Below are 72,089 nucleotides of genomic sequence, written 5' to 3'. Positions count from 1 at the left end.
GTAATCAATGGAAATGATAATAACATAAACTCTGCATGTCTAACATCTAGCTTATCAGGAAAAATTAGCTAGTATGGAATGCATAATTTGTTTATAAAATGTGTTTTTGAACCATTCAAAGAATGGGCATTTTTCTTTGCCAGTTTCCTGAACAGGCCTTTATAAGTGTGTAGGGAACTTGGTGAACCATAGTAAAAGAACTCCTAACTGGTTGAAGGATGCCTCTTAGAAAGGCACATCAACTACTGAAGATAGGAAACCATTTCACCCTCCTAACATAATCTTGTGTGAGCTAAGCACAGCCTTTCACCTTTCATTTTCTTCCTTTTATTTCTTCCTTCCTTTCTTTCTTTTTCTTTCCTTCTTTCTTTTTTTGTGATAATTTTATTAGAATTTGTTAGGTTTAGGTTTTGTTGCCATTCTAAGGAGTCAGAATGTGTAATTGAAAAAAAAAATTTTTTTTAAACATTTGATAAGTCAGAAAGAGGAAACGACAGAAGACACAGATGTATGATTCTTGAGAGACCTCCAACCATGTAGCTTTCTTTTTAATTTTCAGGCTCATTTTTGTGGGTTCGTTTTCTTTGTTCTTTTTCCCCGCATTAACTAAGCATGTCACAGCTGACCCAGCAGCACGCGATAGCCTTCGAAAGATGAAATGGGACACAATGACAGTCGTATCACATGCTTTCAGGTGTGGAATCTTGTTCCTTTACAACTCTTATTAATATTGGATAAATGCCCAGGTAAAAGTTTTTTTCCCCCAGAGCAGAACAAAAGGGCTTCCTTAACTAGCTTCAAAATTAATATAGAAGATCAAGCGAACAGGAAGTTGTCAAAACATTGCTGATCCCCTGCTGCCACAACAAGGACAAGGTAAAGTCTAGAAGGTACGCAGCAGGCAGAAGCTAGCACTGGGCTAACAGAGACTTGAAACTTTCAGGCTACTGATGAAATGATAGGAAATAAATGAGAGTGGGGGAAGGTACAGGGAAGGAGGAGAAAAGAATAAGCTTAGGATGAGAGAAGAGGAAGTGATATGTCTCTACCCTACAAAGAAAATTCTAAGTTGGGCCCAGAATGGACCACCCTATAACTCCGACTAGTCAGGAGGTGAAGGAGAAGGAGCCCAAGGTCAGGACCACACTGGCTACAGCAGGTGGACAAGGCCAGGCTCAGCATCCTAGTGAAACCCTGTACCCAAACTGAGAATACTACAAAGGACTTGGGCTTAGCGTAGTGGGTGAGCGATTGCTTAGCACGTGTGGGGCCCTGGGCTCAGTCCTTAGCGCCACAAAAAAGAAACAAAGGAAACGCTTATTCTTAAGTACCTGAATGAGAAACTATTAGGTTTTTTTTTGTTTTTTTTGTTTTTTTTCTTCGTTGGCTCTCATAATGTATAAGGTTACAAACTGGTTAGAAACATTCTTTCAAGGCTGGGAGTGAAGGTCAGCTGGGATAGTGTCTGTTAGCATGTGCGTCACAGTGGGATGAATCCCACTCTATGTAAATCCATCATGTATGCCTGTAATCCTGCCAGGACTCAGGAGGTGGAGTGCAGGTCCATGTCTGCTACATAATGAGCCCCAAGGGCAGCCTCAGATATATAAACTTGTAAAAGAAAGGAGGAAGGGAGAAGAAAAACCATTCCTTCAGCTCCTTGACGGTTACTGGCAATTGACTTGCTCTCCTACACAACTATGGCATCACAGTCCAGTGACGTGTCATTGACTGGAGACTGCATAGCGCCGGGTGTGCGCTAAGGAAGAACCAGACAGACCATCTCCTGGCTCTGCCTCTGGAAGTGAAAAGGCCCAAGCAGGAAATCTAGGCAGCAGCCAGAGGAGGAGCCAAAGAAAATGGGCCTTGGCCATTTGGACATCACCTGGCCAGGGAACAGAGCAGATTACAATACCCTCCTGTGACAGTATTTAAGTAATCTAAAAATGCAGAGGTGGGGAGAGAAACAACATTTTCATGACCTTCCAGACAGATCTATAAATGACAGAAGTTTATAGACAGAAGGGGTCCTAGCTTTTTAACTTCCAGCTTTCATCCTTCTTTAAGGTGGAAGGAGCATGCTGATGTCAGAGCTGGAATTCAGAAGTCCCCAGTAGTTTTTGCAGACCCCGTTCTTCAAACCCCCAACAAAGTGGAAAGTCAAACCTCAACTGAAGGAAAGGGAGAGTCTTTGGTGTGCAGAAGAAATCAAAGTTATGTTTAAACTTCTATAAAGATATCCTAGAGCTGTGATTGAAAATGACCAGAAATACTGGGAGAGCCTTCGGAAATGCACCCAAGTGGCAGAGAGGGCACAGTCACTGAGGACAGATGAGACAGTAGTAATTCTTGTTTCTATATGTTTTGTTCCTCTGAATTACAGATGCCGCCCTGGGATGTCTTCATATCCTCCTTCCTCCCTTGTCAGGACCCGTTCTGCACTAGGCTTATGTGTGGTATTTTGTGAAGGTTGCCTCTGACACTTTCCTGCCCTAGGACCTTCTTTCCTGTGGAAAGCCTCCCTTCCATCTGCCTTCCCTTCTTTCTCTGTGTATCTTATCACAGAAGGGAACTTTTTTCTTTCCTTTTTAAAAAATTTGTTTATTCACTTTATATGCTGGCTGTAGTCCCACCCTCCTTCCTTCTCCCCTTCCCCCCTTCCCCTGTTCCTCTTCCCACCCACCCCAGCTCATCAAGTGGCATCAGGACTGAGCACATCCTCTTCCCCTGTAGCCTAAGAAGGCAGTCAGGCCAGGGGGAAGTGATGTGGGGGACAACAGAGTCCATGTCAGAGAAAGCCTCCGCTCCCATCACTAGAGAAGCCACATGAAGCCTGAGCTGCTCATCGGATGCATCTGTGTAGGGGGCCTAGGTCCAGTCCATGTACGGATCTTGATTGGTGCTTCAGTCTCAGTAAGCCCCTCTGGGTCCTAGTTAGTTGGTTCTGTTGGTCTTGTAGAGCTCGTGTCACCTCCAGGTCTTTTTACCACACCCCCCCACCCCACTTTTCCAGAGGACTCCCTCTATATCACCCAATTTCTTTGCTGTGAGTCTCAGTGTCTGGTTCAAAGTGCTGCTGGGTGGAGCCTCTCAGAGGACAACTCTGTTAGACTCCTGTCTGCAGGCATAGCAGAGTGTCATTAATAGTGTCAGGGGTGGGTCTTGTGTTGGGTCCGGCATTGGCTGGTCTGTGTAAATTTTATGTCAAAATATTATCCAGCTCCACTTGGATCTTTGGTAGAACTTAATATCTCTTTATTTCTTATTCTGATTGGATTTTGCTATTGACTGTAATAAAGAAATATAACTTAACCACAAATGTATTTTATACACTCGTATGTTTACTTTCTCTCCATACTTCATATGAGGGCAATAAGAAAGGCGGAAGACAATATTCCACATTTATAATTAAATAATTAGCCTCCTTATTTCTTTTTACATCTGCCACTTCTAATCAATTACAAGCTTCCCAAACTGCAAGAATCATGCACCTCTTCATTCCAGTTGCTTCTAGGCAACAGAAAGCAGCTTCTTGGTCAACATGTTTGCTAACTGAATTAGTGAATCTGTTAAAGTGATAGGAACAATATTGGGTGTAGGCTAGGAGTTGCAGCAACCTCAGGCAATGTAGGCCATCTAGACACTCTGTGAGGAGACTGAGGATGGGGGAGGGGGGCTGTGGACTCCTGCTTGAACTCCTGAGGTGTTTACAACCTAGCAAGCGTCAGAGGCCTTGTGATTGGGGGTGCCTTGTGCATGACCCGCTGGAGACTTGAGGGGATAGCAGGTGTGTTCTGACAGGTTTTGTTCAATCATTCATCAAGACCAACAGTCCCCAGGCTATTTCTTTTTGTATTTTAGAGGTAGTGCTAATCCATTGGCTGCCTTTTGATATTAAGAGAAAATTTCACAGTTTTTACAGTGCTGTCTCGTAAATACTTATTTTGCATGTCTAAAGCCTTTTAAACAGAAGACAGATGTTAGAGTCTATTATAGGCCTCATTTCTCGCCCTTGAACTTGAAGCAATAGGTTGCTCAGCTAAGGGCTGCCTTGTGGGAAAGGATAGGCTTAAGGACTCAGAGCCCAGCAAGCTTTTGAGATTTCCTGCGTGACAGAAGTACTGTAGGAAGTAACATTCACACAGTATATAAAAAAGAATACTGTACTTGATTTCATAACCAAAACAACCTAAAGGAGCTACAAGTGGCAGACGAAGCACTGATGTGGCTCCTGAGAGGTATGTCCTTGCGCCTCACTCTCATCTCTGTTGATTTCTGAGTGGAGAGTCTCTCTCCCTCCCTCCTCATAGTAGACCCCCACCCTAGCCCACCCCACCCAACATGGCATACTATGGCTGTTCTAGCACACACAAGTGCTGGTTTGAAATCATCTTGTCTTTTCTTTTTTCATCTAAATACTGTCACTTCAACCACAGCTCACGGTAATTTTTCAGAAAATACAAGACATACTGGAAACCTCATATTCACCACTTTTGGGTTGCTATACTGCTTCAAGTCTTGCTAGCACACCAGGGTGTATGATAAAAGAAAGGGCCAACATTGTATATTACATCATGTTGTGGGGATATGTCCTTATTGGACCAAATTGCCGAATAAATGACTCAGAACCGTACCACTTAATCAATCAGAATACTTATTGGTGTGGTGTTCATGAATATGTATGCAATATCTTGAAAAGTGTTCAGTAAATGTTTGTACTTAGGATCTGAGATACCAAATGTGGTTTTAAAAGAAAATTGGCAAACCAGCAGCAGGGAGATGGCTCGGCGGGTAAACGTGCTTGCTGCCAAGCCTGGTGATGATCTGAGTTGGGTCTCTGGAACTCATGTGGGGCAAAGAAAGAATAGACTCCCATAAGCTTTCCTCTGACTAACTTTAAGTAACATCTCTGTGGTCAGATCTCCCAAGCTCTAGAAAGTCCTTTTCTTGATCCATCTTGCTACCCCGTAAGTATTGTTTTATTTCTAGCCCTTTGTTTACTATCTCATTTCTAAAAATGAACAAATAGAAGCCAGAATGATAACTCTGTTTCTGATGAAGCTGATTGGGGAACATGTTGTTACATATTTGGTCAAGAGCCTTGTGATATCGAATTTTCTCCTACAACAGCAACCCAGAGCACAGTGGATGTGCAGGCTGCCTTATAGAATAGTCACTGGTTAAGCAACAAATCCCTCCTCCCTCCTTCAAAAAAAAAAAAAAAAAAAAAATCACGCTTCTACTTAAAATAAAAAGAAAGATGAGAGATAAGCTGGCAGCGTTCCTCTCATAGTTTCCATTCCTGGGGACAAGTGTGAACATTCTCTTCCCTTTATGGAAATGTAAGCCATGAGGGATCAGTGTTCCCCACTATCCACCCCCACCCGCCCCCTCAACCAGGGCTTCCCAGTTTCTCTTGTGTCTCCGAGGCCTGCCTTGGCTTGTCTACTCTGGACTCAGCTGTATCATCCCTGGTGCTGTTAGAACACACCCGCTGCTCAGTCACACAGTGCTTTGCTCCACTGCTAGCCACAAGACGTTGGTCACCCATGCACTGGCCCCTTCTTCAGCTTTGCCTTATCTGACTTCTCAGCTCTAAAGCACACCAAATGATTGTAGGGAGGAGGCCACGGGTGCAATGTTCTGAGCGCACAAGTCCTGGTTTAAAGACCACTGCTCCTAATCATGAAAGTGCTCCCTGAACACACAAGCCCGCTCCACTCAAGGCATTTCTAAGATCAGCATCAAGTAAAAATTGCTTTTCACTAATGAAATGAAAAGATGTGAATTTGGAGTAAAATAGATTGCAGCTCAGGTTTTAATTCAAATTCTGACACATACTAGTTATGAGGCTTGATTTGATTTTTCATTACTTTTGTAATTTCATTTACAAACTGTGGGTTAATAGCTGGCAACATCGGTGATTAGCATTAACATTTCAGTACAAGTTTCTATAATCATTATCATATTTAATATTATAACTTCATGTAACAAATCATATTTTATTTCTTTTTTATTAATTTATTCATATCACATCTCATTTGTTAGCCCATCCCTTGTATCTTCCCATTCCTCCCTCCTTCCTGCTTCCCCCCTACTCCCTTCCCCTATATCTGTGACTGAGGGGGACCTCCTCCCCCTAGATATGCTCTTAGGGTATTGAGTCTCTTCTTAGTAACTTGCTATCCTTCCTCTGAGTGCCACCAGGCCTCTCCATCCAGGGGATGTGGTCATACTTTATTTCTACATTAAAGATTCATACTTTTGAGGCAGGGTCTTGCTACGTAGCCCTGGCTGGATGATCTTTACAGGTTTAAAGCCTGAGTCCTACTAAACGTTAAGAAATTTGTTCAAATGCCAGGTATGGTGGTATATGCCTTTAATCCCAGCACTCGGGGAGGCCAGCCTCGTCTACAAAGTGAGTTCAGGACAGCCAAAGCTACACAGAGAAAACTCTGTCTCAGAAAAACATTTTAAAAAACTTGTTCAAAGTTGCATGACCCTTAAGTGACAGTTTGACGTTAAATCTATTAAAGCCTGTATTAGAACTTGGGTGACTGTAACTCCAAAATCAAAGCTTTCAAAGTTTCTTCCTGTCTATAGATATGCACGCAGATGCAGACAGCATGTGCAGTACCCGATATAGACTATGGAATCCAAAAGAGTACCTGTCACCATCATCACTGCCAATACGACGGACAAAGATTACGTTCCAATTAGCAGTGGTCCTCTTGTTGTCATTCCAATCTGATTTGTTATCCCAGTGTGATGGTTTCCATAGGAACGGCCCATGTGTTTGAATGCGTGGCTCAAAGGGAGAAGGGAGAGGCACTATGAGGAGTTGTGGCCTTGTTGGAGGAAGTGTGTCACTGTGGAGGTGGGCTGTGAGGTCTCCTGTGCTCAAGCTACGCCCAGTGTGGCACACAGTCTCTTTCTGCTGCCTGTGGATCAAGATGTAGAAGTCTTAGTTCCTTCTCCAGCACCATGTCTGCCTGCATGCTGCCACGCTTCCTGCCATGTGGATAATGGACTAAACCTCTGAATGTGTAAGCCAACCCTAAAATTAAATGTTCTCTTTTATGAGAGTTGCCATGGTCATGGTGTTTCTTCACAGCAATGACACTCTAACTAAAACATTTGGATTGACTGAAAGAAGACTTTCCCCTCCTCTGAATATTTTATCATAGAATTGAAAACAACAATTACATAGTGTTATGTATATGCTAGAAGGAAATATCACCACATCCTTTTATAATCCAGGGACAGTAAGGAAAACAACTGTATAACTGAACTCCATAAATTAATCAAACTTTGTATGGGAAAAGTAAGTATAAACAAGGTAAAATGACTCTATAAGCCATTATTATTTCTGTCACAAGTAAAAAGATTTGTAGCACCAAAACGCCCACATTGACCAATGTAATAGAGTGCCCAGAAAGAAGCCCTCACACATACAGAAGTCAATGACCTTTGGCAAGTGTGTCAAGAACATTTAATGAAGAAAAGACAGCTATTTCACAAAGGCTGCAAGAAAACTTAGACAGATGCACAGCTTTAAGTTGAAATTGGACCCTAGGTTAGACTTCATACAAAAATAAATTCCCAAAGAATGAAAGGTCTAAATATCACATAATTGGACACTAGCCCAAAAGGCATGTCCCATGAAAGTCTTCACTTACCAGGAGATTGGGACAGATGTGAGGACATCCCACTAGGACTCTAGGTAAGACAAATATAGGAGGTGGGGAAATTGAAGGACCCAGAGGGTCCTAGAAACCTACAAGAAGAATATCATAATGGGTGGATCAGGGCCCAGGGGTTCTGCTCAAACTATTGCACTAACCAAGGACAATATAAGTAGTAAACCTCAATCCCCTACTCTGATCTAGCCAATGGACAGGACATTCTCCACAGTTATGTGGAGAGCAGGGACTGACTCTGACATGAACTCTGGTGCCCCATATTTGACCACCTCCTCTTGGTGGGGAGGCCTGATGGCACTCAAAGAAAGAATAAGCAGGCTACCAAGATGAGACTTGATAGCCTATAACCATATAGTGGGGGAAGAGACCTAGAGGAGGGGAATAGAGTGAAAGCAGAAGGGAGGGAGGAATGGGAGATTGCAAGTGATGGGATAACAATTGAGTAGTAATCTGAATAAGTTACTAAAAGAAAAGAAAAGGAAAAAAGAAAAAAACCAAAATTTTAAAAAACATATAAGATGTAAACAATTAAACTCTGTGATGGTTAGAATGAGATGGTTCCTGTAAGTCTTGGGCACTTCAATGCTTCGTCCCTGTTTGGTGGCTGTTTTGGGGATAAGGAGGTGTGGCCTTGCATCGAGGTGGGGTGGGGGATGAGGGAGGTGAGGAGTATGTCCTCGCGGGGCCAGCTTTGAGGTTGCAAAAGATGTGCATCATTTCAAGCTAATCCGTTCTGCTTGTGGTTCAAGATGTGAGCTATCAGCTGCTGGTTCAACTGCCTGCTATCTGCGCTCCACCATCATAAACTGTAACCTAAGAACTTAAGCCCCAAATAAACTCTTCTAATGTTAATTTGCTCATGGTGTCTTACTACAGTAATAGAAAAGTAACTAATACAGCCGACAGTGTTGGCGCACACCTTTAATCTCAGCACTTGGGAGTCAGAGGTAGACGGATCTCTCTAAGTTCAAGGCTAGCCTGGTCAACAGACCTAGTGGCAGGACAGCTAGACAGAGAAATCCTGTCTCCCAAAACCAAAAAGTAAATAATACAAAACTTAGCTTTGTTCCAAAAGATTGGGAAATAAAACATAGATATAAATATATATATATATATATATAATATAGATAAATAAAAAATAGATATATAAAACATCATGAAAAATTAAACATCCTTTATGTCAATGGATCCAGTGAAGAAAATGAAAGGCACAGAGTGTGCGAAAGCATTTGAAAAATCACTTTTGTGATAAGGAATCAGCATGTATAGTAACAACTGGCAGAACTCAGTAACATTGGCAAAGCAGCCTGATTTTTTTTTAAATAGGCAAAAGAACGTAAACAGACATTTCTTCAAAGAAGAATACAACAGTGTGTCCCAAAACTTCTCTTTTGAAGGCCAGAGCTCCATTGTACACTGTATACCCACACTCACAGCAGCATTACGCTCACTGGCTAAAACATAGAAGCAACCCAGGGTCTATCAAATGCAGATAAATAACCAAGAAGCATTTGCTATGCTGTGGAACACAACCTAGCACATGCACCTCAAAACTGCAGAGATACCATACCACACTCATGGGGACGGGCGGGTAAGCGTCAGTGAGGATGCGAAGCTGTTGTTTTTCTGCTGGGAGTAAAAAGGGTGCAGCCAGCATGGACAAAGTATGTTCGCTCCTTAGGGAACAACTAACAGACACCCTGCAGGAAATTTCTAGAATAAAAATGCTGCATTACGTGCTTCTGGGCATTCTAGTCTGCTTTGTGTTGCTATGATAGAATATCTGAGACTAGATAATTTATCAAAAAATATATATAATGTTTTTTTTCTCACAGTCTTAGAATCTGGGAACACCCAGATAAAAGCCTGGAACCTCAAAGGCCTTCTGATTGTGTCCTCATGTGTCCCAAAGTAGGACACAAGAGAGACATACGTCTGTTCTTGTCCATTAGAGACAGTTATTTTTATAAGGCCATCAATCCTTATATGAGCACAATGTTCTCATCATCGAAATGTTCCCCATTAGGCCTCTATATGGTTGCTTTGGAGACTGCATTTCCAATACATGAATTCGGTGAGTGGGAGGGCTCACATATAGATTTCTGTTGAACTCAGAGACTCAAGGAGATATTTGCACGTCCAAGTTCATAGCAACATTATATTAAATGACTAAAACAAAGAAGCAACCCAGAGTCCATCAGTATATAAGTGGATAAGTAAAATATGGTATATAATCATAATCTGCCTTAAAGAAGAAGGAAATTCTAATGTATGTGTAAGCATTGAAAACATCATGCTACCCTGAAAATGGCCCTAAATATCTCAGATCTTTGAAATAAAATTTATAGTCATGTTTTAATAAAAGTAAGTAGAACACGTATTAGTAATAATACATTCATGATGTTTTACAATCTACTTTGCCTCTTCACTAATTTCATGAGTTTATATTTTGTCAGTATGCATATTTATAAATCCTTATTTCCATATGTAATATTTGGGCTTTATTTGTGTCCACCGTATTAATAGTGTTATACTTTAAATTCCAATTCATATATCTTAGCAATTATATAGGTAATAGTATACTATATTGTATTAATATTGTATGTATTAATACATAATATAGTAGTTAGCATATAGCATATGGTATACAGTATATAGTTAATAAATAGTTAATTTAGTGTGGATTGCTTATTGGTTATACGTTGCTTTTCCATTTTGCTGTGAACATAATTTCTCAAATATCCTTGATTATAGCAGCCATAATTATACTAAAATGCATCTGAAAATTAAAATATCTGGGAAACATCCTAATGAAAGTCTCAAAGTCCCTTTGTACAGACAATTAGTCTCCAAGGCTCAATAAGCATGGTTAAAGCTCCTGCTACTGCCTAAGCACAGAAAAAGTACCCCAAAATGTCAGCCATTAGTCAATGGAATATTGTTATTTGGGAGGAGGGGATTAAGAATTATTTAAAAACAATAGAAAGAGTTATCATCAGTGTATAAAAAAATAATACAGTTGTTACGGAAGGCTAATTTCCCAATGATGATTTTGCTACAGATGTAATTAGAAAATATGTAAATTATGTCATATGAAAAAACTATCAGAATTACAGTTAAATTCTATAATTATTCCTAAGCATATAGAAACACAGTAAAACACAGTGAGGCTTTATGGAATCATCTGAAATATTCATGACTTTGTGATTAATTTATACTATCATATTCAGAGGAATCCTACGACTTCCACTTTTAATAACTTTCTTTTTACTCCCTTACAGTCCTGTTTGTTCTCAGTATTTTCAGAGAGTTTGTCAAACTTTCCTGTTTTAAAGGATGGCATACTGTGCCTATGTTTTTGCTGAATAAATTCCCTTCAAAGCATGCTTCAATGTGTTTATAATATTTTGTGGTTTGCTAAGCATGCCTATCTCACTAGAGCGACCTGGGAGTGTCACTTCATTTTCCTAAGAGGCATTCTTCAGAGACATTTTATACCAGTAAACGTTCATATGATTGGGCCTAAAAATGTAAAAGTAGGCTTGGAAGTAGATGAGACTAGTTTTCACATTCTTTCAGAGTCTTGTGCTGTGTCTCTGTGTGTGTGTGTGTGTGTGTGTGTGTGTGTGTGTGTGTGTGTGTGTGTTCTGAGAGTGTGTACTGTGTGTGTGCATGTGTCTGTGCATAAGTATGTGTGTGTGTACATGTATGAGTGCACTGTGTGTGCTCTATGTGTGTGCCTGCATGTGTGTGTGTGTACTCTGTGTGTGTGCTCTGTGTGTGTGCCTGCATGTGTATGTGCACTCTGTGTGTGTGTGCATGTGTGTGTGCATATGTGTGTGTGTGCTTGGTCCTGGGGATGGAACCCAGAGCCTCATTCATGCAAGGTTAATGCACTATGTCTTGCATGTTACCCTGTTTAGTATTCCATTGCAAACTCTAGAATATCTTCCATGAAGCCCAGTATTTTAGGTTTAAATTATCTTAACACACTGCAAACAAGAAGTGCTACATCAGTTCCCTAAGCTGTAATCCTGTTATTTTTTTATCCCCCAAATCATGATATAAGTTTCTAAGTAATTCTAAAATGTGACAGTGTCGAAAAATTGAGCCTTGCTAACCAGTAATTCAGCTTTACGGTGGATGTAATGATCCACTTGATCCTAAAGGCTGAGTCGGTGTTGACCCCTAGGTGTAGGAGAGAGTAATTTCAGGCAGAGAATAGTATGTAAAAGCATGTGTTTCTGCAAAAGCTAGATTTTTTTTTGTATCTTGCCTGAATTATGGGGTTTATTTGTTGGGTAGAACAGGACAAAATAAGGATGGAAAGGCAGGCTGTTGACAGATTTTAAAGTGTTTACAAAATGGATTTTGTCCCTATACAAAGTATTTTTTTGCTTTGCTTTCTTTATAGAAAAAGCATTACATGCTCAATCTTTATTCAAAATGGTTTCAGTATTAACAGAGAGATCTGAGTGAGGAGAGACCAGAGAGGATTCTGGGAGATCTGGGTGACAAGATGAGTTGAGTGATTGACGGGTTATCATGCTCATTCATTCTTCCAGCACACATACATCAAAGCACTTCTATGTGCCCAATATCTGCAGCCAGTTTAGAAGCAAGGGAGGATAAAATAGAACTTTCAGATTTTAATGAGTGGAAATATCTATGAGAACAAACGATTTCCTTGAAGCAACCTTCAAAGGTCGCCTCTCCTTTCTCATAATTAGTTGCTTTTTATTCCTTTTCTAAAATTAAAAAAAAAAAAGGCTTGACTAATGCTTCTGTTATGGGATGTTTTATATTTAACTGCCCCTCCTCTCTCTGTGGTGTGTGTGTGTGTGTGTCTGTGTGTGTGTGTGTGTGTGTGTGTGTGTGTGCCTTATATATTTCTACAGTGTCCTAATAGAGGGAGTGATGAGAAAACTATGTGAAGTTCTTCACCATTACCTTCTGTTTTAAGTCTACTTCATATTAGTCAGCCTTCCATTTTAGGTGACATAATATATACTGATATTCAAGGTGTATTCTTATTTCTAATCCCACTTCTGCATGACATGTTAATAGTCTAAATTTATACTATATTATATATAACATATATAATCTAATTTTAACACACACATATACATACACACACATATATAATAGGTTTTAAGAACTAAAACTAGTAAAATAGTTTAAAATTATAATGAATATTATATATAATTATACATAATTTAACTACCTATATCAGGTTTTAAGTACTATCAATTTTAGTGAAGTTGTTAATATTTTAAAGTATAATATATATTGTATATTAATAACATATATTATAATTTTAAGATATATATATATATAGCAAAGGTTTTGAGAACTAGCAATGTTAGTGCTTTAAGTATTTTGTGGTTTAGAAGGGAAAAGGTTATATTGACTTGATATAATAATGAAAAAAATAATTCCTGGAACCCTAAAAATTGTTTTTGATAGTCTTACTATCTTTAAGTTTTGACATAGTATAAACACCAGCAATGTATTCTGGTATTGTTGGCAGTAATCATTGTTAAAAGTGCTCTAAATTATCTGTATATCGGTCGACGGTCTGCCCTATAGATCCACATTTCCTTGTGTCTTGCTGAGTTCATTGGTCTTGATAGGCACCAGATCATTACTCTTGTGTTCCTGAACCATGGATGAAATAATGAAGTGTTGGGAGTGACGACTGCTAATGTTAAATAGTAAGAAGAGAGGAAGCAGTTGAGAACACCAGGATGCTAGCATGCAGACACGGTGTCTGAGAGTATACACATTTTGCTTTATCATCTAGATGCCTTTTTGTAAAAGTGCTTTTATAAATTTTCTAACAAATCTGTCTATAGTCATGTGACCTTGCCACAGTTGAAAACTATGTAAAAGCTTTTACCTTGGAGTTTCCCAGTCAGATAAGGGGCACCAGAGTTCGTGTGAAAGTCATATTTGACCACATCCCCTGGATGGGGAGGCCTGGCGACACTCAGAGGAAGGATAGCAGGCTACCAAGAAAAGACTTGATACCCTATGAGCATATACATGGGGAGGAGGTCCCCCTCAGTCACAGGTATAGGGGAGGGGAGTAAGGGGAAAATGGGAGGGAGGGAGGAATGGGAGGATACAAGGGATGGGAGATGTAATATGAATAAATTAATAAAATATATTTTAAAAATAAAGTTTCCCAGTCAAGATTTTTCTATTTAATTTCATTATTTGTAACATCATGGCATTTTTTTAGGACACTAGCATCAGAAAGATTAATAATTCAAAACTGATTTATTATTTTAAAAGCTAATAGTATACTTTTATTGATATACTAATTATATGTATTAATGTTAAAACCTTTGAGCTTGCCTTTTATTTAAATAGATCATCTTAAAATCACACCAAATAACAGAGGGACAGTGTTTAGAACTCCAGGATTTTAGGTGTTTTTCTTGTTTCTTCAGTTTTTTTTTTTTTCCTGCTGTGAGTGAAGCTGACCTGGGTGAGGGAGAAATAGGAGCAGAACAAGTCATTGCTTTGACAAATAGAAATTTCAGTGTGGTTCTATTTTTGCAAGGTGACTTAGTCTTGGATTCCCCACAGTCAGCCCTAAGATGAAGATTCTTGAGTAAGTGATTTGTTCTTGAGGCTTTCCCAGGAGAAATCAGTGAGAGAAGGAAAACTGGTAAGGAAGAAAGACGCAAAGCTGCAGTAAAGTCCTTCTGAGGTACAATCCTCCCTAAGAAAGTCTCAGCAAGCGTAACCAGAGGCAACAGCACGCCTGGATTGGGAGAGGTCTGCTGAGAGAGGATTACAGCAGAGCTGCCTGGATCTGGGAAGAGCACTGTGCCTATTCCAGTGTTTCAGTTTTCCTTTGTGAAGCACTTCAAGTCAGGGGACCTTCCCTCGCCTAAGCCAGCTCTAAAGGAGGTCAATGGTTGCAGTGTTTGGGAGCTAACACCCAGTTAAGCTTCAGAGTACCAAAATAAGACCAGAACCTGAAGGCACTGCAGATGATGGCTGTTTGGGGCAGAAACAGGAAAAGTCTGAGTCTGGAAGTGCTGTTTTAGATGCAAGCAAACAAAACAGATGTGAAGGAATTAAACTAAGCACTAAGAAACTGCATAGGTTAGATTGAGACTAAAAGAAATAATCTAATTAAAGGCTGGAGAAAAGGATGACTCTGCCTTAGAATGTAATGTGTGACTAAAATGAATCGGATCTAATGATCTGGCATATATATCCCATATATATATGGGACAAAGGTGTCCCTAGAAAAACTCCCCTAAAGGAAGACTCTTAAGAATGGCTGTACCACAATGATGTGAAGAAAAAATATTTTCCGTCAAATAGCTGGGCTGCTATGTGGCTTCATCTGTGCATGAGCTCCCTAATCTGAGTCATCGAAGACAAAATAACTTTACAAGGTGTAAGCTGCTATGTTTGTCTATGTAAAATCTACAAACGACTATAGATTAAAGGAGCAAACATTCCTCAAGGACTGCGGGTCTGTCCTATGTAAAACAATGCTGAGAGAATAAGAAATCATAGCAGATGAAGCAGATGCTGCATTTTATTTACTTCTGAAAATGTATTGGGATATTTATCTTAGATCGACAGGTGTCATCACTCTCTCTAAACTACTTTATGCTGTGTGAATGAGCAGTGCTGGCAAGTTCTGTAATTTAAGGGTTTTATTCAAATTTTGACATGATTTTCATGCCAGCATCCTAGGTAAGAAACCTTCTAAAAGGTATTTATCAGATAAACTATGGCTTTGCTTCTGAACTACATCATCTCATTAATTAAGAGGTTGACGTCTCATTGCTTCTTATCTGTCTTTCCTGGATTATGCAAACAGCAACCTGTCAGTACCATATCGTATGCTAGCTTGCTTTTTCTAAAGGGCTAGAGCTCATGGCTACTACTTAAAAGTAATATTACAAAAAATAAAAGTAATGTGTGGCATCTTGTTCTTGGCTATATGTTGGATGGATCTATTCTTCTGAGTATCTGTTCCAACTTTGTTTTTCCTGGTTTGGGTTGGGTTCAGTGGTACTAAAGAGAAAGCACTGTACTCTGGCTAATGTGATATAGAAACCTTGTTTTTATTTGAAATTGCCAAATTAGTCAGCAAAGGACAAGCATGAGGCTGCTAGAAATGCATTATATATTCAGATAACATAGATTATTTATGACAGCCACGTAACATTTGGTTTCTGATCATTAGCTTTGGCAATCATTAGCTTGGTCAGTGAAAAAATAAAATATTAATAATACTCAATGACCAACTGAAAAATGAGCATCTAGCAAATCAAATTACACACACCCCTGAATCAACAGACTGCCAATATGATCATCCCAAGTCATCTCAGCAAGGGCCTTTAGCAACATTTATGGATGAACAGTGAATTCTATGTTTGGTATAAGATGATAAAAGTTCCAGTGGCATCCCCTGTGTAAACAAACTTTCAAAGCATTGTCTGTAAACTGAATTCCATTTTCCTTAACCAAAATGTTTTTCAGATGTTGGCCCGTATGTAGTGTTACTTGTGCTTTCCCAGTGCTGCTCAGTTTTAACCATAAATTTTCTTTTGTCAAATTTGTTTTATGCCTATCGTCTATCAAAATGATATAGACAAAGTATTACTGCCTTTACAGTTAAGTTGAAGTTTACGCACACATACACTGGGACTCTGAGCTTCAACTCTGCCACTGCTGAACTGTCCGACAATATCTTAGGCAAATCTTGTCTAAGCCTGCATTTGCCTACATATAAATCAGAGACAATACTACCTACCTTTAACTTTTTTTTTTTTTTTTTTTTTTTTTTGAGAACGAAAAGAAATACTGTGTGCCACTTGCCAAATCGGGCATAGCATGTTCACTCAGCATCTTGCTGTTTCTTAGTTATTTCACATATGCAGTGTTTTGGAAAATAGCACCAGTAGCCAATTGCCTGGGAGAGATCTGGTCTAAAGATAATATGTTCAAGTCATTTATATCGGCCATGAAATCATCTTAATATCAGTCATGACTGGCTTTAATACATGCAATCTGGAAGCTCTACTGTTATTGAGATACGGCTTTCAACAAAACCCTAGTCTCTTCACACTGGTTAACTCTAATTTGCCCATGAAGTGCATAGTTTGAAAGTTAATATTGTGAGGTAGCAATTCCAGTTTTCCCCCCCGCTTTTCTGTTTTCTTACATTTATTTCATGGTTCTAATCATTCAGGTAGGAGCACCTAGCAGGCTCAAAGCAGATGCTGCTGAAAACAAAGAGATCACTTGCTAATTTTGAGCTTCATATTAGGATGTTCAAAGTCCACAATAGAGACAATATCTAGAAATCATAGCTTTAGAAGATTGTAGCTTTTGAGAAAGAGAAAATTTGCTGAGTCACTCAAAGTGAAAACTACAGAAGTTTATAGCATAAAAACAGAATAGAAGAATACATGGACCGAATAACAACTTACAGTCAGGTAAAAGTTGGCAAGCACACCCAATGACAGAGTGAATAGATGAGGATTTGTGATTGTGCATATATGTAGTGCTTTGGAAAATCAAACAACTAGTCAAGTGACTAGAAGAGGCATGGTCAAGTGCAGAACATTTATCTTGACCATGACCACAGCAAGCAACTACAGACACAGCACAACCAGATGATGCTTGAGACCAGTTGCAGTTCATTTCTATAGACACCAGGAAGGTCAAACAATGACACTTGACCCAGGAGTCCCATCCCTGCTGACAAAGCAATGTAGGTTCCCCAGGTATTTAGAGTATCTCTAAAGACATTGTCACAGTTTGGCCAGCCCTTGAATGTGTCCCCCCACCCCCGTACCCCCACCCAAACAGGTCATGTGTTGAGTTTGGTCTTCTTTGTGGTAATGCTAAGGTGGTGCAGCCTTTAAGAGACAATGCCTAGTGGTAGGCCTTTACCTTTTCAGTGATATGCCCTCAGAAGAGATTAAGACAGCTCTTCTAGAACCCATTTAACGCCTAGTGGCTCCTTGACTTGATATTTGATGGTGTAATCTGTCATTCTGTATGTGTCCACCATGATGCTACCTACCATGAGAAGAGACTGTAAGTAATCCTTGACCTGAGGAGGAGCTGTGCTGTTTGCTCTTTCAGCTACCAATATCATGACCTAAATGAATTTGTTGTCTTTAGAAGTTCCCAGATTCAGACATTTTGTTACAGTAACAAAAAAAGAGCCTAATATAAAACAGTAGTTCTGTATGTGTTATATAGAAATTAAAATAACACAATCTCTAAATTTAGACTTTATTAATGTTTTAAAATAATCACTTTTACTGTATTTCAAATTTTAGGGATATCTGAATTTGGTTGGTGTTCTAGTTTGTGTTCTGTTGCTATAATCAACATCATAAGCAAAAGCAACTTGGAAAAGAAAGGGTTTGTTTCATCTTACATCATGAAAGGAAGTTGGGACAGAAACTCAAGGTGGAAACTTACAGACAGGCACTGAAGGAACACTGATTACTGGCTTGGTCTCCATGGCTTGTTCAACCTTTCTTACATCTCCCAGGATTGCCTACTTAGGGCAAGCACTGCCCACAGTGAAGTCAGCCCTCCTATACCAACTATTAATCAAGAAACAATGCACAGACTTGCCTACAGGGTAATCTAATGGAGGCATTTTCTTCACTGAGTTTTCTTCTTTCCAGATGATTCCAGCTTATGTCTTAAGTTGACAAAAACAACAACAAAAACCAGCTTACATATTTAGTTCTTTGGTTTTTCTTTGTTTATTTGTTCATTTGAGACTGCATCCCACGTTGAAGCTCAGGCTGGCATGAAACTCCTGTGCTACCCCTACCTCGGGCCTCCCTTAGTGCTGAGACTACAGGCCTGAGGTAGCATACCCAGCTCCTATTTCTTCTTGACTACTGTGAAAATCTCCATTATCGGAAATAGTTTTTATAATTAAAAAGAGCAATATGTGTCTCACATAATCTTACTATCACAAATGGAAACTAAGTGCATTATAAAAAATATGCTGATCATTGTCCTCAAATATGATACCTCATCTCGAGTAGCTTTATTTGCTTTATATCTTTATTTAAAGATGAAGTTTCAAGTACAGTACATAACTGGAGGGTTCCAGTTTGACTAGATTTCAGCTCAGGTCTTAAATTATAATCACTATGATTGTCTCCAAGAAGCCTGGCTTGACCCCTTAGCCCCACCCCTCACCCCCTCAGCATAGTTTCCTAGCATCGCAATTGTTTATAAATAAACAGGAACATAAGGGTGTTATGTGGAGCTATAAGATTAGATACAGGGATTCACTGGTCTGGCGGCTACCGTTGACTGTGCTTCTGGAGTAATTCCTTGTGATAGGGTGAACTGTCAGCTTAATAAAAGCTAGGATCACGGGAAGATGGAGCGCTGAGCATGTCTGGAGGGATGATCTTGATTACTTTACAGTGGAAAGTAACACCTACTGAGAATGGCTGCACTCCCTGGGCAGAGCATCCTGTGCTGCATAGGAGCAGAGAAATAAACTAAGGCCTGCATACATGTGTTCATTCTTCTTCTGACTGGAAATGTACAATCAGCTGCATCACGTTCCTGGTGCCTTGACTTCCTTGCCATGATGAACTGAAAACCAGAACTATAAACTAAAATTAGTCATTCCTCCTGTAAGCTGCTTTTGTCAGACTATTTTATTAGGGCAATAGGAAAAGAACCCTATAACGCATACTTTGCAGTCTTAGATGGCCCCGGCTCTGGATTCCTGAGCACCTCTGCCTGTGTCTGTTTCTTCCACACTACATTTTCCTGGAACAGTAACTGAAGCTGTTAGTGATCACAATTCTAAACTTAAAAGACGACAAGAAAACTAGAACTTTTAAGTGCATATTATGCCATATAATCTACATAGCTAGACATGTGGCATTCTAGTGCAACCTTGTCTCCAGCTGACAGTGAGAGCTCCTGTAGTCTGTAAGTTTAACCATTTCTATTCGTAGTAGCTTTTCTTGCGTGATGGAACAAAGCTGATTATGATACAGGAACAGCCATTTCAAGTGTTAACTGTAGTAAGCCATGCTAACCTAGGGTAAGACGATTAACACCAGGCATAATGGGATTGCTAATATCAGGTTTTCTATCAGCTACACACTTACTAAATGTTAGACACACAGGAAGGCGAGCAGATGAATTCAAAACATCTTCTCAATGTTGCTTCTTTGAAATTACTTAATCTTACATATGAATATTTAAAAATTGTATCTTTAGTAATTAATGTTTTATTTTTGCCTTTCTGTAGTTGTGATCAACAAAGCATGAAAGAGAGCAATTTTATCTTCGGAGGTGTTTTTATGTTCAATTTATTGCCATTGACAAAAATATCTGCCTTTCGATGTAGAAAATACATCTTTGAATACCTTTATGGCATGCGAGCCTTATGTGATGCTATAACTTTATTTTAGTCACAATACAGGAATAAAGAATTTATAGACTGAAGAGTAAACACAAATCTTATGTACTGTAACACTCTAAAATATGTTACTTAGTAACGAAGGAAAATGATTGCTACCTCCTGGAGAAAAGAGAAAACTTAATAAAATAGTTGATGCATTAAACATATGGCATTAACATGAATATTAACATTCAACTGCAAAGACAGTTATAAAAAAAAAAAGGTCTAATAAAAAGTTCCAAACAGACAACTATTCTTTCAATATCTCAACAACTTAAGTCATTGAAAATCCAATTGTTTCTTCTAAATTTTACTTTGTAGGGTAGTGAATTTAGCATTGTTGTAAGCAGGCATTCTGGGGTGCACATCTGAAATATGCACACACACACACACCTTTTTAATAGCTTCCTCTGAGAAATGGTATTGTCTACCTAGTGCTATGCACTATACACAGGGAGGCACTTTAACTAATAGATACCCGAGTCAAGACAAAAAATAAGGACGAGGAGGAGGAGAAAAAGAAAAAGAAAATATCTGTCACTGAGACAGGCCTCTGGTACTGGGCGCTGGATGGGAAGAATCCCAAGGGGCTTCACAGCGTATTTTCTCTCACAATGTTGTTGGCTTGTTCTGCATCTTGCTGGCTTCCTTCACTCCAATGCGCTTTTTTAACTCAGCTGCAGTTTTCTCCAGTTGTTGGATGTTCCATTGCCATTTTCTCCTGTTTAACTGAATCTTGTTCACCTGACAATGCAAACGCTTAAGAATTGCATCATATCTCTTATGTTGTACCTGTTAGAAAGCAGTACACATCAACAGTTCTGTGAGCATGGGAAACCAACAGTCAAAACAGATGTTCTGACTCCTATAGAGAGAAACACTAGAAACCATTCATTGTAAATAACCAACACAAACAAGAATTATTCAAAGAGTCAACACATTACCAATGCTGGAAGTTTTCTACATAAAATGGTCACAATACTTTATGCTGTGGGTATTGCGCTCTCTGTGTCTGTCTAAGTCTCTATCTCTGTCTCCCTTCCCTCCCTCCCTCCCTCCCTCCTTCCCTCCCTCCCTGCTCTGCCCCCCACCCCCCCCCCACCCTCCGTGTATGTGAAGAAACTGAAAATCAGAGTAATCTGAACACAACTTCAAAGCTAACAAGTAGTGATCTTTGGGAGTCGAACCTGAATTAAGCACCTTCTGCTTGTCAAGACAGTTACCCAGTGTAAAGTCAATGTGGCCTGAAGTTGCCTCTGAGGGTACAATCATCGTATCTAAAGTGAGAACTAAACTTAAAAATATGTATTGGTAACATGGCTAAACACGGCTTATTCTCGCAAAGCACAGTAGCCAATGCTTCCGGAACTCAAGGACTGCCAGCTCCTGAGACCAGGCTCACTGTGACGCAGAACCAGGGGAGCTGCTTCTTTATCTCCTGTTCATTTGCTGCCCAGGAATGCCACCCGCCCACATCAATGACAGCTTCCGGACCTCCTGTGGCTCTGCAGACTTACCAATTCGTAAACCATCCACTGTCCTATTACACTCACTTGAATTAAATCGCTCTAGTGTCTTTGTTTTACCACTGATTAAGAGAAATGATTCTGTTTTCTATATCCAGTGGCTCGCTGAAACATAGCTCCACATATAGGTTTAAAAAAAAAAAAAACTAAGACACTGGTTCTTCCTAATGCTGTGACCATTTAATACAGATCCTTATGTTGTGGTGACCCTCAACCATAAAATTACTTTTGTTGCTACTTCCTAACTGTAATTTTGCTACTGTTATGCACTGTAATGTTTTCTGGTGTTCTTAGGCAACCCTTGTGAAAGGACATTTAATCCCCAAAGGGGTTGCAACCCACAGGTTGAGGACCTCTGCTGTAAGAGATGGTATGGTCTGTGTTTTCTTGCCACTAAGTAATTGAGTAAATTTATTCTGAGCCAGAAAAAGACACACTGCAAGGCAGCACAGCAGTGGAAATTGCAAGTGATATGGGTCTGGCCATAAGAAGGCAAAAAAAAAAAAAAAAAAAAAAAAAAAAAGGCATTGATCTGCAAATCTCATGACTTCATTTTTTTCAAGCTGAATAGAATTCCATTGTGTATATGTACTACATGCTCATTACCCATTCACCGGTAGAAGGGTATCTAGTTTTTGTCTATTCCCTAGCTATTTGTTGTGAACAGAGCAGCAGTGAACACGGCTGAGAACCTGTCTATGAAGCAGGATGTGAGTCCTTTGGGCACATGCCAAGGGTTACAGCTAGGTCGTATGGTAGTTGTCCTACCTTTAGCTTTTCTGAGACTTCTCCACCCGTTAGCAAGCTCACCAACAATAAGTGAGGTTTCCCGTCCCCCACATGCTCACCAGAATGGTTGTTAGTTACTTTCTGACTGGGGTAAGATGGAATCTGAAAGACTTATAATTTGCATTTCCTTAGTTACTAAGGATATTGAACACTTTGAAAGACATCTCTTAGCAAATTTTCTGTCTTCTTCTGAGAACTCTGTGTTCATATCTATAGCCTATTTTTTGTCTTTGTATATTCTGAAAGCAAAACTTTATTATATGTACTGTTGGCAAGGATTCTCTCCTGCTTTGTGTATTCTGTGAGAATTTTTGAAGACACCACACACTTCACAAATACAAGGCTTGAAGGAAACAAAGTAAAAGTGGCCTGGAAGCCTTCTCCCTGTGGCCTAGCTCTCTCAGCATCCAAAAGTGTCAAGGGAGAAAAGAAACTAAATGTCCGACCCAGCTGTAAAGTCCATGAACCACAACGACGGCCCGCAAGGCAAGACATAGCCCATGGTGCCAAAGCAGCACTGGTATCTCAGTAGTAATCAACAGCCACATACTTGCACTTAATGCCTGCTCAATGCATGGAGAGAATTCAGAGAATTCGTGCTTGTCATTGTAAACCTAACAAAATACCTGTGGCTAGTGACGCCATAGACCCTAGAGGAAAATTTACTGCTGCTACCTTCCTAAACCAGTATAATTCCCAACTGCATTCTGAATATATCCTTATCCACGGGTAAGTATAGCATTTACCCCTCAAAGGAGCTTCATTTTGCAGAAAAATGAATATTTAAGAAATATGCAGCTGGTCAAAGGGTAGAGAACAATCAAATATGAGGTGCCTATCCCCAGCTGATACATCGAAACACAACTTCTATACCTAAGGCTGAGAGAGCATGGTCAAGATGGGGGAAGAAAGATTATAAGATCCACACGACCAGGATGTGCGTTACAACATAGTGTCCTCTATATATGGCAGAGTCACACTCATGAATTCTTATGAACAACATAGTTTCCCTAAACAAGACCTACACAGTGAAAACACCAGTTGACATTTCAGTATGGATGGGACACATCTCAAAAGGCCCCTCTTCTGGATAAAGAGCTACAGACAATAATCACTAAGTAAGAGAGAATCAGCCTTTTTCAGGGACAAGCCCCACCCCCACACCATAGGCTATCCAATTCCAAGCAGTCATCCCTAAACATGCATCTGTTAATAACTAAAGGAGAGGTGGTCATGAAATTGGAAGAGTGAGGAAGTCATGGGAGGGCTGAAGTGGAGAGTATGGGGTGGGAAGGATGTAATCACAACACTCACGCAGGAGGATCCTCAACAAAATGGCAATAGCATAAAAACATAAACAACAGAAAGTAAAAAATAAAAGTCCTACATTACAACGGACTAGACAAAGCATGTCTATCTTATTTGTTAGAAGCAAAGGAAGCTCAAGTTCTTGGTGGCTGTGTTTTGTTGAAATGGGCATAGCCCTGTCAAGGACACCAAGGCCTCTGATGGATGGCAAGCTGACAAAGCCGTTTCTGCATATGGCCATGCTGAAGAGGAGTGCCAAACAGTGTTGGACTGTTTATGAACTACTGACTAGCGTGCTCAAAGACTAGCAACTTCCTCCTCCTGGGTGTTTACACGCTGAGACTGTTCACCTACAGAACCCCCTACCAAGGCTAGCTAAGCCTTCTCCCTGTGCCTAATACACATATTGAGGCTCTCGTTCTGGTGGTTCACATTACGGTGAGAGCAGCTGCCTTCCCTTGGAAGTAGCAGATCTCCCACTTGATCCAGGACTTACTGTACATGTGTCAATGCCCCTGGTCAGGGTTTCAGGATGTAAACCAGACAGGCCAGTACCCAAGCAACAGAGATCATGGTGGTTAAACAATTCACATACAATCCACTATTTACATCAGATAAATTACTTTTAGCATGTTCACAGAACTATACAAACATAGCCACAATCTATTTTAGAACATTTTCATTATCCTCCCAAGAACACAAGTAACCATTAGCAATTAATTCCATTCTCCTACCTGACCCTTTGTACTAGGCAACCACTAACCTGAGATTCCTTTTATGCATTTGCACATTCTGGACATTCCATATAATCAGAATCATACAATAGGTTTTGTGTGTGTGTGTGTGTGTGTGTGTGTGTGTGTGTGTGTGTGTGTGTGACTGCTTTTTGTCACCTAGCACAATATGTTTAAGGATCTGCTATGATGTAGACCCTATCAGTACTTCATCCTTTTTACTATCAAATAATGTCCCATTGTCTGATGAATCACATTTCTAGTACAGCTGTTGATAAACATGTGAGTTGTTTCCCATTTTTAGCTATTATGGATCATACTATTATGAACATATGTGTGCACATATGTTTTCACCTTTCTTGGCCATAAACCTAGGTAAAGAGTTACTAGGTCATTGGTAATTTCATGTTTAACCCTCTACAGAACTAATTTCCAGAATGACAGCACCATTTTACATTCCCACTTGTAATATGTAAAGGTTCCCAATTTCTGTACACCCTCAAAATATTTATTACCACTTGCCGTTTTGTTAACAGCCATCCTTATGGATCTGAAGTGATATCTCATAGTCAAACATTTATTTATTTTTACATTTATTTAGTGGTGTGTGTGTGTGTGTGTGTGTGTGTGTGTGTGTGTGTTGTAGGTGTAGGTGTGTATAAGCGTTCTCATCTTTCACCATGTGGATTCAGGGACTCAGGTTGTTAACCTTGACAGCAACTGCCTATAGAATAGTTATGGAGGGTTGGGGGGGGGGTAAGTGGGATGATAAATGAGAGGGGAAGGAAGAGGTGGATGAGGGAGAGAACAGGGAGAGTTAGCTAAAACTAAGGGACATTTGAGTGCTAGTATTGACACCTAATACAATCAATGCTTCTTGACAAAACTATGTATGAAGGCATTCGACATGAACTCACCAAATGATGTTGATGACAAAATCCTAACTTGCCAAACATTAAATAGAAAAAAATGTATTAAATAATGAAACTATATACTAAAGAAACTTGTCAATATTTTGAATTTATTTAAAAGGATATATATATCTGTATAGTGTGATTTCTGTTGCTATGATAAACACCATGACCAAAAACAATTTAGGAGAAAAAATTTGGCTTATAGACTATAACCCATCACTGAGAAATTTCAGGGCAGAATTCAACCAGGAAACCTGGAGGCAGGGGCTAAAGCAAAGACCATGGAGAAATGCTGTTTATTTGCTTGCTCAATTACCCTAATAGCCCAGGCTCACGTCTCTAGGGATGGGGCCACCCACAGTGGTCTGGGCCCACCTACATCAGTTAGTAATTAAGAAGATGCTCCCACAGACATGCTCATAGGCCAGTCTGATGGAGGCAGTTCTTCAGCTGAGGATCCCTCTTCCCAGGTGACTCTACTTTATGCCAAGTTGATGGAAACTAACCAACATGACATTCATTTGCAAATACTGTATCTACTATGTGTGTTTACTCATTAGTAATCTAACAAAATATATTTTAAGAACGTGTTTACTGAATATGGTTAGATTCATGTTCCTAGATGCATAACAAGCAGAAAGTGGTTAATACATTTTATAAGAGTTGCAAACTAGCCCACTTGTGAAAGCATCCTTCAGCAATTAAGTTATGAAACTAATTATACAGTCTCTAGCAGCTACAGCTAGCCATCACAGCAGACTAAAGCTAGAAAAAGAACCCATAGGCAGGAGGAAGGTCTGAGAGAAAACGAAAGCACAAAGACTACGGTAATGACAATGCATGTTGTTTCTTGTTGTTGTGATAAGACACTCTGACCAAGAGTAACTTGAGAGGAAAGGGTTTCTTTGGTTCACCTGTCCAATCACAGTCTATCGTGCAGGAAGGTCAGGGCAGGAGCTCAAGGCAGGAACTGAAGCAGAGGCTAGGGAGGAATTTATTTCTTCTACTGACTTTACTTAGCTGCTTACCGGCTTGCTCCTCATGATTTGGTCAGCAGGCTTTCTTATACCTCCCAGGATCACACACCCAAGGATAGCACCACCCTCAGTGAGCTAGACCCTCCCACCTCAGCCAATGCTCAAGAAAATGCCCCCACAGACTTGCCCACATGTCAAGAACACTCAGGTACACGCAACTGCCGTGGTTTCCATGCATGTACCAATCTTGTGATAATGTGGCTTCCAGCAAGGTGCTTTCTATGAAGGAGAAGCAGTGTAGTGACTCACATAAATTACATGTCTCCTAGAAAGTTTGATTTATTGTAATAATATTGTAGTAATACTAAGATTCCAACAATGTTAAATTTCTAAGTTCACAGGCCGAATAACTGTTTGGCCTAGAGGTGACTTCATGAAGGAAAGGTGGCTTTGTAAGCATCTTCAAGACCCTCCAGGTGGCATCCTGACTCTGATACTTGTCTTAGTATTAAGACTTGAATACCATTAAGTAGCTAAGAATGTGACGATTCTATAGAGAATAAAACTTGCTTACTTGTATAAAAAGAGTGTGGTTGCTCTTCTTATTTAGTTATTATTGCTAGCCGGCAAAACAAAAACAAAGAACTAGGTGTCGAACCCCCCACACACAAACTAAAAATGGAATAAAGCCTCATATAGTCACACTGTATCTCTGTTCCCTGAGCCCAGGTATATTCACATTTTAAGACCTTTGTGCTTGGTTGTCCTTTTGTCTGTAAAGCTTTCTCAGATGTTTGCATGACTAGATCCTTCTTGTATTTCATGTTTTTACCAAGGATTCTCCAAAGAGACCTTCTTGATGAAGTTTTCGTTTGCCATGAGATCAGTGTTTCACCTCTTCACTCATTACACTGCATTTTCTCTGTTCCCTTTTTGTCCTTAACCTTATTCTTCAAAAAAAAAGTTTATTTATTTATTGTTATCATTCTATCTTCAGAATTTAAAAGTAATGGGTAGACAGTAGGCACTCAACAAATGTTGAATGAATTATTAAAGATATAGAATTAGATTAAAAAAAAATAAACCAAGGTACTCAGAACCCAACTACCTTAAGACTTATAAGTTAAATAAACTGCTACTTTCTATATGCCTAAAGTGTTTGGATATTGATTTCTTTCTCTAGTTTTTTTGGGGGGTTGTTCTTAGTTTTTCTATTCGTTTTGTTTTTATCTTAACTACTTTTATCTTATGGATTCTAAGGTGTGAAAGATCTCCCAGACTTCTTGGAAATGTTGCCCATACCCATTATGTTTCCTTCATATACGTCTGACTGTATTATTGTCTCAACGTTTTCCTCTGTCACTGAAATGTATTGTTTTGCAGTATCTATTGGTGATGCTTTGCTTTATGATGTAGTTTTTATTTGAGTGGTTACTTCTTTCTTTTCATAAATTTTGTTTTGGTTCCTTTTCAGTGTTTCACTATCATTGATTATATTTTCCTCCATAGTTTGGACTTTTGCCTCCAGTTTACTATTTTGTTCATTTTTGAGGCTGTCTTATTGATGCCCTGAATATATTACCTTGGTTTGTTGTCTGATTTTTAAAAAAAAATCTTCAGTATGGCCATTTGTAGGGATTTAGTTAAGTTCTGAGTCTATGTGTATTGCTTGTTAAGAGCATGGCCATGTGAGGACCCAAATGCCTCAGACCAATGGAAGTGGCATAGCCTTCCCCATATGAGGCTCAGAGGGATGACAAAGCATTCATTGGGTCCAAGGGCAAATGCTGACAGTACGTGCAGAAAATGTCCACTGTATCTTTCTCCCACAAGATGCTTATGGCCTGACCTACAGAGTGTGCTCTTCCTAAGATTAATTAAACCTGTTTCCTTGTTCATCTGTGCATGATAACCCTGTCCCTTGTTTATCTGTATTACAATAGCCCCACTTCCCTGTTCTCCTATGTATAATAACATACTAAGCTTCCAGGGTGCTGCAGTTTCTTCTAAGAGCCCAAACCAACCGATCCCAGCCTTTCTGTATGTGTGTCTGTCCTTTCTTTAGTGCCTCATTGATCCTAGGCAGGGTTCCTAGACCCAAGCCATGCAAGGACATGGCAGACATTGATTCTTTTTCTTAAAGTATCTGAATTTTTCCTCAGACATTTCAGCTATCTTGGTGGCATTGGGTTTCCATGGTGTGGAAGTTGAAAGTTTGCAATGGAGCAATGGTAAGTCCTTGTCTCTTATTCTTGGTGTTTCTTTGTTGTGTTTAGTGCATCTATTAAGAAGGGTATGTCCCTGTTTGATCTTATCCTCTTCTCAAATGTATTCAGTTGTCTATGAGTCTTCCAAGAGGGATGTCTTCATAAGGAATAGTTGCCTTTCCTGCAGCCTTTTTTGTTTTTTGTTTTTTGTTTTTTTTGAGTGGGAAGCATGATGATGTGTTTTATCTTATTTATCCATGCTCCTGTTCTTTGTGTAGCCATAGGAGACCCATTCATGTTACTTTGTTTCCTCATTTTGCTTCAGAGATAGTGGTGATGGACTACTGGATGGAGAAAATGTAGTTTCCAGACTTTCTAGAGCAAAGGGTAGCAGCACGTAAGAAATGACATGAAAATGAATGGGGAAAAGAGCAAAAAAGAGACAAGGCATTGAAGGAGAAGAAAGGCAGATAGGTTGAAGGCAGGAGAGGCAAAGAGACTATTATAAGTAGAGAAATGGAGATGAGAAGGAGAAAAGATAAAGAATTAGCAATATCTATTCTGATGAGATAAAAGCTAAAACACAGTAGCTTAACAGTATACAAAATTGCAAACAATTATAAAATAAACAGAAAAACTAAATTACTAACTCATTCAGGGGGAAAAGGACAAAAACAAAGACACATTCAAACATAACAAAACCAACAAAAGCATCATAAAATCAAAACATACAAATTTATATACAAACCAGCCAAAACAAAGTGACAGTAACTTGCAATAGAAGATATTGGTCCAATTTTTTCATTCAGTGGGATATGAAATTCCTCCCTTTCCTAGTATTGTCATTTGTATCAGTTTTCGCAAGTAGTGGGGGCAGATTTCTAGTGAGATCAGCTGTTCAAATGAAGCCTATGTGGTCTTCAGATAGGCACTTCCATAAATGTAAATTTCTTACAGCAAGAATATCCTAGCTTTGGACCCCCCAAGGTGGGGACAGGTATGTTGACTACAGATCTAGCACTCATTACCCACCAGCGGCTACTGAGGTGCTAAGGTTCATGTGTGGTGGTCATATCAGGCTGTTTCTGGGGCCAGTGGTAAATGAGAGTCTTTTAAAGGAGGAAACTCCATTGTGGTAAAGCTGCTGTAGGCTGTCTGCTAGTAGATGCACTTTCTTCTCCCCCCAACCCCTGGAGACAGGGTTCCTTTGTGTTAGCCTTGGCTGTCCTGAACTCACTATGTAGACCAGGCTGGCCTCGAACTCACAGAGATCCACCTGCCTTTGCCTCCCAAGTGCTGGGATTAAAGTCATGCGACACCACGCCCGGCTTTCTAGGTTGGCTCAGAGATTCAGAATCCACAGAGAGCATCCCAAACGGTGGCTCCTACTGCAGCTGTGGAGTCCCTGCCATTAGACGTCTAAGGATGAGTGGGCATGGCAAGAGTTGCTAGTCTGAGTGACATAGTGGTCGTGGTTCCGTTTCACTTTATAAAACCATCCATGTGCTCAGAAGTGGTTTGACTCTGCCATGTTACCCAACAGTCCTTCAATCAAATTCTAAGCAATTCAAGAAAGTACTCCTTTATTCATCCACATATTTTCCACTTCAAGCCATTTGCAGGATCATTTCCTTTCACATTAAAATGAGATTTAGCAGTTCTTAGTGAAAACATACTAGAAACAAGGTTTACCAGCTTTTGCTTATTTGAAAATTTCATTTCACCAATTACTTAAGAAAAAGCATTTCTCTGGGCATAGTGATGCACACCTTTAAATCCCAGAACTCAGGAGGCAGAGGCAGGTGGATCTCAATGAAGATTGCCAGGGCTGTTACACAGAGAAACCCTGTCATGAAAAACAAAACAAAACAAAGATCTCATAAAATACAAAATTATTGATCAGTGGGTTTTTTCTTTTAAGGCTTCGATGATGCTTCCTTTTGTTTAGTAGCCATCAATGTTTCTGACTTTTAAAAGCTCATTTGTCCTCGGTCTTCTGCAGCGCTGTTTTATGACCGCTTTTAAGATTGCTCTTTGTATTTAGTTTTCAGTAACTTTAATGATCTGTATTTTTGCTGTATTTAGCCTCCCTAAAATTTGTTGAGTTTCTTAAATGTTCAATATATACTTTATTCCTGTTTGGAAAACTCTTGGCCAATCTTTCCTCAGATATTTTTTACTTTTCATCTTTCCCTCTGTTCATTTCTGGAACTAAATGTGTACAGATGTCAGATTGTTCAATCTAGTCCCAAGGTCACTGAGGCTATATGACTTTTTTTTTTTTCTTCTCTTTTTTCTGTTGGTGCCCTGACCAGTGACTTGAGCTGTCTTATAGCTCAAAGCTTGCATTCTGTTGTGTCTAATCCACTGTTAATTCCACTCTTATTTCTACTCTTAAGATTTTTTTATTTCAATAATTTCTCTTGTCCATTCTATTTGGTTCTGTTGCTTAATTGAGTTTCTTTATCTTATTCCATCATAACTGTCATGGCACTTACTTTTTCCCTGTAGAATGCTTAACATCAGTTTTCGTCGCTAACAACTTCTGAGACAAACAGAACTGTATTTTTATCATTTAAGTGTGACTCTAGCTACAGGTGGCCCCCTTTTCTCTTTCTTTATGTCTACTAATGCTTTATTATTAATTGAATAGTCATACATGTGTTCCAAACTCTGGATTTTGGCATTTTCTTTTAAAAGTATTGAGTTTTGTTCTAAATTAAATTAAATTATGGATAGATCACCCTGAGTTGGAAGATTTAATACTTAGTAGAGAGTCTATTTCTGTTTGCCCTGAGGTTTCGGTCTTTAAGTCCAGCTTTTGTCGCAGTTATCATTACAATAACTGATATGTTATGATTTGGATGTAAAATGTCCTTCAAGGCTCATGTGTTTGAATATGTCTCTCAGTTCATGACATTGTTTTGAGAAGCAGTAGAACCGTTTGACCATGGGATCTACCTGGTGGGCACAGGCTGGTAATGGTGGTCCTTAGAGAGTCAGAGGCTGCGAGGAATGCCACCTGCATGCTCTTGCTGCCATCAACTCTGCTGTGCCTTCCTGCCTTGAAGGACCATACCCTCTCAACAGTGAGGCAACCATAAATCCTTCTGCCTTTAAGTTGCCCCCACCATCTATCTGGGCACAGTGAGATGAAATACAGTGATCCTTACTATTAGGGCTAGACAGTAATAGAAAACAGATAGATTCTCTTACAGGCAGAAGTTGAAATCTCAGCTCATCAACATTCTAACCCTGTTTCTAATTGAGGGCCTTAGAGTTTCATTCACACATGCAGTTCCAATTACAGACAAGGCTTTGAAAGGCATTAATATGCAAACCTGAGGTTCCTTGTGAGGCCAAATTTAGTATTGACCCAAATAACATCATGAGAAAGTAAGTCTATAAAAAATTATTTCAAATGTAGGATATTTTTGTTCATAATTATTACAAGGAATCAGAATACTAAGAGAGTTAATATTACTTAATTATTAAGAGAAAGTAAGAGAGCCTGGATCGTATGACTCTCTAGTACTAATTCCTGGTGTGAAAGGATTATGTAGTACGGTGTGCACTCCAACCATTCTTTTAATAATAAAACTGGAGAAATGTGCATTAGTTGCAGGATAATGAAAGAAACTAAGGTGTAGAAATATTGTTGGCTGTTTTACAACAATTAAAAAGAATAAGATGAGCTGATAGATACCAATATGAAACTGTTAAGAGAGATATGAATAAGTAAATTGGTTGCAAAATTATATGTGCAGTACACATAATGTACCCATGTTATTTTGAGTGTGTGTTTGTGTGTAAACCATGAGTAATAGGTGAAAACAATGGGGAAGAGTAATGTAATTGGAGGTAGTTTCAAAGAACCAATATAGCTTTCTCTCTAACATTTTACATTTTCATTAAGGAGAATATATTTGAAATATGGTGGGGAGGAGGAATCCAACAGATCCGTAATCATATTTTTTATTTTATTAGATGTATAACCTTATATACATTATTAAACTTATAACATTATATATGGTAAGTTATTATGAAGATTTAAATTATATATCCTATATAGTTTTTGGAAAAAGAAAAAAAAGAAGAAGAAAAGAAAAAAAATTAATACTCAACATTTAATCTTTTAATTTCTATAAGTTAATAATTCTTTACCATGTTCTCTTGTTATCTACTTGAATTAGTTTTTAAAGATTTATTTTATTGTCTTTAAGTGTGTATGCACGTGTACATGCATGCATGAGGTTATGTGAGCACATACAAAGGCCTGAGGCATCAGAGTCCCAGAGATGAAAGCAAGCAGGCAGTTGAGAATTGATGTGGATGCTGAGAACCAAACTCAGCTCCTCTATAAAAGTAGTAAGTGGCCTTAACCACTTAGCTCTCTCTCCAGCCCTGCTTGAATAATTGTTACATTGCCTTTAGTTTACCCTCTACCCTTTGCTTCCCTGGAGTCTTCAGATAGGATTGATTGGTTTCTGGCTCTGTAATCATCTTTATTCTTAACATCAATAAATGGATGGACTTGTCAGTTGTACAGATGAACGTTGCATGGTACCAAGCCAGATATTCTCAGTTTGCAGTGGCTCTAAATGCACTCAACTTCCTACCTTTTAAAATTTTAAGCCCAGACTGTACAAATTTTAGGCCAGAATAAACCATTATAGAATGTCTGTTATCACAAAATACTGCTTGCAACACTCATCAATTGCTAAATCATCTTAAACTTCACCTATTTTTTTCTTGAACTTGACAAATAACACTTGTTATGCTTTGAATTAAAAAAAATTATTGACTATTGCTAGCTGTTTTATATTTGAAGCTTTGTGTTCATACGCTCGCATTTTTTTGGTGGTGACTCATAGTTTATTATTGCTTCCATCTTCTAACATATATAAAGACAGAAAATAGGGAGGAAAATAAAGGCATTGGGGGTAAATATTTGGAAATATCTTTTTACCATTTCATTTATGATCTAGAAATACAGAAAACATTATTTTGCAGATAAAGACTGAAATTCAAGAACCATTTCTATTTTTTGAACCACAAATGTAGAGGATAGGAATATAGAATCTAAAACATGCACACATAAATGTTTAAAAACACTAAAGATTAGAACAAACAATGGTATAGTCAAGGCAAAAAATATGACCTATGAAATGCCCCAGAGCCATGAACAAAGAAATTCAGAAGGACAAAAAATAGTACTCACAGGAAGAAATAACTAATAAAAATCCCCCAGTATTTGAGTTCAGCCCTCTTTAAAAAAAAAAAAAAGATTTATTTATTTATTATTATAAGTATTCTGCCTGCACGTGAGCCAGCATTCCAGAAGAGGGCACCAGATGTCTTTGTAGAAGGTTATGATCCACCATGTGGTTGCTGAGAATTGAACTCAGGACCTTTGGAAGAACAGTCAGTGCTCTTGATTTCTGAACCCTAAGTTCAACCTTCTTGAAAATTTTTGGTTGTTTCAGAACACCAATGTTCAATTGATAACAAGTACATACAGGGAAAAGTCTGAAGGAGGCCTCCTCCTTCTAGACAAATAATGAAAATGGCATCCTCCCAAGACAGAACACTTCCGACAGGAACTCTTCTACTCACAATGAGTGACACAAAACAAAAATGTGGCCTCTTTACCACCCACACAAGAGAAGATTAATTTTTAAAAATCCCATGTTCTTCATTGCTGCTGGCGTGGCTTCAGTGCGCTGAGTAGTCCTGAGTTTTGGCACCTTCTAAGCAGTAACAAACAACATCTTTTGGAATCAGTGGAACCCAGAAAGATCCTGTCTCATTAAGTGGCAATAAAATCAGAGAAAGCCTAGTAAAGTCAGGACTTTTGCCAGTGCTCAGTGGTAACAAAGCAATGTGAAGTTACAGAGAGAGTATGCATGGAATGGTAAGGCACCTGCCAAGTGCAGGACGGAGCGCGAGCAGCAAAGGTCTGGAGAGCCAGCCAGAACAACCACATCTGGTTCACAGAAAAAAGGAAACTCTCCTCTCTCCAGTGGATGCCCATGCAGACTACCAAGAAGATATGAATTTAAGCTGCTGCCTGGAAGTAATGAAGAACCAGAGTCTTAAAACATAGTAGCCAACACATCCAGATGTTAATAGAAAATCAGCTCTCATTCCTGTGGAACCCTGATGGTAAGGTTAAGTCTTGTGCTTCCAGATAGCCTCTGAGTAGGTCTATAATGATAGACTCTCTTCCTCGGCAGGGTTCTCTTTGCCTGATCTGGGGAACATCAGATCTTGTAAAAAGCATCACATGGCCCTCAGGGAAGATTACAAGCCCAACTCTCTCCTGATAGAACCTGTTCAGCAAGAACCTGGGAATTTGTGAAAGTACCCCACCCTATACTAAAGAGATTCTAGCCTCCAGGAGATGACTTTTAACCATACCTAGAAGTTCTTCCCCCACCTATAGGATAATTAAGTACTATGTTCTCCTTCTTGTGATAGGACCCCTGTGTTACTATATGTAAATGAGGTACTGAACCACTGCATGTAAATTAAGTATCCTAGTATCCTTCGTGGGAGTGAACAGACACATTCACCCTCAAACCCCTACCCACTGCCCAAGGTTTATAAATAAAGGTTGGCTGGCTTGCTGTCCAGTATTGGCGCCATTCCTCTACCATGAGAGTCTGAGACTCCATTTATTCTGCTGGATGCTGGGAGCTTGACTGCAGGTCAAGGCAGCAATGGTGAAGCTGCCCTGGCAGTTGCTGAGGCCCTAAAGCAACTCAGCTAGCTCAGTGCTGACTGCCAGTGAAGTACCCACCAGGCCTGCTTTCTGGTAGGTTTCAGGTGTCTGTCTACATCCTCTGCTGAGCAACAAAAAGCTCTGTCACTTTTGGTATCATCATGGGACTGTGGAACTCCCAAGTCTCCACTGCCTTCTGGCACCAGCAAGTTCATTCTAAAAGAGCTAAACCGTAACATCTGTTAGAAAATCATTTCCACCTCCCGTGGTGAGACTAGGAGCCTCTCTACCACATGGGCCTCACCTTAAAGTGCTCTAGCTGTGCCTGAGAGAAACCAAACCTTTGACCTTGACAAGGTCCTTCTGTTCTCATCTGGAAGCAAGCAGCACCTGGCCCAGCCTGCCGGACATGGAACCCAGGCCACCTCTGGCACACCAGACACTGAACGACACATTCCAAAGAAGATTTCAAACCAAATAAGAAATGGCAATCAAAATATACCAACACTTCTGTAACAAATACCACAGTTATCTGACTAACAATTCAAAGCAGTCACAAGAGACATGCTGCAACACAAAGTCACAAATCTGAGAGGATGAAAAACTTGGGAAAGGATGTAACAGAAAAAAATTTTTTTTAAAAATCAAAGTAAAAATTGAAAGACCAAAAGATTAAATAATTAAAATGGAAAAAAAAGTCAATGTATCTCAATAGTAGCTGGAGAGAATAGAGAGAAAAAATATACATTAAAAATTAACTATAAAGTACTCAGTTTGAGAAGTAGAAAAAAAAAATAAATCAACAAAGATAAAACCTCAAAGACCCACAAGAAGATAACAGAAACTCTAGTGTGTGTGCCATATAATCTTACATGGCATAATAAAGAGAAAATGAAAAAGTATTCAAATAAATGGGGAAAAACTTCCAAATCTGACCAAAGACAAAAACCAACAGAATCAAGAGTTAGTTGAGTGGATCCGGAAATGGGTTAAGTGTAAATCTAAATAAATAAATGACCAAACATGCCATGAATAAAACCATAACCAGAGTGTCCTGGAAAAGCAGGAAAAGAGTCACTTCATCAGAAGAAGAAAAACATAAACAAATGGGTACAGTTCAACAATCATTGACTTCACATTAGAAATGTGGGCACCAAAATGGTGCAGCTTATCTTCCACTGTGGAAAGAACTGTCAACTCAGAATTCTACACTCGGCAGACACACTCCTGAGGAACGGCAGGGATAAATACGTTGTCACAGAGGGGTAAAAGAATGTGCCATCAGCACACCTAGTCTATGAGAATGAATGTAAAAGTTCTCTAAACAGAAAGCTGTGTGTAGATACTAATTAAAATTAATTAAGCCAAGATTCAAAATGTGTGTACTTACTCTTTAACAACGGCACCTAAGAACATGTTATTGGAAGAGCTTATTTATATAATGTCAAATTCCTTTCCAAGATGCTTCTAGCAATTTGTAGTCATATAAAGGTTGTATTAAGACTCAAAGGCTTTTCATCTTTCCAACTATAATATAATTTATTATGTTATATTATATATTATTGTAGCTAAATAAACCTCATTATGGCTTTAATTATCAAAAATTTATTGTTAAATGGTACTGGCAAAACTGGATATCCACCTTCAGAAGAATGAAATTAGATCCATATAATTCACCCTGGATAAAAATAATTGACTCAAACTGGAGCAAAGACCTTAATTTAAAGCTAGGAACACTGAGACAGCTAAAGGAAAACACAGAGACTACACTTTACTTCAAGATGTGCTTATAGTCAAGAATATTCTGACTATGACCTCAATATGAGAAGATATAGCCCCAGAGATTTACAAATAGGAGAACAAAAAAGGTAAAATTTCTACACAACAATTGACAGAAACCTCAGAATGAGTAAAAATCTTTGCTATCTCATCCTGCCAAAATATGACTGATATCTACAAAATATAAACAATTGTAAAAAATTAAACAGGAAAAATAAAACCTGTCACCAACAAGTGGGCTAATGAACAGTTTTTGAAAGAAGAAAAACAGGGGCCAATAATTATTTTTAAAGATGGTCAATATCTCTATCTATCATGGAAATGTAAATTAAAGCTGCGCTGAGATTCCATCTCACCCTACTCAGATGGCATCAAGAAAAAAATAACAGTGAGAAATGCTAGAGAGGATATGGGAAGGAGGAGCCATATTCATTGTTGGTCGGAATAGTACAGCCGCTATGGGGATCAGTGTGGACGCTTCTCTAACAATTCATAAGTGGATAGTGTAAATGCAGTGTGTGTGCATACTGGAATTTTATTAGTTAACAAGAAAAGTGAAATTATAAAATATATGGAACTGGAAAACACAGCAAGTGTTGTATAGAGACTCCAAATGATAAATACCAGACTTTATCTCTTATATGTAGATCTAGTGAAGTGGAAGTTTCTGGTTTCTTTAAAGACTCAGTTGTGATGTGTGATGTTTTTCTGGAACCTGTCTTGTAGGAGGGCATTTAATCTTTTGCTGAAAACAGACATGTGAGAGGGTGCATGATGTTTAAAAGAATATAGATACGCAGACAGTGAGACAACGTGTTTGCATTGCTACACCATGCAACATTTTGCTGGTCTTTGCTGGTATTTGCTTCGTCGAGAGAAATACACCAGAGAACTTCTGGTGGCACTCTGGCTGACTCTGGCCACTTCCGCTGACTTGTGCCTATTCAAGGGAGCCTTGCTGTTTCAGCTGGATCACGCAACCACTACTGATTTGTATTGTTTTTTGGTGTTTGCTATTGGACTGGATTGCTGGTATCCTGACAATGAAGAGTAGAACTGCCCCAAGGAACTACTTCTAAATAGGTCCACAAACCTAATAAGCTTCTTTCTTCCCTATCTCTGGTCAGTGGATTAGAAGGGAGATAGAGGGCTGGAGAAATGGCTCAGAGGTTAAGAGCACCGACTGTTCTTCCAGAGGTCCTGAGTTCAATTCCCAGCAACCACATGGTGGCTCACAACCATCTGTAATGTGGTGCACACCCTCTTCTGGCCTGCAGGTGTACATTCAGGCAGAGCACTGTATACATAATAAGTAAATACATCTTTACCCAAAAAGGGGGGGGGGGAGGAGGTAGAATTGTTTAAGAGCCCTAAATAAGGTAGGTTTTTAAAAATCTAAGCCTACAGGTGGCACTCAATGTGGGGCTTGTCAGTCTTGTTCCCTCAGTAGCCTCTCCACACAGGGACAATGGAATGCTTGGCCACGATGATGCCCCCTTGGATGGCAGTGGCTACCTCCTTGGAGCACTTAACACCAAGACCAACGTAACCATTGTAGTCCCCAATAGCGACAAAAGCCTTGAACCTGATCTGTTGGCCAGCCTGTGCCTGCTTCTGCACTGGCATGATCTTTAGGGATGCTCCCAGGAAAAAGTCAATAATCTCAGATTCTTTAGTGGGCAGAACAGGTAGATCTCCTCCAAGGCCTTGATCTTCATGTCCTTAACCCAAGCCCAGCTTGGTGACATGGATCCACTCCCTGTCTTTGGCTTTACCTCCATGAGCCCTTGCAGCTTTGACTACAGCCAGGGCCATATCCTTGGCTATGACTTCAGCCCCAAAGACCTCTACTAAATCTTCAGCAGAAGCCACCTCCGCAGCCTCCTAATCCTGGGCTCCTGAGTCCTCTAGGCTCCCCTGCTGCACCTGCATCATCTGCCATTTGATGTTTTCCCAAAGAAGAAAAAGAAGAGGAGGGGAGGAGGAAGAAGGCCAAACCAGCACGGTGACAGGTGCAGCCATTTCCAACCAGCTGCAGAAACACAGTTTTTCTTTGCTTGCTGCTTTTGGAACCCTCTCTGTATGTAACTGTCTTCATAGAAGGGTCCTTTAAGAGAGAAGGGTTGGGATGCTCATAGGGTACCCAAAAGATATGTTTGCTTCCAGACAAAAAATTTTAGGAATGTGACTTCCCCATTCCCCAAAAGTGGGGTGGATATTTTTGGTTATCTGATATATTATGGTTGGTTGTTATCATTTAGGTTGGTTGATTGTTATTGATTATGGTCAGGGAGGAAATAAAATAAAGTTAAATCAGGGATCTCTCGCTTCTACTTTTTTTTCTTTATCTTTAGCTCTTATTTAATGATGGGGAAAAAGAGGGGAATGGGGCATAATCACAAATAAATAAATTAATTAAAAAATTTTAATATAAAGTAGAATCTACTAGTCTTAAATATTTTACTTTGGTATGGATTAATGTATATTGATAGAAATTTAAGGATTATATATTGATAGAAATTTAGGGTTGTTTTGTTTGACTATTGTTTGATATATTGTACATAAGCAGCTTATTTAAAATGTGAGGTAAAGTTCTAGTTTATGGTCCTTATAATTATTTCTATTGTGTGTAGATTGTTAGAGAAAAAGACAATTTTTCGGAAACAGAAAGGGGATACAATCTAGCCTCTGTCAGTTATGTGTATCAAAGTGGGGGCAATTATAAGTAAAGAGATTAGAAAGAGGCCATGAGATGCGAGACTAGAACCTTTCATGAAGGGCATGGAAAGGCAACAGAACAAAGTGGAAGGGGACCACTGCAGGTGAGAAGAGTCCAGTGGGCAAGAGGGTAGGAGAGGAGGGAGAAAGGGGAAAGACAGCCAACCAAGATGAAATACATATGCAAATCGCACTGAAAACCTAATTTGCAAGATAATTTGAAAATAAAAGTGTAACATTGCTTAAACAGAAAAATGTGTTAAAGTGATTGCTCAGTTTTGTTTACTGACTTTTGTTGTTGTTTCTTAGATACACATGCTTAAATAATTAAGTATTTTCATGTCACATACTTACTGGGTTTCTGTTTTGTTTGACATGTCCTTGTCTTTCTCTTCTCATTTATTTGTCTTACAAATATTTCTAAGAGCTGAGTCTTGTCTTCTCTATTGTTATGAAAGTAAAAATATTTAACTGTGGAGTTTATGTAAGTATTTTTGTCTTTAAAAATGTTTCTTTAACACAGAGCTAAGTGTTTCCTTGTATTTCTCGAACGCTCCTAAGAGGGTATGCATGAGTACTATGAAATGGGGATTCACTTAGCATTCTCTGCAGAGTTTAACCAATACTGCTGCATTTATTTATGTGGGAATGGGAGTGGGTGTGGGTGGAGTGGGTGTGCTGTGATGCATATGGGTGGGTGAGTGGGTGCCACAATGACACCTGTGTGGAGGTCAGAGGATAACAGGCACCAGCAGGGTCTGTCCCTTCATAGGGGTCTCAGGGTTGGCACGTGGTCTGTTAGGCAGCAAGCACCCTTAGCTGCTGAACCATCTCACTGGCAGGGTTATTTTGTTTGAGCTGTTCGTGCATGAAAACTACGTCTCGATATTTTCTGTTTCATTAATCCATTTTCTATTTTCACACCACTTATATACTACCTTACTACTCATAACATTTTAATAAATGGGTGTATAAAAGAACAAAAATAAAAAACGAAATGCCTAATCTAATTTGAACTCCTACTAAACCACAGTGTTTTGTTTACTGCATATATGTAAAGGTAAAGGCTTTTGATATTCAAATTATGTAGATGTTTACATGCCACAAACAAGTTAAAAGAAAGATTTTTATCTTCTAAATTGTTGAGTTAAATGTAATTTTTTATTTGCCATTAAAAACACATTCTTTTCCCTACCTTTTCTCCATTATACAAACAATAATGACAAAAGTTTTGAGTGGCACCTGGTATGTTAAGAAATTAGTTTCCTTTTTATTTCCATAGTTTATTTCTTTTGGTTTAGAGACAGTCTTGTTCTAAAGCCTGACTGGCCTTGAACTTGTGGCAATTCTTCAGCCTTAGTATCCTAAATGCTGGATGGTAGGCAAGGACCACAGTACCCAACCTCATTTTCATTTTATATATATTTATTTTTTTAAACTTGACCCTTGAGAATTGCAACTGTTTATCAAGAAGTTTTAGAACAACAATGCTTCCTACTGCTCGCAGTTCTATTCCCAAGATTCCAATGTCTAGAATGGCCATCATTTTTGACCCTCTAAGCCTCTGTTTTATAGCCATTAATGAGGTGGCAAGTGGTTGGCAGAACAAGACCTGGAAGGACTCCAGAGAATTCTAAGACAAGTACCTTTTTGTGACATGCTATTGCTTTGTAGATCAGGCTGGCTTCAAACTCTATCCTTCCAAGTGCTAGGATTATAGGCCTGGTATAGAGCAGACTTAACGTGAATACTTGCTTTGTTTGAATACTTTCACATATTTGAATGAACTGTTATCTCTTATTATATTTTAGTGGCTTATATTTAATCAAGTTTTTTTCTCATTCCCTACTTGTTTTGAAAATCAAGAGTGAACTATAGAAATACAAATATAGCATAAGCTCAAGTCATTATCTCACAAAATATTTAAATAGAGATAATTAAGACTCACCTCTATTTCTTTTCTTAATTTTTCATGTGTCTTTTTCTCTTCCTCAAGAAAATGTGTTTTCTCAATGATTGAATTTTTTACTGTCATGATTTTATTCTTTATCTTTGAAATGTCTTCCTGGATATTTGTAAAAGTTAAAAGATACAAATCAAAATAAATACAAGACTTTCAGTTCTTTCATAACTTATGAAAACTAGCAAAATCAAAATTTGAACTTTGAAAATAGGACAAAACTCATATCCTATAGAACATTACTTCTATAGCTATACAAGACAAAGAACTATTATTTACACAAAGCAAATCTGGACTTGAAAACCCAAGTGAAAACAAAATAAGACATGAAGGGAAGTGGTAGTTGTGCTGATGACTCCCTGACAACATAAAAATGATACTTTTAACTCTCTAGCAGGAGTGGCAGATATTTTAATTTGGTGTCCTCTACAGTCTTCAAAGAGCAGTAAGAGGAACACAAAGGTGCCCAAGGTATAATTATCAGTTCAGCTTGTTTGCGTAATAGTGTTAATCACAGGGACTGATTTGGTCTGGAGTCATCAGAATAGAAACTAGAAGCTGAACATGTCCCATGATTTGCTATTTCTGCAGCAAATGGATTAACTGTTCACTGTGATTGGCCATATATGTTTATAAATGCACAGATGATCTAGAAATATATCCTTTAAGAATCAGCACATTTGAGAAACTGCTATTTAATTTATATATCTGATTGCTATATTACTTAAGTTTAAAAAAACTCTGAAAATAGTTTCTGAATGTAGAACTATAGGTATTATATTAATTTAACTATTATTTACTAGGTATAATTAGAAAAATCACAAAAAGAGTTTGATAAGTGACACTTCAAACCTGTATATGTATTGTCTGATTCCCTTGTGAATTTTGCAGATTTTCTGTAAGATCTTCTTTCTTTGACTTTAGGTTTTTGATGAGATCTCGTTTTTCACAGAGTTTGGTCATAAGCTGGCTTTTTATCTCTTCTAAATTATCTTTATAAGCTTTTATTTTTTCATAATATGAATTATATTTTATCATTTGTTCCTCAAATTTTTCTTGGGCTGTTTCTGTATCAAATTTAAGCTTTACACTTTCTGAATATAAGGACTCAGTTTGAGCTTCCAAGAGTCCACAGTGAAGTTTAGAACTCTCCATGGTAGCATCTTGCTGATGCATTTGCCTCTCTGTTTCTTTAGCTTCCTCAGTAATAGCTGCTATTTGTTTTTCAAGATCATGAAGTTCAATCTGTAATATATTTCATAAATATCATTAATGAGTAATTCATTGCATTCAGCTGAGAGGAAAGTCATTATTTTAACTCATAATACACATAAGTAATCACAACAAAAAATATACATTTATAAGATATAGGAAAAATGATTCATTTTCACTTTCAGGGAAGTCAGTCATTACTTATTCATACCTCCTTGTTAAGGCCTAGTTTTCATATTACCAGTTTTCCTTGGCTCTGCTTAGTCATCTCTTACTACTTTTTCTCAGTCTCAGCCACTCCTTCATATACGGGACTGCTTCAGTGTTCAATCACCATATTTTCTCTTACCATCAGTCCCATCTTCTGCTATTTTCTACTGATGGTTCACAGATCATATGTGGTTAGAGTTCCATACTCAACTGCCATGGACCACTTCAAATTCATGATGTCCCCAAGTCAGACTTTCCGTCCTCCCTCGCTAACCCAGTTCTATGTGTATCAATTATCAATTGCCACAATCACAACATCTCAGTGACATACGATATAGTGGTGTACAATACCACGGACATGCCTGGGAAAAGTAGGTGTTGCTAGGTGATGCACATGGTTGAGAGCAGGGAGCTCCGCCTGATGGTTCTGCCGATTTTGGTTAGGTTTGCTTCTAAGCCTAGAGTTGTTGGACTTCTTTGTTAAATGGCTTTGAGGAGAAGCACACACATTAAGTCCTCTTAACAAGGGACACATATTCATTGAGTTCTTTGTCTTGTTATTTCTGCAAAAGGAAAACTAAATTGTCCCATGTGGAACTAAACATATTTCTAATGCAGGCTACCCATGGAGGCAGAACAGTAAAATGGTAAAAGGTAAATGGGAAGGTTCCAGTGAGTTGCTAAAGCCATCAACAGTTATTATTATTATTATTGCTACTGTACAAATGATAAAACTGAAGTTCAGAGAGGTTAAGTAAGAATGGAAACAAACTGGAACCCTGACTGAGCTCAGGAATGCTTCATCTGTGGTTTGCAACTTCCAATTTTCTGCTAGATGAATAAACATGTGTGGAATGTCACTTTAAAATATAAACAGATCTAGAATTTAATCAATAAAATTGAAGTTGGTAAGAATGCTATATCTAGCAAAGCCTTTTTCAAATTAAGAGCCAAATAAATATATTTCAAAAGAAGCACAAACTAAGGAAAAGCATGTCCACTCGCCTAGTACTACAGAAGCTATTTGAAGGAAACTTTACAAAGAAAAGGAGAAAAGACAGTCTTGACCCTGAGAACACAGGAAAGAATAAACTTCAGAAGAGGGATGGCTAAACCAAGGAATTCTTCGTGCTCAACTCAATAAACTGGTAATCCCCCCTGATACTAATAGAAGGAAAAGTACAGAACAATTATCCAACCTGCCAGAAAAATAATTAGTAAACATATCTACAATAGCCTTAGTTGTAAGTTACCTCAACCCACCAGTAAAGGGACATGGACTATCTGATTGATTTAAAAACTAGATCCATCTTACACCTATCAGAATGGCTAAGATCAAAAACTCAAACGACACCACATGCTGGCGAGAATGTGGAGAGAGAGGAACACTCCTTCATTGCTGGTGGGAATGCAAACTAGTACAACCACTTTGGAAAGCTATCTGGCGCTTTCTCAGAAAAATGGGAATAGGGCTTCCTCAAGACCTAGCTATCCCACTCCTTGGAGTATACCCAGAAAATGCCCTACCACACAACAGGGACTTATGGTCAACCATGTTCATAGCTGCTTTATACATAATAGCCAGAACATGGAAACAGCCTAAGTGTTCCTCAGTAGAAGAATGGACTAAGAAACTGTGGTACATTTACACTATGGAATACTACTCAGCTATTAAAAACAAGGAATTCCCAAAATTTGTGAACAAATGGATTGATTTAGAAATTATCATAATGAGTGAGTTCACCCAGAAGCAAAAAGAGACAAACGGTATATACTCACTTATATCAAAACACTAGTCCAAGGGATAGGTACCATGAAAAACTTTACTTACCAACAAAGTAGGTCAGAAGAGAGGACATCCTATTGAGAATTTAGGCGAGAGTAGCATGGAAGAATGGGGAAATAGTAGGACCCACAGGGTCCTGGAAACCTACAAGAAGAACTTTATGACAGGCAGATCTGGGTCCTGGGGTCCTCCTCAAACTAAGGCACCAGCCAAGGAGAATATAGGCAGTAAGCTTCGAACCCCTACCATGACCTAGCCGACGAACATGATATTCTCCACCGTTGAGTGGAGAGTGAGATCTGACTCTCACACGAACTCTGGTGCCCCTTTTCTCACCACGTACCCTGGATGGGGAGACCTGGCGGCACTCAGAGGAAGGATAGCAAGTTACCAAGAAGAGATATTCTAAGAGCATATATAGGGGGAGGAGGTCTTCCTCAATCACAGACATAGGGGAGGGGAGAAGGGGGGAAGTGGGAGGGAGGGAAGAATGGGAGGAAACAGGGGAAGGGCTAACAATCAAGATGTAATATGAATAAATTAATAAAATTTAAAAAAAAAGAAAAAATTTCAAAAAATAAATAAATAAAAATAAAAACTAGATCCAACTTTCTGTTGTCTCAAGAAAAACACTTTACTCATAAGGATACTCACGAACTGAGAGTCAAAAGGTGGAAGATAATCTACCCAGCAAACAGAAACTGAAAATAAGTTGACATATCTATTCTGGTACCTAATAACATATTCTTTGAGCCAAAATTATCCAAAAAAAATAAAGAATACTATAGCATATTAATAACAGAAAAAAATACATGGGGAATATAAGATAATTGGAGGTACATATATATCAAACATTAAGGCTTCTATAATGGGCATAAAATGTCAGATAGTTATTGCCACAGCAGTAGTAAGTGACTTCAATCTCTCCATATAGATCATCGAAACTAAATACCAACACAGTTAAAATAAATCTAAGTTAAACTATATAAAAAAATCAAACAGACTTACCAGATATTTAGAGAACAGTCTACTCAAGAAACACTGAACACATACTCCTCTTAGCAACTCATCAGATCTTTTCTAAAATAGCCCACATTCTAGGACACAACTTAAATCTTACCAAATACAAAAGAAACAAAATAGGTAATTGTACCTTATCAGGACTAAAAATTAATAAAAATATATAAAGAGTACAGAAATGAGTGGAGATGAAACTGTATAGTTTGGAATGATGGGTCAGGCACTGGAGAAACCAGAGAAGTAATTAAAAGTTCCTTGAATTGAATTGCGGTGGTTTGAATAATAATGGTCCTCTCAGGCTCAGGCATTTGCACACCTGGTCTGCATTAGGGAGTTTTAGGGGAGGTGCGATGGCCTTGCTGGAGGAAGTGCAGGCTTTGAGAGTTAAAAGCATCTCCCCATTTCCAGTTCACTTTTCTACTTTTTAGGTGAAGATGAGATTTCTCTTCTTCCTGTTCTAGTTACTTGCTGCCATTCCTCATAGCCATAATGGCTCTCCTTCTAGAACTAAAATCCAAAATAAACTCTTCCTTCTCTAAGTTGCCTCTGGTCTTGATGTTTCTTATAGCAAAATAAAAAATAACTAATACGGAAGTGAAAATAAAAGCGCAACTTACTAGAACCTTTGGGATACAGCTAAGGCAATTCTAAGAGTAATGTTTATAATGAATGTTTACATAAAACAACTAGGAGTATCCAAAATAAATAACCTCATGATATATCTCAATGTCCTTGAAAAAAATCAAGAACACTCCAAACTTAAAAGCAACACATGACAGGAAATAATAAAGATCAGGACAGAAATTAATTAAATGGAGTTTAAAAGAAACTTACAAAACTGGCTCTTTGGGAAAACAAATAATACTAAGTGATATGAGCTGGCGAGATGGCTCAGCAAGTAAAGGTGCCTGACAACTTGAGTGTGATGTTCAGAAATCAAACAGTAAGAAGAGAGAATGGACTTCTGTAAGTTGTCCTCAGACTCCCACAGTGGCACACCAGGGTGGGTAGACACACTTTCACAAATAAATAAATGAAAACAATGAGAGAAGATACAAATTAACAAAATTAGAGATGAAAAGGGAGAAATCATACACACAGCAATAAAATACAGGTTATCATTAAGGAGCATTGAAACAAATGCCAAAAAACTGGAAAATATAGAATAGATTTCTAGATATAGATGACCTATCAAAATTAAATAAAGTATGAACAATTTAAACAGATCTATAATCATCACTGAGATTAAAGCAGCAATAAAAAGACAAAAACAACAAACTTTCCAACAAAGAAACTCCAGACGCACTGACAAATTCCACCAAGCCTTTAAGAGCAAGCACTAATGCGTCTCCTGAACAGGCCATCTTCTATAACCAGGCAAGGCTTCCAGCAGTGGTACTGGGACACCAATCCTGACACAAAACCTTAGACCTACAATCTGTCCTGTCTCCAAAATGTGCTGGGCTAATGGGGGCTCAGAGTTTGTGGGAGTGGCCAACCAACTTGAGGGTCCAACTTAAAGTCCACCGTGAGAGGGGCCGACACTGACAGTGCCTAGATGTCCAGGAACCAGAAGCTAGATAACCCAGAGAACCAGAACAGAACCAAACATGACTAGGAAAAAGTCAATGAAATGATTCATAGTGATATCCTGCTGTACTCCTAGATCACTGCCTAGCCCGACTGTCATCACAGAGGTATCGTCCAGCAACAGATAGATCCACTAGGTAGAGCCAGGAGAATCCTAAAGAAGGGGGTGGGGTAAGAACTGCATGAGCCACAGGGGTCAAGGACACCAAGAGAACATTGCCCATAGGATCATCTAAGCAGGCCTCAAAGTGGGTTCACAGAGACTGAACTGACAATCACGGATCTATATAAGTCTGAGCTAGAACTTCTACATGTTATAGTTTTGTAGCTTGGTGTTCTTGTGGGACTCCTAACATTGAGATTGGGGGCTTTCTCTGATTCTTTTACCTGCTCTTGGGACCCTTTTCCTCCTACTGGAGGAAATGCAGAGACTAGGAAAGTGGAGAGAGGGGAAACTACTGTCAGGATGTAATGCATAAAGGAGGAATAAGCTGGGTGGTGGTGGCACACGCCTTTAATCCCAGCACTTGGGAGGCAGAGGTAGGCGGATCGCTGTGAGTTCGAGACCAGCCTGGTCTACAAAGTGAGTCCAAGACAGCAAGGGCTACACAGAGAAACCCTGTCTCAAAAAACAAAAAAAAAAAAACAAAAAAAAAAAAAAAAAAGGAGGAGTAAAAAAATTAAGATGGAATGCATCATTTTAACAATATTGATATCTATTTAAAATATAATCTGTAGATGGCGTGGGCTCCATTTAGTAAAATTTTATATAAGGTCATATAATAATCATTTTCATATTTCACAGTAGTATATCTGAACTTATGTTTTCTGGGAGAAAACAGTGAATTTTGTTCCGTAAATCACTCTTTCTAAAAATATGTTTGGAGACATTTCCTTTAATATAATAAAGTATCACTGAAGGTATAAGGTTATTGTGTAGTTTAAATTCTGATATCCTGTCTAAAAGTTGTGGAAATTCTGCTCTTCAATTGTCCCCCTGATACGTCAGTAAAGCAGCTTACAGCCAATCGATGAGCAGGAGAGAGAATAGGGCTGGACTTCCTGATAGCCAGGGGAGGAGGAGTCAGGAGAAGAAGTAAGAGATTCAGGCAGGGGATTCAGCTATGGGTAGAGGTCAAACGAAGACCAGGAGGAAAGAGCTGGAGCCAAGGAAAACTACAAAGTGCAAGTATCGCTGGGATGTTTGCTGGGAATAAGGCTAAATAGCATAGAAGGTTAAAAACAGACTTAAACTGCTCAAGATTACGTTGTGAAGTCTTGTATTACAAAAGAGTCTCAATTATTTGTGTGATAGCTGGGTTAAAAAACAAGCTAAAAACAAAAACAAAAACAAACAAACAAAGCTAAGAAAAACAAACACCGTTTTATAAAAATAACTTCAACAAATGGCATATGACTAAGGGGCAGAATTTACAGTAATCTAGCAACAACTTATATAGAAAATAACACTTTCTTAGTTCTATTAAAAAAGAGGAATGACATTTTCTAAAGCAGGAGCGCACAAGCATCCTGATTGGACAGATCCACTGCAGCCCAAGCAGCAAGGCCTTCAGCACCATTCAGAAAAACAAAAACTGATACATACAAACCCCAGAGAGGAAAAGCAAAAGAAAATTTAGAAAGGGGGTGTGGCTCTTTAACACAAGCAAGCTTCTCAAAGCTGGGACTTCATTAGCCAAGACCAGAAAAGCAAGAAGGGCCTGTTGCTGGCCTGACTTCTGCAGACTGGAGGAGCAAACCCCTGTGGAACCAATAACTTCCCAGAGCAGGGGAGGGGTCAGGATCCAGTGAGGCAGGCAGAAAAAAAGCAGAAGCCAAAGACAGAGAAGGCTCAAACATCTGAACTGGTAATGTCTAGAAGGGAAGCTGAGTGTAAAAAAAAAAAAAAAAAAAAAAGTCCTTAGGGAGAGCTTTTGAGGTTAAAGAAAATTGTTTACTAAGCTGAAAAAAAAAAAAAAAAATGGAAGTCACTGCGCTTCTGGACTCCATTTGAGTTTGTTTCTCTCAGCATGCAAATAATTTTTTTCATTGGTGATTTCAGTTTTGTGTATCCTCTTTGGGAGAGGTCAGAATAAGACAGACTTGGAGAAAGAAAAGACTGAGAAATTTGATGCTAAATTAAAGACCAGAGGTTGGAGGAATCTTTGAATCGAAACAGAGAACCTTCCAAGAAATCCAATCTGGGATTTACAGTAACACCAAAAGAGGTAGTTCCAGATGAGGAAAGTCCACAAAGGCTTAAAGAAATTGTAGAATGGCAGACCACTGGAGTGCTGGATAGAAAGGATTCGGCTATAGGCCAACACGGGCACATTAAATGTCATACATGTATTTTCAAGGTTCAATTACTGGACGAAGGTCCATATGATGAGGCAGAAATGCAGCTCCTGTTTGATGTTGCCTTGGAACAAGGTCATACAATGGCTTAATGCTCCATTTTGCAGAGTTTAAAGAGCTGTAATATATGTACCATGCCATAGGTTCATATTCAGAATTCCAATGGGCTTTTGCCTTAAATTTTGGAAAGCATGATTCTAAAGTTACACATTTGTTAGAGATGGTGAGTGTCTTGGTGATGCCTTTGCAAATTAGGTTGATGGTACTTCAGCATGTATATCCATTTAATACAACAGGGTTTTGTTTTTTTTTTTTATACATTATAACATAAAACCTGTCACAGATGTAATATATAATCCTATAGGTCAAATAATTATGAAAACATCTAACAGTAGTTTTTAAAAGATGGTCATAAAATAGAAGGAGAATATAATATATCCTTAAGATAGATTAAATAACGTTATATTGATTTTAAAATTTTTAAATGAAAAAAGTAGCACACTTGTTAAGATGCACTGGATTTTAGAAAGGACTGCTGAATTAGATCAGCATGTAAAGGTCCTAATTCCAAAATGGAAGACAGGAGATATGTTGTGTTGGGGAGGAGAATATGCGTTTGTCTCAACAGGAGAAAAAAAGCTATATATTCCATCCAAACTGATGGAAATAAGATTTGACAGAAGGAAACTTCCTGAAAATCTTGGCTTCAGACAGAAGGAAAGAAATCAAGATGACCAAACAGGACAGGTAAGATAATTTGATGATCCTTCTGCATGAGAACAGCTCTGAGACTGACTGAGATATGAAAATATTTCCAGTGAGCACTTCTACCGGAAAACTTTTAGAGCTGAAAAATAGTTACAGCAAACCAGCAAGGCTGTTATACAAAGATTAGAAGTAGCTCTTTATCTACAACAAATGCACCAAAAAGACATCAAAAACAAAAATCTTACTGACAATAGCTTTAAAATATCTAGGAATAAGCCTAGCCAACAAAATAAAAGAATACCACAGTGAAAACTTGGTCTTGGCATAGGATTGGGACTTCAGATAAGTAAATTTCTAGATCTGGCCAACCAGCCAACTTAATCAAGTTGGTGACCTCCATATTTATTAAAAGACCCTGTCTTAAAAGATAAGGAGAAAATTTACTGTGAGAAGACAATTGATATTGACTTCTGGCTTCCATGTGCACATGCACAAACATGCATGACCTGCCACATAGGCACATACACATACATATCCACCCTTTCCTTGACACACACGTACTTTCTCCCACAGAAGGTTATAGGCGTAGACAAGTATTTTTCTGATTAGGTTTCAATTAACACAGGAAATAGTTCCAAAAATTGGCATGAGGTTACATGAAATTTAAGAGGCTTTTGCACTGCAAAGGAAATAATTATCAACAAACAGAATGGGGAAAATCTTTTCTAACTCCATGAGGATTAATGTTTAAGATATATAAATAATTCCAAAGATTAAATATAAAAGACCCAAATCAATAAAAGGCTTATGACATGAATAGAGAGTTCTCAAAACAAGAAATGCAGATGGCCAATAGTTCATCATCATTATCATCAGCAAACTGCAAATTAGTATTTCTTTTGAGATTACATCACATCCTAGTCAGAATGGTTATTACCAAACAAACAAACAAACAAACAACAACAACAACAAAACAATAGTGGGAGGATATAGGGAAAGATTAAGCCTTATTCTCTGCTCAAATAAATGTCAATTTGGACATCCACTATAGAAATCAGTATGTAGTTCTGAAATATCTCTGCAGATAGAGCTACAATATGGACCAGCTACATCACTCTCAGGTTTATACCTGAAGCAATCTAAATTACACATTCAGGTTTATAGCTGTACTCACCTCAATAGTCAGGAAGTGGAACCAACCTAGATATCTATCAGATAACTGGATAAAGAAAGTGTAGTACATTACACAACAGAATTTTATGCAGCAATATAGAAAAGGAAATCATGACATTTTCAGAAAAATGTATGCAACTGGAAATGTAATATTAAGGAGAATAAACTAGTCTCAGAAAGACAAGATCCATTTTCTCTCGTATGGAGAGAGAGGGAGAGGGAGAGAGAGGAGAGAGAGAGAGAGAGAGAGAGAGAGAGAGAGAGAGAGAGAGAGAGAGAGAGAAATATGAAACTAGAAAGAGGATCATGAGAGAGGAAGAAGAGGTCTTAAGAGAGTTGAGAAATAGAGAAGATAATGGAATACATGGAAAAAGAAAGTAGAAATGTGGACTAACTGGGGGAAGAAAATAGGCCACTTGGAGCGGCAAGAGATAGAATGCAGAGGGGAGTTGGGAATGACTGAACTTTGTTTTTAGTGAGTGTTGGCTGGTTGTTAAGACAATTTAAGCTAGCTTTGACTGAGCCGGCTAAACTTGTTTTGGCTTTGTCTTGTATTCATTAAGCTCCAGAGATATGTCCTTTTTCACAACAGCTAACACAGAAAAGTGGAAGTGGTTTCCTAAAGCTTTTTGCTTGACTCACTTGGGCTAAATAGAGTTTTAACTAAATAGACTTTAGCTAGTCATATGACCAAACTCGGACTCAAGAGATGGAAATGTGTTCAGCACAGGGGGAACACATAACTAATATAAATCACTAAAGGAAATAGGTTCATAAAAAAAGCTCTTCAGAATGAGTCTTATTAGGAGAGTCACAGGCTCATGGTCACAGCCATGATGAGGACTTTAAAGTAGGAGAGCATTAGGAGGGCATAGCATCATACCCACAAAAGCCATGAGGGTGCTCTGAAAGCCTACCTTTAGATCCCCAGTTCCCTGCAGTCCCTGAGAACAAAGAGTTTCTCTGTATAATAGGAGTTTATTAGAGGCAGAGAGTGGAGAATGAGAAAACTCCATATCATACCTAGTGTGGCTTGGCTTGGCCTATATGCTTTAAGCTATGATAAACATAAAGCTGCAATTCAAAGTTGTCCTGGGTCTAGGCATCCAGGGGCCCGGGCATCAAAGGTATAAATGGGAGGGAGACTACAGAATTGTTTGTAAGATCTGTGATGTCGCAGAACACTCTAATCAACTGTGGGTAGATATTATCTAAATTCTGAAAGAGAGAGGCAACTAGAGGATTTGTAAATTAACAATAATAATATGATATAGTATGCATTTATACAGATAAATAAAGAGTTGAGAACAAAAAGTACATATTAGCACAGCCCGTAATCACAAACTTAGGTAATACAAACACCTTAAGAAATAATATTCTGTTTCAGCTATATCATTTCTGTTTATTTCTGAATTTAATTGTTCATCAAATTAAACATCAAATGCCACGTAAATAACAGCAGTACACTCATCATTCTTTCTTTTTTCTATCTACTATTGTCATTCCCTTTAAATCAAACTAAAGTTGGAAGGAAGGCATTATACTAAGCAAGTGAACCCCAATTTCAAACCCTAATATATAAGACTACTCTGTTGTTTGGCTGGCAGAGCCATCTTAACTATACATATTCAGCAAATCCTTAAAACACACCAACCCTACTCCTCCTACTGTTGTACTGATTTCTACAAACTGTACTATTTTTCACCCAGATAGTCTAAAACTGAGAGGGCATTCCTGATTCTCTTTCCTTGCATCTACAACCTATTTACAAAAAAACTTGATTGGGACACCAACACAGCTCAGAAGTAAAAGGTTTGTGTAACACACATAAGGCTCTGGGATCCATCCCCAGCACAAACAAACAACTAAATACCTATAATTTATTTCTGATAATCTTTGACAAATGTGGAAATATGATGACTTCTAATTCATCTTAATCCATTCTGCCTCTCTTCATCAACTAGGTCCCATGTGTGGGCAGAAGAATCTTTTTAAAACATAAAGCACATGACAATTATCACTGATCAAGGTCCTCTCATGGTGTCCTGTCACATTAATGACACCATGCAAATCCTTGTGAGTGGCTTATAAAGCCATATGTGCACTAATCCTAATCCCTATTTACTGGCTCTCCTAATCATTTCCTATACTCTCGCCTTCCAGCATCCTTCCTGTGTATTCATTATGCCCAGTTCCTTCCCACTTAAGGGCATTTGTAATTGTTGATCCATCTACTATAAAATGTTCTGCCCCAGGCCAGCAAGATGAGTCAGCTAAAGTGCTTGCCTTGAAAGCCTGGCAATGTGAATTCATTTGGAAGATAACAGGCAACCCCACCAAGTTATCCTCTGACCTCCATATGTACACTGTAGTATGTGGGTGCTTGAATTCACATGTCATACAAACATGCAATAATAATAAGCAAAAACTGTTTAAAATCCTCTGCCCCCTCACTGTTCACATTCAACTGTTATCATTCCTCAGGAGAGCCTGGGTTAAGTCACAACAAGAACTACTCCCACTCTCCCCATTGCTCTCAATATATTGCTTGATTGCTTTTCCTCTGTAACTCTCCTTTGTTTATTGTTTTCCTCCTCTGACTAGAAAGTAGCACTACAGTAACTCAGTCTGTATTCTTTATCACCGTCCTCCACTTAAGACTGTGCTGTCACAAAGTAGAAGCTCGATAAATGTTTGTTTAATGATGGACACATACGTAAGAAAAGGGAACAGATGTCTGTTGGCTACAATCACGTTATCAACGATAGTAAGATAGTAACTCGGGACTAGGAAGACACAACATTTCTACCAATTAGGTCACCTCTTTTCTTCCTTAAACTAATATAGTAGACCCTTATATTTTGTTATGATTTTGTCTTTTTATTTTATCTATCTATCTATCTATCTATCTATCTATCTAGCTAGCTATCTACCCACATCTCTATCATCATTATGTATGTATTGGTTAATGTGTGGATGTAAGGTCTGATGCCAACGTCAGGCAGTGTCAGAATTAAATTGAACTGTTTGGATCTAGTTGGTATTTGGAGAAACAGAAAATTGGCTGTTGGTTCTGGAAAGTAGTACAGGCAGTATCGGAGTTCCAACATTGTTCTCCAGACTTGCTTTGGCCATTTTTAGGTTCTTTGTCTCTCTATCCAATTTTAAAATCAACTGGTTAAAAAAAAAAAAAAAAAAAAAAAAAAAAAAACTAAGGTAGATTTTGTTTTTTACGTGAGATTGCTTTTACTTTGTGGATAAAATTGGAAGAACTAACATTTTAATGATTTATGGAAATGGTATAGCTTTCCATTTTTTAGGGCTTTGACTTTTCTCATCCATACTTGGTTTGTTTGACCATTAGTCAAATTCATATCTACTTAACTGCCCAGTTTTGATATCATCATAAATGGTACCGTTTTAAAGGTTTTTTGATCATTTATTACCCATAAGTAGACATATAGTACAGTTTGTAAATATTAATCTTAGTATTCTATTACTTTAAAATTTCACTTATTAATATTAATAGCCTTTTCAGGAATCTGTAGCATTTTTCTAAAGGTAATCATGCCATGTATAACTTTTCAAGAAGTTTACTTCATCCTGTTTGGATATATTCTATTTTGTTTTCTTACATGATGCACTTCTTTGAATTACTGGTACCATTTTGAATAAAAATAAAAGCAAGCTTCTTGCTTTGTTCCTGAGCACTAAAGGAATTAGAGGATCACTTAATACTTCAGCCTCAGGCATATGGCTGTTCTTACACAGATGTTGTTTTTCTTTAGATTGAGAAAATTCTTGTCTATTCATAATTTGCTGAGAGTTTTTGTCACAAGTAGTTGTTGAAACAAGTACTTTTTATGGACCTAGATTTCTTTTTCTAAAAAAACTTTTTAATTGAATCTTTGCTTTAAAATCCATTTGGATCTTATTGATTTAGAATAAAATGAACATCTCCTATCACTGTGAATAGCTTCCACCATTTCTCAAACCCTTCTCTATGCTATGCCCTTGCCAAGGGACTTCCAGTGATATGAATATGCCAGTGCTATGCCATGCCTCTATGAACTCTCTGGAACATTAACCCCTAACCCTCTCTCTTATACTTGCCCCAGTATTTAATATTCCAGCTGTCCTTTAAAGCTTGACTTAGAGAAATCACTTCTTTAGTGAAAAGGTTTTTTTGTACTGTGCATTGGGCTCATGCTTTTAATGGTGATGATGCTGTGAGGCATGCAATTATTTGTTTAATGTTTTTGTCTCCTTCCCCAAGAGGTGATGAGCAGTACAAGAGTAAACTCAGTGTTTTGTAAAATTTGTACTCAAAAATAGACTCAGCATAAATAAAATACCGTCTGAAGTTTTATTTTAAAAAGTTGTTGTAAGAATTTTTTGTTTTTGATATTGTTGTTTGCTTTTTGTTTGAGATTAGTTTCTCTATGTAGCCTTGGCTGTCCTGGGATTGCTTTGTAGACCAGATTGGCTTTGAATGTACAGAGATCTGCCTGCTTCTGCCTCCCAAGTGCTGAGATTATAGGTGTGCATCGCCACACCTGGCTAAGAATTTTTTTAATAAAAATCTAACACATTGCTTTGTATTATATTCTAATATTTTAATATAGGAGTGACCAACAAAGTGGAAATATTTATAAATAATATATACTACCACATTAACATAATTATTAACATTATCTATCTACAAATACACTAGTACTTAAGTGAGTGTCAAACTCAAGTCTTACTGTCCACTGTGGCCCCCAAAATACCTTACCTATAACTACAAGGTTACTCTAATACTTACAAAACCCTTATGGATATACTCCATTATTCTTTCCATTTTACAGACGAGGAAGAAGAGGTCCTGGCAAATTCAGCTGTAGAGCTAAATACACAAATCCAGCCTTGTAAAGCAACACAGTTCAGCTCCAGAGCCTGTTCTTTTCCTTTCTGTAATTTACTTAATAATGTCTTTACAAACATGGTTTTCTTTCTCTAGTCACATTCATAGGATGTAGTTATGTTCAATTATGTTTCATACAAGACCAAGATGGCCCCTGTGTTCCTTGCAGAATAATGAGAGAACATTGTGGAAAGGAAAGAACACAGAGAAAGGCTACTTGAAGTGTTCCCTGACAACTAATCACTCATATGCCATAGCTTTACTAGCTTACATGGTTTTACTAGTTATAGCAATTTATAGTTTTATAGGAAAACAGAACAGGGATGAATTTAAATGATTCTATGTGATATGTTGAATTTTATGTACTTACACTGCAGCTATAATGACAATGACACTGTATGGAAGTGTAAGATATTCTTTAAACTCCAAGTATTCATATAGACTATTTTGGGAGAACAAAAAGCTTGAGGGAATAAATATTAATTTAAAATTAACCTCCCAGTATCTGCATATGTCTGCATGTATGTCTCTGTGTGTCTATGCACATGCATATGAATACATGTACATGCACGTGAACACAAAAACTAGAGGACAGCTTCTGGGAATTTTCCTCAAGCACCATCTACTTTGTTTTATGAGAGGGTCTATCACTGGCTTAGAGCTTTCCAAGTAGGCTAGCCAGTAAGCTACCGGGATCATCCTTTCTTCACACCCCCATAAAAATAACTTTTATGAACCAGATGTAATTGTTGTCTCTGAGGCTTACTGCTGAATAAGCTCACCCTTTCTAGTTCCTTCTGAAATCTGGTTGGCTGGTTCAATTCAGCTGTTCTGGCTCAAAACTCCTTTCCAAGCTGACTGATGCGAAATAGCTTCTTTCTGCATCTCACTGAATTGCTCTGCTTGGAAATGCTGCCTCTGGACTCCACGAACTGAACTGCACAAACTCAACTGCACTCAACTGAACTGTTCTCTGTACTGTCCTCCCAAATTCAACTGTACCGTCTCCCTGAACTCTAGTGGCTCTCTCTGCACTGCTCTTAAGTAGATTTTCTTTCCTGTCTGTTCCCCTGAGAGTTGGGCACATCCTCTCTCTGACTCACTCTGTCAAATCTTTATCTGATTCATCACTTTTGTCTGCCCCTCTATTAGATGTCACTTTCAAACATGGCTGCTTCCTTCTACAAGCCAAGTTTATCTTCCTTGCTCAGGATTGAAAGTGTATACTAAGGGTGTGTCAGTATTCCAGCTAGGGAGAGGGATTAAAGGTATTTGGTGTGTCTACATTCCAGCCAGATCACACAGACCCAGAAGGTCTTTGGATTGATCCCTTGCCAGAGCAGCCATGTTGCTAAACTGAAATTCTTTTATATACTCCAAGACACATGCCACCATGCCTGGCTTTGTTACGTGGGTCCTGGCCAACAAATTTAAATTCTCTTGCTTGTGTGGCAAGCACATTGCTGACTGTCATCCTAGCCCCTGACTACTCTTCATAAATCATAGCTCACTAAAAATTCCGAAGACGCTAGAGACACTTCAAAAGATCATATGAAATTAGTTACCTGCAAACTGAGCAGAACTTTTTTGTGTCTTTCTATCTCTGACGTTTGTGATTGCTGCTGTCTAGCCACTTGCTCTACAGCGTCAGCTAGTGAAGATGTGTCTTCTCCGGCCACAGCTAGACACAAGAAGGCATTCAATACCAATTTAATACAAATGCAGACATTTTAAGAAAGTCATATTTCTTTCTATAAATTTATTGAAAACTTCATTTTAAAATAAGTAACTAAATTTAGGATTGACTGTCTCCTTTCCTAGCTCTAAACAAAATCAGGAGCAAGGCGATAGGAATGGCACTTCAAGGTTGCTTACCTCATTGTTGTGCCAGTTTTTTAAAGAACAGAGTAAATGTGACGTCTTAATTTCTCAGCTTAGACCTCTTGCACACATATTTCAATCACAGTGCTACCACAGTAAGTGAAAACCACTTATAGTTGATTATTTTCAGTGTGTTCCTGATTTTTAATTATTTATTTTTTGAAATTATAACTCATAAACTCCCTCCAAGCCCTCTAATATACCCCCTCCTTGCTCTTTTTCAAATTTATGGCTTTTTCAGTAGTTTTTGTTATATATGTATATGTCTGTATATACATATATACAAAAATACATATATACACATATTACTAAATGCATAAGTACAACCTGCTCAACCTGTATAATGTAACTTGTATATATGTTTTCAGGGCTAACTAGTTGGTATTGGATAACTAAATGGTATGCTCTAACCTGGGGAAGACCCCTCTCTACACACACACACACACACACACACACACACACACACACTATTGGCAATTTAACTGTTACATAAGACATATAAACCCTGTATGTCTTTCTTCCTGATGAAATATGGCTGCTTCCTTCTCCTGTAATTTGCTGCCAGTTTTAACACCATGATACTTTCATTCATTTTCATCATTGCTGCTGAGCTTCCGGCTTCCTTACCTTCATTAGGGATGCCTTCCTTCTTCCTATCTTCATCTCCTGACATTTTGTGTCTATTAACTCTTTTCCCTGGATTAGTTTGCCTTAGTTACTCCTACAAAACAACATAGATTGAAAATGTTTCACTTCTTCCTATTTTCCTGTCACAAATTCATGATCCTGACAGCTAAATACATTACAAGGATTATTAAAGACTGTTCACTATTAGTACCAATAACCAAGTACAGCAATTAAATGAGATTTGCAAAGGAAAGAAAAACTCTATTTAAGGTTTGGTTCTGTTTTTCAGGTTTCAGGACCTTGAGGTAGCTTTTTCTTTTATCTTCAGTATCTCATATGTGGAGCCCTCACAGGGCCGAGGCAATAATTAAAGATATTATAATATAATCTTGTTTGGCTGTGCGGGGTATGTATATACATAATACCTGACATATGCTCAGTAGCTATTATGGGTTAGCATCAGGAACATTCAGTACTGTGTTGAAATAGACTTAACAAGCACATGTGAGAAATTATTCCAAGAACATTAAACATTTTTGCCCCATGTTATCTTGACCAGGGCAGGCTTAAGCAGGTTTGGAAATGTATTTGTTCACCTTTTATTTAGGAGCAAGTGATAAGAGGAAGGCAGAGACTTTATTCCATCAAAAAAGGAAGAGAAGGATCCACACTAACACAAGAGGGGCAAGGTGACAGAACAGAGGGCATTGTGGGTGCCAGGAAAAACACCAGCAGAAAATGATACAAGTTCTCATGATGAAAACTATGGATTTAATGTCAACAAATACTGTTGAAATTGGATGTTATCACCTTCTGTTTAACATCTGTGCATATTTTCTAGTCAGTTGACTAATTATTAGCAAAGCCCCAAGATTTTTATAGATGCTGTAATTCTAATCTGTACTAAAGGGATTGCAAACTTTGCAAAAAAGAAAAAGAAAGGAAGAAAAAGAAGAGAGAGAGATAGAGAGAGAGAGAGAGAGAGAGAGAGAGAGAGAGAGAGAGAGAGAGAGAGAGGTGCTAAACTAAAACTTAAAGGACTAAGATGTGTTACCTAAGCAATAATAAAGTAAATCAATATTGCCCCCTAGGTAAGGAGATTGAAACCAATGTAGAAATACCTTGTGCCAAGCTGAAGAAACTTTACAGTTTAGCTAGCAAATTGTCAGAATCATGTGCAAAGTAAGGATTTTTGTTGCCTTCAAGCCACTTCCTTCAAATCTCACTTGGAATGTCCTTCCTTCCTGATGTCTTCCTGATTCTGAGTCCGTTCCGTGTCCATGCCCCTGTTCTCTGTCACTGCCTCATCACAGACAGAACTGTCTCAGATAGTATTAGTGGATCTAACTACATTCCCTAGCTTAATTGTTTGGTTTTATGGTCAAAGATTTCATCCTTAATTTTACCTACTTGCCTTAAAAACGCATACTTTGTTCCTAGCCTAACTGACTACAGTGCTAAGAGCTTCTTTCATGCTTACTTGTACAGCGACACTAAGTACTTTGGATTTGTAAACTATTATATATAATATTTATTTTACTCTTGGTAGTGGTCTAAGTATTTTGCCTATATAAACTCATCTAACTCTATGAGGTAGATATTTACAGAAAAGCCCACTGAGGCACAAATAGATCACAGGATTTATACAGAGCTATTGGGATGTGAGTTGAACTCATGTATTTTGGTACTAAAGTTCATATTCTTAATATTAAATTATGCTAGAGTACTACTAACAGAAGAATTGCTTTGTATACTACATCAGAATCCAACTAGATTGTTCATCTTTTTTTTCCCATAGTGATGGGGACGGAACCGAGGACTTTGTGCCTGCTACACACACATCCTACCACAGAATTTCTTTTCTATTCGCACTACTATCACCCACTTTTCTTGTTTGAGGAGCTATTCCAAGATAGTGACTCCAGCACACTAATGTGCATGTTTGAACAAGGAACCCAACTTCATGCTCTAAGTTCCTGTTAGGTGAGCTATCTCCCTCGCATGCCTAATCTCTCTCCTCCAAACCAGTGCCACTGGCACAATCTACTGAAAGCTGCACACTGGTTCCGTTAGTCTCCGTGCCTAGGGTATCTTAGGATAAGTTGGTCTTTAGGAAAGCCTTCAGACTGTCAGATTATTCATCACTTATAAACATGAATCCCCACTGAGTTGGATCCATCCCTAAATTTGATGCAGTTTCATGCCCCAACTCATCCTTTGTGTTCCTTGACCCTCAAGCTCCACCTTCAGCTGAATCTCAAACCTCTTCACTGATCCTTAGCTGTATATTTTGTTCCTTTAACTGAAACCCGGAACTACTGCCTCTTCATCAAGCCAGTAATTCTCAGAATGTCTCAAAGACATTACTGTGAACATAGTCTCAAAATATTTTCCTTCTTTATCTGAGTATACACATTACCCCAAAGCTAATCGACAGCAATGCTGCCACACATTCACAATTTGGTTCCTTCAGTTGTCAACCCCTTTGATCCCTTCATAGCCAAGATACTTACTACCCTCCTCCTTCCTGTCACTCTTCTTGAGCCAGCGACAGTCAATCATCTACCATGCCACCTCTAATGTACTTCTGCATGCTATCTATGTCCTCCGTGGTTCCACATTCAAAGGACCAACTCAACCTTCCTTTTATTTGACCTGTGGACAACATTTAACACATGTGGTCATGGTGCCTCCTCTGAAACCACAGCACTTCACCTCTTTTGCTGCTTCTTTTCATCTTTCTCACTTCTAAGGGGCATCTTGGTCCTCCGTCTTCACCTACCTCCTTTCTGTTCCTCCTAATACACAATGCCATCCAGCTCAATGATTTAAGATCATCCAGTTAGACTCTGCGCGTTCCTAAGTCTACATCTCTACATGAACATCCTTTTTGACCTATAGACTCACGCCAGATTGCCTACTTCGTATCCCCACTTGAATTTCGATTTTAAACCCCTTATCTCTTTGTTCCCTCCAGCATACTATATCTCAATAAACTATAAGTTCCTTGTTGTTGTTCTGGACACAACCCCTAGCTTATTAGCTCAGAAGTCTCCAGAAAGATGCAGAACTTAGGACAATTTAATGAGATTTGCCAAAGATAAAGAGAGTTCACTGTTGGTGTTCATTGCTTAAAGATATATCACAAGCGGAATGTCCAAAGCCAGTGCTTCACCTGTCTCACCCGAGGGACAAGGCAGAATCTTAGTCTTTTCCTCCTTTAGATACTGCAATTATTTCTGTAAAATTTCCTGGTCCCCTTTAAGTCATATTGGAGTACAATCTTCCCTTAACTGTGTTAACAGAGAATCTTTCTTAACAGCTCTTCTGAAAACATGGCCCCTTTCTTTCATCCTGTTTCCTTGCTTTTCTCTCTCCCTTCCCCTCTCTCTCCCTCTCTCTCTCTCTTTCAGCCCATCCCCCAAGGTGTGTACATGTAAGTAGAGGCAGAGGTAGGTAGACATTGAGTGAGCTTCTTCCCCAATAATGTTCTACACTCTTTGGTTTGGAAACAGACTTTCTTGTTGAACCCGAAACTCACTCGTTAGGCTAGAGTGACTGGTCAGTATGTCCCAGTACGTGCCTTCCTACTGTAATATTACAGGCATGCACTACTATGCTTAGCTTTCTTTCTTTTTTAAAAAATATATTTTATTAATTTATTCATATTACATCTAAATTGTTATCCCATCCCTTGTATCCTCCCATTCCTCCTCCCTCCCATCCTCCCCTTACTCCCCTCCCCTATCACTGTGACTGAGGGGGACTTCCTCCCCGTGTATATGCTCATAGGGTATCAAGTCTCTTCTTGCTAGCCTGCTATCTTTCTTCTGAGTGCCACCAGGCCTTCCCAGCCAGGGGACATGGTCAAATATGGGACAACAGACTTCATGTGAAAGTCAGTCACCACTTTCCACACAACTGTAGAGAATGTCCTGTCCATTGGGTAGATCTGGGTAGGGGTTCGAAGTTTACTGCACATATTGTCCTTGGCTGGTGCCATAGTTTAAGCAGGACCCCTGGGCCCAGATCTGCCCATCTTATAGGTTTCTAAGACCTTCTGGATCCTTCTATTTCTCCATTCTCCCATGCTTCTCTCACCTAGAGTCCCAATAGTATGTCCTCCCCTCTGTCCCACTTTCCTGGTGAGTGAAGACTTTCATGGGACATTAGCTTTCTTTCTTATGTGGGCTTTCATAGTACTGACTTAGGTCTTTATGTATGGAAACACTTCACTGACTACACCATGTTTCTAACCCTATATTTTTAAAATAGCATTGATTGCCACTGGCATCTTTTACACCTGTTTCTTATATCCTTCAACTAATGCAAGTTTCAAAAGGGTAGAATCTTAGAAATGCCTGGCGTATAATACATGTAGACCCACAATTTATCCATCTCTACTTCATCGCATTTTTGACAAAATAATGCTTCTTGAAATAGTTCCGGTCATGTCCACATTACAGTCAGTCTTTCAACTCAGCTCTAATTTAGATACCATCTTCTTTTAAAACTCTTGTTTGCTCTATCTAGACAGATATGATTCTCTCTTTTTAGTATAATTATTTCTCTACATGCTATGCTAGATAATATTTTAGGTTCTACAGTGAGATGGAGCTCAGTTTGAATCTAGATGGCACAATTTACTAACTTATTAGGTAAAGCATTCTGTAAGTTCCTGACTGCTTTTTTAAAAGTTTTGTTCTTATAATTTTCATCATTTTATTCTATTTCCCCTTAGACTATACTCTATGAAGGCAAATAGCATTCTATTCTTTTTGAACTCCCTCAAATATTTGCTAACTAACATAAAGGATGAAGAAAATTGGATTCATATGCTAAGAAAATAACTGGTATTTCTTGATCTTTATTTTTGAATTATGAATCAACACTGGCTGAAGAACTCTTACATAACATCTAATTAAACCAACTATACTTGAAAAATCTGAAAAGATTGGGTTGGGTTTTTTGTTGTTGTTTTGTTTGTTGCTTCTTCCTAGATCTCTATGGTGGAATATAAAAAGAAAAAGAAAGAAAGGGAAAGAACAGCAAACAATCTACTGCCATCTACTGATATTTCATTAAAATTACATAGATTAATACAAAGTCACTCATCCACTTTTTAAAAAATAGGCTCCAACCAAAAGAAATTCATAAATCAAATCATTAAAAAATTATTATAGTGGGGGCTTGGCAGATGGATAAACACTTGACCTAGATTGATCATAAGATGGAAGTACAGATTTTCACTATCCTTCCTGTCTTCCATTATGATCTCTCAAGGTTCACCTTCAGCCCTGTAGCATATGGCTTACAGATGTCTGTCCTCTCATACCACCTCCACTCTTTAAGAACTCCACCTCTTGGTAGGACCCAGCTCAGCCCTCCCCTACCGCCAGGCTTCCCTTCTAGCTCATCTCTATTCCTCTGTGTCGATAGCCAATACCCAGAAACACTTTCTACCTTGGACCCTCAGTGGCCACACCAGGCTCAGACTCAGGAAGGTGATTTTCAGTAGCCCTCTGGTCCCCCATTATTCTCCGTCAGTTGCAGCCAGCTTTCAGGAGCTCCTCCTCTCATCTCAGCATCACTGACTAGAGACCCCCAACTCTTGGTACAGATCCAGGATTCTCCCAGCCCTTTTATCTATGTCTTTGTAGACTTTTTCCTTTTTCCTACCATAGCCTACTTGCAAGAGCCCCTCCTCCCACCACAATCCACTCCCTAGGGACTCTTCCTCTTGGTGTGAACCAGATCTCCCTAACTCTTTGCCATAGCTCCTCTCAGTCTTTCTTCCCTAGCCTATCACCATTCCTTTCTGTCACCCACCAACTTGTGGAAACATTCTGTACCAGGGACCCCAAATCTGCCTGATTTGCCTACGATCCAGAATGGGCAACAACAACCAAAGAATAAGACTCCCATCCAATACAAACAAAACCAGATGTCAAAACCTAGAAATACCTTAATCATCATAACTTTAGATGCCTAGACCTCAGTACAAAAACACACTAACAGCCAAGATAATATGCCTCTACCAGAAACCAAAAACCATGTTTCAGTAGGCCCTAAGAAGTATAAAAAAGCTAAAACACAAGACAAGGACTTCACAATAGCAATTATGAACATACCCAAGGACCTTAAAGAGGACATCAGTAAATCCCTAAATGAAGACCATGACAACACAAAGAAAACAGTTGAATGAAATAATGAAAAGCACTAAAGTGAAATAATTTATAAAGAAATATAATCACTAAAGAAAACCCAACCTGAAATAAACCTGGAAATGAAAGATTTAGTAAGTCAAAAGTCTCAGAGTTAAACCTTACCAATAAGACATGGAAAAGAGAATTTCAAGTTTTGAAGACAAAGTAGAAGAAATAAATACTTCAGTTTAAAAAAATGTTAAATTAAAAAAAAAATAGGCATAAAAAAACCAGCAAATTTGGAACACTATGAAAAGACCAGATCTACAAATAATAGGAATAAAAAGAGGAAGGAATAAAAGAAGGTCAACGGCATAGAAAATATTCTTTAACAAAATCATAGATGAAATTTTCCTGCACCTAAAAAAGGGGGAAGTAACAACCAAGGTACACAAAGCATACAGAACACCAAATACACATGAACAGAGAAGAAATTCCCATGATATATAATAATCAAAACACTAAACATATTGAACAAATAATGTATATTAAAAGCTGCAGGGAAAAAAGACCAAATTACATATAAGTAGACACATCAATTAGAATAAAACCACACCTGGTTTTGTTTTGTTTTGCTTTTTGAGACAGGGTTTCTGTGTTGTAGCCTTGGCTGTCCTGGACTTGCTTTATAGACCTGGCTGGCTGTGAACTCACAGAGATCTATCTGCCTCTGACTCCAGAGTGTTGGTATTAAAGGCATGCACCACCACACCAGACAAAACCAGACTTTTCAATGAAGATTCTACAAGCCTGCACAGATGTTCTACAGACTCACAGATGCTATCCCATACTACCATACCCAACAAAAATATCTATCACAATCAATAGAGAAAGAAAAATATTCCATGACAAAACAAAATTTACGCAACTTCTATCTACCAATCCAGCTTACAGAAGGCACTAGAAGGAAAATTTCAGTTAGAAGGGGTTCACCAAACCCAAGAACACAAGAAATAAACAATTTCAGAACAATATGTCAAAAAGAGGAGAAAAGCTCACATCATAACAAGGAAATAAACACAGCTCACTGATAATTCTCAATATTGATAGTATGAACTCCCCAATAAAAAGTCACAGGCCAACTGATTGGATTAGAAAACAGGATCTTTCTGATGTATTCAAGAAATACTTTGTCACCAAGGACAGATATTACCTTAGGATAAAAGGATGGTATACCACATAAATGGTCCAAATAACTAGCAGGTGTAGCCATATTAATATCTGACAAAATAGACTTCAAGCCAAAACTGATCAGAAGAGATAGGGAAGGATACTATACATCATCAAAGGAAAAATACATAAAAGGACATTACAGTTCTAGAAATTTATGTAACAAACCCAAGGGCAAATAAATTCATAAAAGAAACACCACTATAAGTAAAATCACATATTCACCTTCACATAGTGATAGTGGGTGACTTCAATACCTTACTCTCAGCAAAGCTCAGGTAATCCAGACAAGAACTGAACAGAAAAATGCTTGCATTAAATAAAAATCAAATAGGCCTAACAGACAACTACAGCACTTTTCAACTATACATACAAGAATATACTTGCTTCACAGCAGTTCATGGAACTTTCTCTAAAATTAATTAAGTACTTGAATACAAATCAAGTATCAACAGATATAGTAAATTTGAAATATCATTCTGCATTCTATCCAACCATAATGAATTTGAACTGGATCTCAACAACAGAAAATAGACAAATCCGTGGAAATTAAATCACTACTGAATGAAAAACTGGGTCAAGACAGAAATCAAGAATAAAATCAAAGACTCTTTAAAACTGAACGCTAATGGAAACACCACACACTCAAACCCATGGGACACAATAAAGGCAGATCTAAGAGGCAAAATCATAGCCTTAAATACTTACATCAAAAAAGTTAAGGAGACTAACTTACCAGCACATCTGAAAGCTCTAGAGAAAAGCAGGAGGAAAAAACACCCCAAAAGAATAGATAGATAGCAAGGATTAACCAAACAGAGTTGAAATCAAAGAAACAGAATCAATCAAACAACAACAAATTGACTAAGAATCAATGAAACAAAAAGTTGGCTCTCTGAGAAAATCTGTAAGACTGGAAAAACTCTTAACCAAACTAAGTAAAAGACATAAATACAAGATCCAAATTAGAGATGAAAGAAAAAAACATTATAACAAACACTGAGGAAAGCAAGAAAAGCATAAGGATACACTTAAAAATCTGTACTATACCAAACTGGGAAACCTAAAAGTATAGAGAAATTTTAATCTAGCAACATGGCTGCTGTAGCAAGGGATCGCATCTTAAGTCCCAGGTTTATGTGATCCAGATGGAATACAGACATGCCTTTCATATACACCTTTAATCCCTCTGGCTGGAATATACATCCTTAGTCCTGGCTGGAATTTAGTACATACCTTGAATCTCAAGAGGATCAGACAAAGTGACAAATTAGGAAAAGATTTGACAGAATGAGTCAGAGATAGGATATGCCCAACTCTGACAAGAACAAACAGGAAAAAGAAGCAACTTAAGAGTGGTAGTGGTGGTGGTGGTGGTGGTGGTGGTGGAGGTGGTGGTGGTGGTGGTGGTGGTGGTGGTGGTGGTGGTGGTGGTGGTGGTGGTCGTGGTAAGACAGCACAGTCAAGCTTGAGAGTCTTGCTCTGAGGTCACCGCCCCCCTTAGGCCACTTAGCATCAGGCTTTTCTATACTTTGTTTACACTTCCTGTGCTTTTTTCTGCCTCTAACTGTTCATTCTGTAGTTTTTTTTTCTTGGTAAGCTTGCTCCTTTCCATTACAGATCTGCATAAGACTAGCCACTAAGCCACACAATACAGTCAACACTAGGTTGCTTGGAAATGTCTTCTGTCAACCAATCCTCTTAATCCACAACTCTTCAATTTAGTCTCGGGCAGACTTTTTAAGACATGGGCAGGAAGTAACCAAATTCTTCATCAAAATGTCACAAGAACAATCTCTAGGCCACATATTAATATTTTCCCCCTCTGAAGCCCCTGAAGCCAGACCCCCACAGTTCAAACTACCCTCCGCACCATCTTCCATGCTCCTACTAGTACAGGCCACTAAACCCCACTTAAAGCATTCCACTACTTTCTTAACCTCAAGTCCCAAAGTTCACATTCTTCTCAATAAAAACATGGCCAGGCCTATCATAGCAATACCCCAGTGCTTGGTACCGACCTCTTTCGTATAGTGTTTCTATTGCTGTGAAAAGACAGCATGACCATGGTAATTTGTAAGGAAAACACTGAAGCGGGCCTGGCTTACAGTTCAGAGGATTAGTCCATTATCATCATGCAGCTGGGAAGCATGGCAGCACGCAGGCAGACATGGTACTGGAGAGGAAGCTGAGAGTTCTACATCTAGACTCACAGACAGCAGGAAGAAAAAGATGTAAAACACTGAACATTAAGAAAACAAATAACCCAATTAAAAAACCAGGTACAGATGTAATCAGAAACTTCTCAGGTGATAAAATGCAAAGGATAAGAAACACTTAAACAAATGTTCAACATCCTTAGCCATCAGGAAAATGTACATTAAAACTGCTTGGCGATTTCGTCTTAGACTAGTCAGAATGGCCAAGATCAATAAACCAAATGACAGCTCATGCTGAGAGGATGTGGGGAAAAGGGATGCTTATTCATTGCTGGTGGGAGTGCAAACTTGTACAGCCACCATGGAAATCAGTGTGGCTTCCTCAGGATTCTGGAAATTAAACTGCTTAAATATCCAGCTACGCCATTCTTGGGCATATAACCAAAGGACTCTACATCCTGCTACACGAAACTTGTTCATCCATGTTTATTGCTGTTCTATTCATAAAAACCAGGAATTGCAAACAGCCTAGAAGCCCATCAAATAATGAATGGATCGTGAGAACGCAGGACATTTACACAATAGAATATTAACATTATTTTTTAAAACCCAGAAAAACAAAACAAAACTAAGGAATTTGCAGGTAAATAATTGATGGAACTTTAAAAAAAAAAAAAAGCATCTTAAGTAATTCTCCCCCCGCCCCCCACCAGTTAAATAGTGTTTGTATGTTTTCTCTTATATGTGGATGTTAGCTTTAGCCTTTAAGCCTTCAATATGTGTGCTACAATCAGCACAACCACAAATGTTAGTTACTAAATAAAGGGACTAAGGAAGGGGAAGGAGAGGCTATCCCAAGGAAGGGAAAATAAAATTTATTATTAAGGAAAGATGTATGTGTGAGGGCCACTGGAATGGGAAAATAAAATGGGGAGAGGTATGGAGGAGATGGGTAATGGAAGGAATATGGGGAGAGACTACTAACACTAAAGGCCATTTGAGGGCCAATATAAAAACATGCTACTGAAGAAACTTCCTAAAATATATACATATATGAAAGAAGTATAAGAAGAGTCTTCATATAATGGTAGAGACAAGGCTCCAACTAGATATCTTATGTTACCAAGTGAAACCTCCATAGCCATCAATTACTTGAGGCACTGGCCAAGGGAACTCCACAGAAATCCCCGAATATCTCAGCCCATTACCTAGTTCATTGGTTGGTCTCCACAAGTTGATGGTAAGACCCTGTTGCTGAAGACAATGTTTACATACCTCAGCAAACAGTTACATACTTCAGCAAATAGTTAAGCTAGTGCCTAACTAAAGGTGTCACCTCTACTGACGAGAACCAGCACTATTGACTAGTTCATGGTGCTAGAAGGTAATCTGCATACTACCGGAGGAGAAAGGTAATCATTAACCCAATTACAATCTATACGATCTACAATGGTGATGTGCTTGTGAGATATACTGTTGTAATAATGACAAAAATGTGAGAGTAATCAATCATGCTCTGATTGGGTTTAAGGTACACTCTATGAGACGGAATTCATGTCTGACATAGCAAGGCTGGCCAAGAGTCTGAGATTGGATAGGCCAAGTGTCTAGGAAAAACCAAATACTATTGTTCAGCTAAAGGAACATAGCAATAAAATGCCTTCTACTAATGTCCTGCCATACCTGTAGGTCAGTACCTTGCTTAGCTATCACCAGAGAAGCTGCTTCTTCAAGTAGATGGGAACTAACACAGAGACCCACAACCGGACAATGTGTAGAAAGTGAGAAATATTGGAGTTCTCACTCCTAAATGGGATGCCGTGATCAAACTTTTCCCTCAGTGCTCAGGGACTTACATAGTAGAAGAAGGGGCAGAGATTGTTAGAGTCAGAGGGAAAGAATGACACCAAAGAAGAAATGTCTTTCAGACACAACAGGACTGATGTAAATATGAACTCACAAGACTGTGGGAGCATGCACAAGGCCTGAACAATTTCAAGCCAGCTGGGGGCCCCATCTCTGAGAAGGGGAAGTTCACATGGGGTTCCATCTCTAATCAAGAACTACCTACAACTGCTACATGCTTGCAAAAAAAAAATTAGTCTATTAGTCTTCTCTAATGGAGTCTTACTGGGCATAGAAACCATATTTCAGGACAGGTCCCATGCCCAGCAGTTATGTGGCCAACATAAAACAATCTCAGTGCTTCTTTTGTAGACTTTTGCCTCAACTAGCTCTGTTTTTTTGGGCTTTAGTTTTCAATTTTGTGTTTTTGTTGAGTTGTGCATTTGCTTCTTGGGTTTTTGTCTGTATGAGAGAAAGAAGAGATATGGAGTTGGATAGATTGGGAGTTAGGAAAGAGGAAGCATGGGATCAGAATATATCATATGAAAATAATTTTTTCAATAAGAAAGGATGGAAGGATAAAATCCTTCAATTGATACAAACAGTTTACTAAGCTGGTCCCTATAACAGAATGATAGAAATGGAATTTCTACTAAGTCATTCAGTTTATGGTAATTTGGGCAGCTCCAGCAAACTTAAGAGGGGCTATTAACAAGGAAATACGTATTGGTTATGTGGCCTGTTCTGTACCCATAAACTTTCATTCAAATGGCTTAAAAATCGGCCAGTGAGATGGCTCCGTGGATGAAGATGCTTGCAGTGGACCTTAATACCCAGAGTTCAGTCCCTGCGATTCACACAGCAGAGAAGAGAACAGACTAAAGAAAGTTGTTGTCTGACCTCCACATGCATAAGCTCACACACACACACACACACACACACATGCATGTACACACATGCAAACATGCACAAAGACCCACAAAATAAAGGCAATACAAATTTTTAAAACTGATGACAGCTTTTAAGTTTCTGCCCATCTCATAAGACTTACAATAGAGTGTGAGGATATATAGGGAGTTCCCATGAGTTTTCCTGAGCGGTCAAGCCCCAAAATGCTGTCTCTATGCCATACAGTCAAATAATTAAAATAGAGAGCTGGAGTGTATGCTCTTAGCCTATCTACACTTGAAGTCTAACCAACTCACCTTTCCTACTCCCTCGTAAAGCCTTGGTGGGTAACTCCCAGAGCATGCCTGATGATCATGGTTAGGAAGCGATCAGATGAGCAAGCCTCCTTCTGTTCTGCCAGGTAAACTGCACAACCAACCACACCATAAATCATCTGCTCTCAACCCTGTTCATGCCAACTGTGCTTGAGACACTATACTTGTATAACTCGATTAAATGTTACGCAAGACAATTATATGATATAGAAATCAAGGGTTTTTTTTTCC

The 72,089-nt window shown here is 38.6% G+C and overlaps 1 protein-coding gene across 2 annotated transcripts; it reads right to left on the bottom strand.

Moving 5' to 3' along the window:
* Window positions 1-20,541: 20,541 nt before the first annotated feature.
* On the bottom strand, window positions 20,542-59,301 carry Ccdc122 (coiled-coil domain containing 122). 2 transcript variants are annotated; one of them, XM_051160857.1, is made up of 3 exons: window positions 59,256-59,301; window positions 58,313-58,428; window positions 20,542-20,943 (listed from the first exon to the last, which is right to left on the bottom strand). In XM_051160857.1, the coding sequence occupies exons 1-3, from the start codon at window positions 59,299-59,301 to the stop codon at window positions 20,761-20,763; spliced, it is 345 nt and encodes a 114-aa protein (XP_051016814.1). In that variant the 3' UTR covers window positions 20,542-20,760. The 2 variants fall into 2 exon arrangements, with proteins under 2 accessions (XP_051016814.1, XP_051016813.1); XM_051160856.1 differs by lacking the exons at window positions 58,313-58,428; window positions 59,256-59,301 and adding exons at window positions 41,776-41,892; window positions 42,640-43,111.
* Window positions 59,302-72,089: the final 12,788 nt, after the last annotated feature.

This window comes from Acomys russatus, chromosome 18, assembly GCF_903995435.1.
Source record: "Acomys russatus chromosome 18, mAcoRus1.1, whole genome shotgun sequence".
Lineage (NCBI taxonomy): Eukaryota > Metazoa > Chordata > Mammalia > Rodentia > Muridae > Acomys > Acomys russatus.
The sequence above is the reverse complement of the archived record's forward strand: the minus strand, read 5'-3'. Positions and strand labels throughout refer to the sequence as shown.

Excerpts from the sequence above, each read along its gene's own strand:
- Ccdc122 (XM_051160856.1), bottom strand. The coding sequence starts at position 42,963 with ATGCATCAGCAAGATGCTACCATGGAGAGTTCTAAACTTCACTGTGGA. Across the intron at positions 41,893-42,639 it reads ATCAGACAATACATATACAG|GAAGACATTTCAAAGATAAA; the intron begins GTTTGAAGTGTC and ends ACAAATATCCAG. Across the intron at positions 20,944-41,775 it reads AATTAAGAAAAGAAATAGAG|GTACAACATAAGAGATATGA; the intron begins GTGAGTCTTAAT and ends GCTTTCTAACAG.